Below are 72,089 nucleotides of genomic sequence, written 5' to 3'. Positions count from 1 at the left end.
GGAGAAGAGACTTCTTTAAAGTTGTGCATTTATGTTCACGATTGTGCTGCATTCACTCACAAACATAAATGTTTTATATTTACGGTAGGAAACTTACTAAATATCTTCATGGAACAAGAATTTTGGCATAAAAAAAATTAAAAACGATAATTTTGACCCATACAATGCATTGTTCGCTATTGCCACAAATATACCCGTGCGACTTGCGACTGGTTTTGTGGTCCAGGGTCACATATAAGCATTATTAACGTACGCAATATTGAACCAAAAATTTAACAAAAAAGTTACAGTTACATACATACAAGTTAAAAAGTTACATTTGATGTGCACAAATAAGCGACAGGTATTATACGATTTTCTTCTTCCTGTTCCTTTTTTTTTTGTTCGTTCATGCACGTAATGAATGAATGATTAAACATTTATGTATGTATGACTTGTGCAATAAAGAAATAAATAGTGTACCTTTAACATGAACTAACAATGAAAAATACTTCTAAATCATTTACTTATCTTAGACTTAGTTAATGTTAATTTCAACATTTACTAATTAATTTGTTTTCCTGCTTATCACTGTAAAGCTGTTTTGAAACAATCTGTCTTGTATAAAGCGTTGTAATTTTAGTTAATGCATTAATGTTGACTAATGGAACCTTATTGTAAAGTGTTACTGGTTATTGAGCCTAGTAACCAAATACACAGAGACCTTTATAGTTAGGAAGCAACAGGGAAAAACACAACGGCGCCCAACATGTGGCTCAAAACAAGGGTCAATGACCTACAGACCATTACAACAGAGTTTTGATAAGAATGCATTTCAAATTAGCATGCATCACGGAGCGCGTAATGACAGCGAATGAGATCGCCCGGAGACTGTGATTAGACGAACCTTGATGAGATGATAAAAGAGAAATTCAATCTTAATTAACAGAGGCCCCTTCACTAGTTCCATTAGTTCTGATTTGAGTTTCCATCTCACTTTGTGTTTGATGCTCAAACTGTACAGATATTCTGCTCCATAATTACATCTAATAACTCATATCTTCCGAAGCTCTTCTGCATGTCGCATTGCTATATTTTTAGCTTCAAACTATATCTACATGCAGCTGTTTTGCTAGTCAGGTTTAATGAATATGTGTTTTGCAAATGTGATTATTGCTGTTAATGAAATGCATTATCAAGTATATGTTACCGTTAGCGGCTTGGTTTATGTGACGTCCTTGTTTAATGTGAGCTTTCATGTCAGCAACACATTGTCATGCTAATTGTGTCATGCTATTACAAGTGCCATCTCCAAACAAACAGGCTATTTACATTTTCATTGTAAAGCAAAGCAATATGAAAACAGATGTATTGCTTTCCTTCAGTTTGAACAGATTTCAATGAATCCCACGTCTATAGTCTAAATATTGATATGCAGTTGTTTATGCGAAAGTGAATGGAGATGACCATAGCTGCTTCACACAATAACAATGATCAGTAATTAAACTGCATATATTTCCATGCATGACTCGGCGTATGATATTATGTACCCTGCACAGTAGGAATGTGCAGATTTTGCCATGCCATTTAATATTTATTGGTTATTTTTTGTTGCATTCCCAGCTAAAACAAACATGTTATCACACTCTAAAAAATGCTGGGTTGTTTCAACCCAAATTTGGGTAAAATATGGACGAACCCAGCCATCGGGTTAACATTTTTAATTAAAAAATGTAACCCAACGGCTGGGTTTGTCCATATTTTACCCAAATTTGGGTTGAAACAACCCAGCATTTTTTAGAGTGCATGATATAACATTACATATACTGCAATATAAGATTTAGCATGCAATGAACTTTAATAAATATGTTGGGTTACACTTTCTCAATATTCCAATTTAGACATTCTACTCTAAAAAATGCTGAGTTGTTTCAACCCAATTTTGGGTCAAATATGGACAAACCCAAATGTTGGGTTAAAAATCTAATACAAAAATTTAACCCAATGGCTGGGTTTGTCCATTTTTTACCCAAAATTGGGTTAAAACAACCCAGCATTTTTTAGAGTAACTTTGCAACTCTGTCAAACTAACTGAGTATTAGTAGACTGTTTGGGTTAGAATAAGTGGAGATGTACTTGCAAAGTTACTTACAATCAATAGAAGGTCTCTTGGTGGAGCATCAAAATAAAGTATTAACAGATATTAAGCAGACAGTCTACTAATACTCTAATGACTGCTAGTTGACATGTATTTGCAAAGTTACTTATAGTAGAATGTCTAAAGTGGACTATCAAAATTGAAAGTGGACTATCAAAAGTGTTACCATATGTTGCATCTGCATCGAAATGATGCAGGAAGAGATATTTGTTCAAATCATGAGTGTTGTTTATTGGATCAACATCAGGCTTGCTCTCCTACAAGCCCACGAGAATCTCATCAACAAATATTTGCGGCGTTGCAGGATTTTGGCATGTATTTCCTCAGACACCTCGTGCTAGCGCTAATGCTAAATGGCCTGACACAGCGAGACTGTCAGGTGGAGTTTATACAGACACTTTACGCCACTTGCAGTCGATCTGAGCACATAAATCCAACAGCGCAGATCTAGAATCAGTAACAAACCTCAAAATACAATGGCACCAATTATCTGTGGAAACGCAATTAGGCTGGAAAATCTTTTACCATCTTTTTTTTTAACCTTCTATTCTTCAGTAGTGCATTCACGTCATGGTCGAATTATTGTAATTATGAGTTTCCAACATCTAAGAACCATTAAAGGACCCATATTGTACACCTTTCTGAAGTTTTATTTTAGGTTTTGATGTCCTTGAGAATATATATGTGCGGTATAAGTACCAAAAAACATCTCAATATATATTTCTCAGGAGCTCTGCCAAGAACAGGTCGATTTTGGCCTGTCTACGTAATATTCACGAGCCTCTCTTCTAATTGGCCTGTTGTTTTCTGAGTGACCCACCATTGGTGGAGGTGGTGATGAAGGCGGAGTTCTGACTGACTGAGGAGTTCTGACATCACATTTATACGGAAGTCACAACGGCTTGTGAAAAGGCACAGCTACTTCATGCAGGCTGTGTGCATTTGTCTGTGGATCGACTGTTTTGAAACTTAGGCTACGTTTACACATGGACGGCTATTTTCATAAACGGACATTTCACGCCTCTCCGTTTTCAAAAATAACACCGTGCACACCTGTCAGTTTTCAGAAAAAGTGATCGAACACGAACCCGTGTATATGCCGTCAAGAGCATGCCAAACCTGTAGGTGGCAGTGTCACGAGAAGCTCAAGCCCACGTTAGCCAATCAGAATCCAGAAAATAGTCTCATACTGTGACATCGGCTGCCTAAAAATGCAAACGTGCAAACAAAGTTTTCCAAAATCTCCAATCTTCAATCTTTCCAAAATCTCCAATCTTCAATCTTTCCAAAATCTCCAATCTTCAATCTTTCCAAAAACTCAAATCAAACTGGCCGGAGTTTTTAGAAAGGATTGTTTTCAGAGGCGAATTCTCCGTTTGCGTGTAAATGAAGGGCACAAATGAAGGGAAATGTCTCTTGGCCTTAGTTTCACAGCCCCAAGACCCCTGTTATCATGAAAAAAGCCCGGAAATTTCAGTTTTGACAATATGGGACCTTTAATGTCTTTCTCAAACTTAGAAACTTTATGAAACACTTTCCCACTTGGCCATAATTTTGTGCAGCACAGTTAATTTTAGTCAGTTTTACCTTGTGCACGTTCTTTGTTCTGCAAAAATGAGTGAGAGCATATTTATTTTAAGTTAATTAATGTAGATATAATTACAACAGCAAAGACACAGATAGATCAATTTTGGCGATCTGAAAGTTGCCATAGAAACAAATATTTGAGTGTGTGAGGATACGAACAGCTCAGAGTCAAATCTTTGAGTTGTCATCTTATAATTATGGTAAATCCAACATGACATAAATACAGCTTTAGATCTGGAAGTTGAGATGATTTCAGTGTAAGCTGTATTAAGGCCTGTTCAAACCATGAGCAACATGACAGCTGTTTTTATACACGCACGCACGCACGCACGCACGCACGCACGCACGCACGCACGCACGCACGCACACACACACACACACACACACACACACACACACACACACACACACCATATCCAAGGATTCATTAGGGATGCATTTTGTTGTATCATCTTGTTGTGCTCTTTGTGAATCGGTCTTTAGTTAGGGTGAACTCAGGAAGAAAACTTAGGGGTCAGGGGGTCAACATCGCAGCAGACACAGAGAGATGGATAAATGATGAAACACAGTGACAGTGTAGGTTACAATTAACACAGAGCTGCTGAAAGGGCTGAAGGAGATCCTGTGAACCGCAGCTACGGTTTAATTAGACTCTCCGCCATTATATTCCATCGGGAGGACAAGGGACGAGAGATAATGGCTTTGTTCTGAAACCTAGTGAGCCGTCGAACGCATTTCCAAGAGGCTCTTGCAAACGGCAGGGAGCATTGCCGTTCTGGATCCTGTTTGCAACCTCAATTCAAATCCAAGAACTGAATTGGGATTGTCAGTTCAATTGTGAACAGTCCCTGTTTGGTTCCCTCTCGGGCCAGTGTTGCACATTAGCAGCAGAAGCGCTCTTTAAATAGCACAATGTGGCGTAGCCGTTGATCAAGTGTTTCTCTGCTGTGTGTCCACTGTGGGTCTTTGTTACGAGTGACCCCGTCTGCCCTTCAGTGACAGAAACACATGAACTACACAAGAGCAAAACCTAGAGAGCTGTCGGTCTACTGACTGAAACACAGCCTAATAAGTGGATGATTTGAAATGTTACATGCTCAATAAGTGAAGCACACTGGCCTCACAATTTATTTTAATATAGCATATATATACATAATACTGATAAAAAAATAAATGTATAGAAATAGCAGACAATAAAAATAAAACAAACAAACTAATTTCAAAAAATAAAAAGCAGACAAATATAGAGTAAAATAGTAATTCAATATGAAATGTAAATAATTGTATCAATGTTTTTGTATTTCAGAGCATATTAATTAAGTGACTATCAGGTAATTAAGTAGGGTCAGTGCTGTTTTAGTATTAATAATATATATTATTACCCTGGAAATCCAGAGTTCTCGCGAGAGTTGAATTTGCTCAGTGAGTTACTCTGGTGTTGAGTAATGATGCTCATTAAATATGCCCTTGTATCTGAGCTGCACCAATCACATCGGGTTATAGGCGGGCGAGATGACGACGTCGAAGTCATCAGTAAACATTGTAAGATGGCTGTGGATGAACACCAGTTGTTTGAAACGGCTTTGGGCGCTACAATGAAAGATGTAGACTTGTCTTTTTCTCTAAAAGAGGAACAGAAGACGGCGCTCGAATCGTTCCTTTCCGTCGCTCTGGATACGCCACCCCATGTATTGCTGTGATTGGTCGTAGTGTTATCCAATTGCGTGCAGTGAGATTTTCAAATGCATGCTTGGTGCCGCCCCTCGAGCCGATGTTCATTAGTAAATGGACTGCATTTATATAGCGCTTTCACAGACCCAATGGCCACCAAAGCGCTTTACTTATTGCCTCACATTCACCCATTCATTCACTGACGGCGGTGTCAGCCGTGCAAGGCGCCATCCAGCTGGTCGGGAGCAGCTGGGGTTAGGTGTCTTGCTCATGGACACCTCGACACTTGGTCAGGATAAAACCACCAACCTTCTGGTTTGTAGACAACCTACATGAACCACTGAGCCACTGCCGCCCCAGTAGACGCCAGACCATTAATCTTTCAGATACAGGTCTGGATTTCCAGACTAATACATTGTGCAATACATTTACATTTATCAATATTTTGCCTTTATATTTGTTTCCATTTTAACTAGCTTTTTTTTTTTTTTTTTTTTCAGTTTATATGTTTGTTTGTCAATTTTATTCGATTTTTATTTAATTTAAATTTTTTCAGTTTTAGTTTGTCCTTTTTGTGCTTTAACAAAACACAGCTGTTGTAGTTTTACAGTAGTTCATAAAAACAACACGGCACATCAAAGTGAAAAAGGTTTTAAAAAAGGTGTAATTTTTCCTGATTAAAAACACAATTTGTGTAGTAAGTTCACTTCACTTAAACTGCCACTGGTATAAAAGAACGTTTATGCACATTTTTAAGAAATTTTAGGATCTTATACCCTCTTCCAGATGGGAGCATTACAAACTCAGAGTTAAGTGTGTGTGTGTGTGGAGTCAGATTCAACCCTTGCTGCTCTTCTGTGTATTGTAAAATGCAAGTAGTTTATCAAGCTGTGTTTGTTGATGTCCTATTATTTTTTTCTGCCATGTCATTTGCAACTTATTCTTTATGTAAAACTGTGTTTCTTTACATAAAAAAAAAATATGTGGATATGCAAGAAGAACTCTGCTTTGGTAAACGAATGATGTCCTGCAACAATGTTAGCACAAATTTCTCAAATCAAAAGTCCTTCAACATCTCTATTGACTCTTCCGCCATCTTGGATGATCTTTGCTTCTCTGTAAAAGATATGCCTAATGTGATTCATGTATAATGTAAACGGTCCTATACTTGTTTGAGTTATCTCAACTTTTTTTGTATGTTAAAGTTGAATAAACTTTAAAAAGAGAGTTTGTCACAAAAAAGTTGGATGTTTTACAGTGTACTCGACCCGTTGCGAGCGGGATTCGAACCGGCGTCTCCGTAAAAACCGTAGTCTCTAGCGTCAGTCACTAGCGAGTCTCTTGAGATCAGGGGAGTGAGGTTTACACGCACTTACTAGCTAGCCATTATACTTAGAGAAAAGATAAAAAAAAGACACAGATCTTTGTTTTAAATGGTTTTACACATTTCTTGTCACGACCCATGCAATTTTATATCCATCATTGCACTTTAATAGTCCCTATTCTGCTAGATAATTACGTGTGATTGAAGAGCCCATCATTTATTGTAGACCTGCATGGTGCCATTTCAAGCTTCGCCACAAATCGAATCATGTAAAGTTGTTTGTTTTTTTAACTAAGCCATCCATAAAAATGAGGGAAATATGGACTCTTAATACGCACATCGTCTTCCTTTCTAAATGCTCATTTTAATGCAAGTGCTCAGAGATTCCCCAGGTGGCCTCAGTTGGATGAAAGAAACCGGAATTGAATTTTCCCCCCTTTTTGAGCAGTAGCACAATGCCACGGCTGTGCCGCTGGGGAAGAAAAGTTCAAACTGGAGAATGCCATTGAACTTAAAAGCGTATGGCACTGCTCTGCCCATAAATTGTACATCCATTGGTGGCTCCAGAACTTTGCTGGTGAATGAACAGAAGCCATTGTGCAGCTTTGTCCTCGGGCTTGTTGCCTGGACTGAGACTCCATTAAGGAGAGTTACAGAACGCCTAAGCTGGAAAAGCAATATACAAAAGGCATGCCTGCAGGAAAGCAAGCCATCATTTTTCATTACCAATGTGGGGTTTTGATTTTTAATAATATTTTGTAAGAGACTGTTCTAATAGGGTCAAATGGGATGCTGCTGTTTCCCCCCCCTCAGATAGATGTATTTTAAACATGTTTAATTAAAATTGCATACAGAAATGCATATTCATACAGACTTTAATGCTAATCTTAAACTGTGAATATTTTTTTTTTTTTGAAACATTTATTTTGATGTTTTGTGAGTCCTACAGTAGAAAATGTTAGAAGATGAAAATGAATGAATGACTGAATGACTGAATGAATGAATGAATGAACGAACGAACGAACGAACGAACGAACGAACGAACGAATGAACGAACGAGCGAGCCACTTTTCTGGCAAATCTGGGGTGCGTTTCCCGTACAACTATATCGCTCACTGCTTAACTACCATAGTACGATGCATCGTTGGAGAAATCAACTAGCTCGTCACGAGTGTTTCCCGAAACCGTATGTCGCAAAGTATCGTTCAACCACGTTGGTTTATGACGTCTCGCACGTGGTGGACTAATACATTATTTTAATTAATCTGTTTGAGATTGAATTAACGCTAGATTTTGTCATATAAGTTACAGACATGGCATCTGAAGACCATTTCTAATTTTTATCAGTTATTTTGCTTTATTACCAAATAAAAGACGTAAATTACATTTGTATGTATTCTAAATAAATAACACAGGTTGTACTGAATGTCAGCTTGCTTATTTTGCTAAAGATAAGGATTTATTCAGTCTACATCTCATGAAAACTAGAAACTCTGCTTCTAACCACAGCTCGAGAGCAGTCGTTCAAACCACACAAGTTTGCAATGCTGTTTGCGAACGTTCGTTGGAACGATGGTTTCGGGAAACACCAAATCGTTAAACTGCTGATAACGACGGAACTTGCGACCATAGTTGGCTAACGATGCTTTCGGGAAACGCACCCCAGAGTGGTTGTAACCACTTTAGTTGATTATTATTATTTTAGTATTATTGAGATATAGATTTCATTAATATTTAAATGAGATTTTATCTTAATATTTTCTGTTTTCTCTTGTAAATTTTTAGTCATTTTGTTGAGTTTTTGTCATTTTTATTATATGTATAGTTTTATAAAGTTTTAGTTTTTAGTTCCAGTTGACAATTGACACATATATATCAACGCTATCTCACGACCAATTCGTACGAGTGATTAAAAGGTGGCTAAGTCATACGACGTCACTAGTAAGAATTTGTACGATTTGTCTGAACCCACGTGATGGGTAGGTTAAGGGGCGGGGTCAGGGGTCAGGGGTCAGGTCATTTGTATGAATGCATACGAATTGGGCAACTCGTAAAAAATATGTACGATTTAACAAAAATACTAATTTGTATGAATTAGCCATCTTATAAACTGTGTACGAATTGTCATCAAGTTTCAAAATTCAACATATATACATTATATATATAGATGTATATTATATATATATTTATATTTCAGTTAAGTTTTAAGTAATTAAAATATTTTTTTGTATGTATGCTTTTAGTTTTAGTTAACAATAACAACCACTGTCGAGGTTTTTAAGTTCCTTAAAAGTATCAGATAATTTGACCCATGTGCTGAGCAATGTATTTAGTTAAACTGTTGACGTGTTTTTAACAGTTCTGTTTGAAATCGTATATCTGGTCTATGATGAGCGAGCATGCATGTGTGTGTGAGTGTGTGTGTGTACACAGCTTTCAGATGAACCTTATAATCCTAATCATCAGCGCTAACAGTAGGCTGTTCCACACAACTCGCTCACAGCTTGATAAATGTAATTCCATTCCCTCACCAGCTGCTCCACATACCGTCGGTAAGGACTGATTTAAAACCAACTGCGAGATTATTTATTTATTTTCACATAAATATCCACCACACGCTCTCGCACACATTTCTAAACACGTCCAAAACTGGTCCATCTTTATTAGTGTTACTCACATTAATGGCTTCCCTCGGACTCCCAGCATGCATTGCGCACATAACCAAATCTGTGCGCAAACCGCGGCTGCTATCAAGAGTGATGAAGTTCTGGCAAACAGTGCACCGGAGAGACTCTCATTCATTACCGGCCGTTTCTCTTTCCGGATCCTGCACAATATTAAATAATGGCTGTTTTTCAGTGTTTTTAAGAAAAAAAATAGTTAAAGTGCTGAAAAATGAATTACTGAAAACTACAGTATATTACTGTGATGGGAATTATTGTTACTGAGAGTCATCTGTGATGAATTGGTAAATGAAATGTAGTTTCTTCCCCCAAAGAAAAAAAATTGTAAATGAAAAAAATGTAAATGGGGGGAGGGTAAAAAAAAAAAAAAAAAAAAACACATCTCAATGACAAAGACAAGTCAGCAAATCCTATATGCGTTTCCCCACGGAGTTAGTTTTTCTTCATTTATTTACAGCTGTCGGGTGCAACCGCCAGCATGTACGGCTACACCACCGGCTGTAAAATAAAGAGACCGCAAGCTGCTTCTCTCTTAATGATAATGAAACGGGACATCAAAAGATCCCACACAGCAATACAGGTGATCTGTCACTCAACTCTGCAATAAAACACTTATGTTCACTTTACGCGCTGCACTGCGGGTGAGCTCTCCTTTGCTGTCTGTTAGTGTGCGAGTAAAGAGGTGTTGTTATGCAATCCCGGGATGCTTTTGATCCCAAACGGCATGATTGGTCTTAATGCTACAGTGTACAGAAAAGGAAATGGACTGTAAGTGTGACCTTGAGCGACCCTTGCCACTATCAGTCTTGTGAAACCTTTTTGAATGCGCAAAAAAAAGAAACATTTTCCATTACTGAAAAGATTGTTTATGTCGTTCAAAGTTGAAATGCAATAAGCTTTACGTACTATGTACTTACATAGAAAAATAAGTACAATGTACTTATTGTGTTCATGTTGTATTGTAAAACACTTTTTCTGCTATTGAGATGTGATACGGGTAAGGTTAGGGACAGGTGTGCTGGTATGGGTCAGTATAAGGGTGGGTTAAGTTATAAGGGACGGGTCAACAGTGTAATTACAAATTTAATTACATAAATGAATTACCGCTGTAAATACAAGCAGGTATTTTTTAAATATTAGTACAATGTAAAAACATATATGTACACAATACGTCCATTGTATCAAATTATTAATTTCAATGTTAGTACATAGTAGTTAAAGCCACTTAATATAAAGTGGGACCAACAATTACTATTTTAACCTTCCTAATACACATTCCAGGTCCAGAGTTATTAACTAAAACCATTTTAAAAAAAATGTGTTACTTGACATAAAATAACGATGCCCTGCACATTACATGAGGAAAAAATATATATGTATATCATAGCCAAGAATTAACAATTTGTTCCCTCTTATGCGTCAGTACGTTTTACTAATTCGTTCCCTCGTTTTAAGTAAATCGTGGCCATGTTGTAATTCGTTCCCTTGTTTTAGTTAGAGCAATGATGACGAGGGAGCAAATTAGTACAACAGGGCCACGATTTACTAAAACAAGAAGATTAATTCCTAATTTGTGGTCTCCATATAGCCTATAACTATATTTTTGTCTGAATGTCATGTGCAGGGGTCTGTAAATAAAATATATAAAAACCGTAAACCTTTTTATTTACAAAGGCAACTTTTCTCATTTTAATTTAGTTTAACGCAGGCTTATCATAGTTAACTAAAACTGATACTGAAACTGGAACTAAAACCACTTGAATTAAAATAAACAGCTGTCAAGTCAACATTTCTCATTTAGTTTAATTTGAGGTACTAAAATAACTAAAACAAAAATTAATACAAATAGACTTGCTATCAAAAAACAACAACACAAATGTCAGAAAAACAACATCAAAACTACTAAAATTGCAACAAAATTTTAATAAAAAAATTACTGAATTAATGAAATAAAATGCATTACAATTGCACTTACAGTATATAAATATACCGTATATATACAGCACACACACACACACACACACACACTACTAAAAACAGAAAAATTACTGAAACTTTACCTAAAATTAAAATGAAAACAAAAATGTAAAAAAAAAAGTAATTCAAAAGGTTAATAAAACCGTATATATCTATAGTATCTCAATAATACTAAAAAACAATGTCCAGATCATTGCACATAAATCTAGGGATAAATAACAATGGATATATGTGTAATCTTTCATGAAAACGCTGTGCTGAAGTATAATTGTTCTTTAGCAGTGTTGTTCTACTGCTTTATTGCTGTAGCAATGTATTTTTTGTTCACATTTTAAGACACACATGTTGAGTTTCATTATATTAGGACTTTAGAAATCACTTGCTTTACAAGTATAAACTAGCTTTGTATGTAAAAATAGCTCAAAATGAAATTTTTCCGTGGGCCAAAAAAAAATCCTCTCATTAGTGTCTTCCGTGGAAGTCAAGGCCACTGTGTTTCATCACATCCCTTCTGAAGTGCAAATAAAAGCCTTAATGTATTTTTAGTAACCCTGAACACGGTGCCGCAAATTATGTCCTTTTTGCCACAGAGGAGTTTGCCATCGGGGAAGGTGACCGAGAGACGGCTGGCGCTTTGTTCTGTCAGACAGAAGGACGGATGGGCAGCCAATGACACGGAAGAAACAAGAGCTGTTGGAATGATTCTGGGAAACAAGACGGCAGACAGCACAGAATGACTGAGAGAGAGAGCATTTACATCTATCAGTCTCTTAATTTGCATCGCACATTTTGATGTCGCTCACCTTTTCCCGGCGGAGCATGAAGTCCAGTCCGCGGGGCATTCGGGGTGGACGGCGCGAGCTGAAGCGTAAAAACAGGGGCATATCGATCAGGCCCGGACTGCAGGACCAGTGAGCTGTAAACAGCCCGTGCATGAGTGTCTCCACTGAACGACAGGTCGCCGGCAATCTTTACTCTATTCCACACATACCGCGGGGCCTTCCGAGACCCCCGTCTTGGTTTCTTGCTTGTTTGAGCTTATTGAGTGAGTGGATGCTTTTAAAGATCAGCATTTGTCTTCCAAAGCATACATGAGGTATTTGTTGTTTTTTCCTCCCGCTGTAAGCCCTCTTGAGCATTTTCAGCAGGGTAAGGGAAACTGCATGAAGGTCAGTGAGTTGAGAAACAGAAACTGACGAAACAGAAAAACAGGAAGGAGAAGAGAAACATTTGATGAGGTGCACCGTCATGTCGACTGTATGGGGTAAATCTTAGGTCACGAATAAAAAAATTCAGGCACACATAAAAATGACATTGCAGAAACGGTACAGATTTTAAAGAGTTTAAAATGATCTAAAAACAGTAGACAAAACGTATTTGTGTTAGTGGAACATGTTGCTAGCAGGGGTATCTTTAACTAAAACTAAAACCAAAACCATAAAGAAACATTTCCGCTACTTCAAATAAAATAAACATTAACTGCAATTATATTCAAAAACCTTACACACATTTTATTTTAGCAAGGCAACATTTTGTATTTTGTTTAGTTAGTAAAGTACTAAAATATATGGAAGCTTGTTTTCGCCACAGAACAACAAAAAAAAACCTAAAAGGTAATTGCAACTTTTTATCAAAAAATTCTGACTTTTTGCCTCGGAATTGTGAGATATAAACTGTGATATAATTGTGATAAAGAAAGTCACAATAACTGGCAATTGCTAGCTATAAGATCTTAATTGCGTAATATAAACTCTGTAATTATATAAATATATTTTTCTCGCAATTGCGTGTTTACATTTCACAATTTTGACTTAAGCCTATAGCTCACAATTGCCAGTTTATATCTTGCAATTCTGAGAAAAAAATGAAATAAACTCGCAATTGCAATAAACGTACAACGTCAGAATTGTGAGATATAAACTCGCAATTGCGAGAAAAACAGTAAAAAGTCATTGTGAAGTATAAACTCGCAATTGTAAGAAAACCCCCCGAAAAAGTCAGAATTGTGAGATATAAACTCGCAATTGTAAGGAAAAAAACGAAAAAGTAGCATTGTGAGATATTTCGTACAATTACGAGAAAAAAGTAAAAAGTCAGAAATGTGAGATATAAACTCGCAATTCCGAGAAAAACAGTAAAGAGTCAGAATTGAGAAATATAAACTTGCAATTGATAGAAAAATAGGAAAAAGTCAGAATTGTGAGATATAAACTCGCAATTGTGAGGAAAAAAACTTGAGAATTGTGAGAAACTCTAAATTACGAGAAAAAAGTGAGAATTGTGAGACAAACTCAGAAAAAAAAACTGAAAAAAGTAAAAATTATGAATTGTGAGAAGTCACAATTACCCTTTTTATTTTTTATTCTGTGGTGGAAACAAGCTTTTATATAAAACAACTAAAACTAAAAGTGATTTTTTTTTTCAAAGTGCAAGTACTAAAATAACTAAAAAATAATTGTAAAGTATTTTTTTTTAAATAAAAAAACTGTAAAAATGACAAAAACACACATAAATAACACTTTAAATAACTTATAAATAACTTAAAATCAAGTTTAATTTAAAATATGAATAAAAATGATAACAGTACAATGATAAAAAAAAGATCATTGGTGCTGCTAATGTGTTTATTGACACCTGCGGTTCCTCATATCCACTAAACCCCCTGATTCAAACACATTGACACTTCAATGATGAAGAAAAGTGAACTAGTAAAACATTCCTGAATTATCCAGTGCAACGACATTCAGACATGCTTAACTGACAAGCGTTCAGATGCTTTTTTCCTATCAGTCCTTTGAAAAATAGAGTGCATTCTGGGAAACACGGCTCTTGAGTTTCTTGTCTGCGTATGTGCCTCTGTCTGAAGCAATATTGCTTCTGCCCTCACCGTCCAAACATCATCTCAGACTGGACACTTTGATCATAACCCACTAACCTGTTGGCATTTTGTTTTCTCTAACATTTAACGCACCGCAGATGACTCTCTCTTCTCTCCTGAGCACTGATGTGGCGGCGTCAGAAAATCCTCCACAACAATATTACATCCGTCAGCAGCGGCTGAACACCAGACAAACAACCAGAAGCGCCTTATTACAGATTTAGATGAGTGAAGCCCACAGGAAAATATTATTGCTCTGAGGTTGCTTTTCTCAGAGGTGCACTGGATCATTTTCCCTTCATTAAAAAAGTTTTACCCATAAAAAAAGTTATTAGAAGACACTTTGTTTCTTCTAATATTCCCTTGGAGAAATACAATGATATAACAGCTCAGATTTATATATGGCCCTACAAGTTCAATTAAACACGAAAATAGTTTTTAAATATTTTAAATATTAGGGAAGAACAACACACTTAACTTGTTTAAGGTATTTATTTGACAATTATTAGGCAAAAAATGCAAATTACAGCTAAAATATTAATTTACATCACACAAAAAGCATATAAAAACAAAAATCTGACAAGAAAAAGCACAAAGACTACAAAAACAGTTATTAATATTTCATTGGTTCTCTCGTTTCATTGTGTTATTATCACACACAAAAAAACATTGACTACAAGAACAATATGCTTACAAAATGTTTAACATTTTTAATAATATTTGAATAAGAATAAGAGTGAAGATGTCAATTTTCCTAAGTCACTTTTGGCCACTATACTATCCATTATATATTTTTGTTTTCTCAGTGCTTTTTGCATTAAAACAAGCTGATTAAATAAAGACAGTTCAACTAATGCGAATCAAAACTTTGAGTTTTATGCTCATTTGCTGTCAACACAATAATCTTTGACTAAAGATCATCTCTCATGTTCCTCTCTGAAGATATTTGCCTATAGACGCTGTAGATACAGTTGTCAACACAATGCACGTCTGCTAACATCTTCAGTTGCTCGTTGTGTAGCTCCAGTGCTTTGGATAATAAGCTGCCACATTGCAAGAATTATATCTTGTATTTGCAGAGAACGATTGTCGCAGCAGATTGGTACTCCAGAATAAATCTGCGATTGTGTGTTCAGAAAGCTCGAGCAAGCTGGGTTTGACAGATGACACCAACACTGATACCCTGTGTGATTTTCACACGAGCGAGCGGCGAATCAGATGGATTGTCAATCTATTAGCCTACATTGTGTACATGTGCAACTAGTTATCACAAATCTCTCGTTTGTTTGTTTGACAAGGTCCAGTCCAATAACTATAGCTCATCTGAACATGTTTTTTGTCTTGTATCTCGTCGGCATTCGGTTCTAGCGTCGAAATCCACAATGTGCAATTGTCTATAACGTGTTTCAAAGCTGTGTGAAGTGACTTTCAAAAACATATTCTTACTCCAGATTGTGTCACCAGATCTCAATCTAACAGAGCAGCTTTGAGATGTGCTGGAACGGGAGATTCCAACGCTATCTCACGACCAATTCGTACGAATTTGTACGAGTGATTAAAAGGTGGCTAATTCGTACGAATTTGTACGACCTCACTCGTACGAATTTGTACGATTTGTCTAAACCCACGTGACGGTTGGGTTTAGGGGTGGGGTCAGGGGTAGGTCATTCGTATGAATTCATACGATTTTGGCAAATCGTAAAATATGTACGTTTTAGCAAAAAACGTACAAATTCGTACGAGTGAGGTCGTATGAATTGGTACGAATTAGCCACCTCGTAAAATTCGTACGAATTGCCGTGAGATCGGGTTGGAGATTCACATCATGGATGTGCAGCTGATTAATCTGCAGAAACTGCGTCATGCGATCAGGACGATATGGACCAGAATCTCGGAGGAGTGTTTCCAGCACCGTGTTGAATCTCTGCCACGGAGAACTTAAGCCTAGTTCACACTACAGGATTTTAAAGCGGTGTTGAACTGAGAAATGAAATTTCCCTTGAGCATTTGACATAAGAGATCATCATGCTATAAGAATATCCTGTAAGTTTCAGAACTGAAAACTTCCTTGTTAGTCCAATAAAAGCTTTTATTGACACCAGGCTCAGCGAACGGCAGGTTTTTCAAAGTGGGGATCAATGACGTCACAGGGTATCAAACCCCGCCTCCGCAGAAGAAGATCGACGCCCACTTCAACACCGCCTGTTTAGCCCCGCCCACCGATTAACGCATTACATGAAACTCATTATAATATGCAAAACTGTTATCCAATCATAGCAGTGGGCGTTTACTTCCAAGTCTTCAATGCGGCACGCCCAGAAAAACCCAGCGTTTCAGGAGCGAGGCTCAAAACCAGCGTAGAAAATAGCCGATTACTGATTCATTATGATGTTTTTGAATGTAAAAATCAAGCGAATGTCATAAGTTGACCTCAGACAACAATATATTTTTTTTTTTTAAAGCCAGTTCATGACCCCTTCAAGCCCGATTAAGTTAACGAGCTCGCCGACAGGTCACGCTGTAATCGCGCGCAAATCTGCGGGTGATCCACAATCACCAATCTTTATGTGTGAAATACTAAACGACGCATCAAAAACGCTCGCTGACACCTCGCCAACGCCTCGCCAATGCTAAATATCTGGAGCTGTCGGAGGACTCGATAGCCTGGTGTCACGTGACACGTGTCGCGACGAGCAACAGCCAATGAGAGAGCAAGGCACAGGTTGAGGTCACAGAAAGAAAAACAGCAGCAGCACCAGCAATGGCTTCAAGAAAAGTTTGGACCCAAGAAATTGAGCTTTTTCATTATAAACATGCCTGAGCACAGACAATCCCTGCTGCCCACGTGTGCTTATCCATCCTTTCACACATATTTTTTTTTTTTCGGGGTTCTGAACACATCATTGCACAAACAACTCGCACCACCATTTTCTAATAGACAACTTTTGTTTCGTGTCATGTCCCATTCTACTTCTCGTGAGTTTTTGTGACAAAACGTGATTTGGGGACCGGATAGAGTCGTTGGGTGACAGAGTTGTTGTCAGCTCGTGTAGTGTGTGTATCACGTGTAGTGTGAACACCACAACGACTTCAAGACTTCAGAGCAAATCATGTAGTCTAAACAGCACACGATCTGCCGACGTTTAAAGTTGTGTAGTGTAAACTTGGCATAAGGCAAAATGGGGTCCAACCCGGTACTAGCAAGATCGATCTAATAAAGTGACTGGTGAGTATATAATGAATATGTAATTTTAAAATAAAATAAGAAATAACATTCCTGATTGTAATTTGTTTTGAGCTTTGATGCCAGGTCTGCAAAAGTGCCTTCAACACCGCCTGCTCGAGGTCTCCATGTGGCATTTCACCGCGTTAAGTCTTTTAAGCCACTGTTGAAGCAAACAGTTACTTTCCTTAATCAGATTATACATGCTTTAATCCTTTTATTTATTTTCTGAGGCAGATGCAATTTTTCGCCTATGTGGATCGATCCTCAAGGCGACGTGATTTAGTCATGGCATCTGCCTTTCCCTGACTTACTGACTGTTCTTATTGATTTAATTTATTTTTATTCCATAATAACCTATAAACTTTTTGTGGCCGGCAGTGAAGAATTTTCTATCTTTGCCCCTTCTTTCTCTTCTTGTCTGATTCAGAAATCTGCCACTTTCCATAAATATGGTATAAAATAGGCCCTGAGACAAAAACTGCTTTCTGCTGCTTTTTCAGAAGTGAAGATGACGTGCTAAACCTTCAGGAAATGTTGATCATGAAACTTGTCAAACTAAATATTATATGAGCTGCTTAATTTTAAATTTAGGTTTAACATGAGGTTTGCAATATTTACAACCTTGTTACCAAAACCTGTCTAAATACAGTTTACAGGGATTGTTCTAGCCATAAGCATTACATAAACATCAAAATAAAAATTAATCTAAATAAATGTAATTTAATGAATGAACGACAGGTCTGTATGATACAATCAGTAACAAGATTTTTATTGTTGATTAAAATTCATGAATTTTATGAGTTATTCAGGTAACAATGGTGATTTTAATTGTTGAATACAGTAAACAATAGGGATCTGTGAAGTGGAAGATTTCAAGGAATAAGATTTAAACTGCCTACTTCTCATGCTAAGTTATTTTTGTGTTATTTAATAGCTTTTCTAACATATCTAATAGTTTTCACTTCAAAAACTACTGTGATTTTAAGTAGACAAAAAGTGCACCCTATTCATGGAAAGTGTCATTGCATATAGTATGTGTGAATGCATAATATATCAACCAAATTATATTCACAATTGATTCTTTCTTCACTTAATGGTTTCAGTTATTTGAAACATGCCACATGTACTGTAAATTATGCTTTGCGATCATAACATTAAAAAATGAATCCCATTCGAGCCCAAAAATGAGCTTCCTCAGACTTTCTATTCTTAGTTGACTATCGCAAGCATCTAAACGACTCTGATAAGATCCAGTTAATTGGTTCTTGAGTGTCCACGTCCTTTTTTCACTTGAATCCCAGGGGAACAATGACTATGTGCAAATTCCTCTTCAACGGAGACCATGGAGACAACACATCCACGGATTTGACCTTTCATATCTCGCTGACTCAGCGGCGGGATAGTTTTACGCTTAATAAATATATATGATCGCCGGATTATGCTAATGATGTTAAGATATATCAGATAATTAATCACTTTAGCCAATTAGATCCAGTGTAATTTTCAAAAGAGTTCTTAATAGGTAATTTAACCGCTGACGGTGCCGTTTAGACATTTCCAAGCTCACGTCTGTCAAATAATCTGAGCTCATATCCTAATATAAAGATATGAAAAAGAAGAAAGAAAAAACGACTTGCTAAGATCCGCACACTTGAACAGACTTGAGGTCAACATGAATATGTACAATCCATTTCACTTCTGTAATGTGACGTATTCTTGATTGAAAGAGAAATCAACAGAGCAATTGTTTTGATTGTATGTTGACTTTAAGCTACATATGAGGCCACCGTGAATATTATATCTAGGCTATATCTGTAATGCTTCTTAAAACATCATGCAAATCCTCAAAAAAATGCATGTACTGTTCAAAAGGGGTCAGTAAGATTTTATTGTTTTTAACATTGAGCATTAAATCATCATAATATACTGATTTCTGAAGGATCATGTGACAGAAGACTGGAGTAATGATGCTGAAAATTCAGCTTTGATCACAGGAATAAATTACATTTCACAATATATTCAAATTGAAAACAGTTATTTTAAATTATAATATTTCACATTATTGCGTTTTTTAACAAATAAATGTAGCCTTGGTGAGCAGAAGAGACCTCTTTCAAAAACATAAAAAACTACAAACCCAAAACATTTGAACAGTACACCTCTGACAAATAATGTTACAATCCAAAAACATAAGATTGTTCTGTAAAATCACAATACTTTCCAAAACATGCACATGTCATATTGTATCTGTAATGCACAAATGAATACTAATCTGCTTATAATGGCAAGAAATCCTTAAATTCACCTGTTCTACAGGAGACTTAATACAACATCGTCACTATTAAACATGAGAACATGTATGGAGCATCAGTACGTCTCGTCAGTAAGGTGCTGCCGCGCTTCACTATATGCATTATTTACCTTTTAACATGTGAACAGTTCTTTCTATTCTCAATGGAGAAAAAGACCTTTATGCTACAACATGGTGAGGCTGTACATTTCAGCATTGAACCAAACGTACAAAAAAGCATGTTTGTAAATGTCACATACTAATAATATGTATAAACTATGAGACCAGGTTGGCCGTTAACACAACTTTACCATATTGACTAACTAAACCCTGACCTCTTGGTCCAGACATTTCATTGTAGGGTTTGATTTGTTGATGTGGCATTGCTGTCATTCTTGCCTCTCATAATAGCCTATCATTTGAGTTACCTTCATATTTACACACACAGTGACCCTCGTCATTCATTTTTTTCTTTCTATTATGTCTCTTGAATTAATTTAACTGTCAAGGTCTCATACAGAAAATCCCTAAGCAATAAGCAAGAAAATGTAATTGTCATTTCAGATGCCATTACTTTCTATTTCTCACAATCACACAGCAAACAAATAATATTTTGTTCCAGTACAAATACATTAACATCCTTGAATTTACTGGAGAAGTTGCATCTGTTATCAACATTACGTCACATCTGTACACATGGAGAAGAGTCTCGGCTCGGTGTGAGGATGTTGGAGGTGGAGATGTATAGCTTTTTCTCACAGCACTTGATATAATTAAACGTATTAATTTGATGGCGGATCCAGAAAGGTTCAAACAACAATCACCAGTGGCGAGATTCACCCGTTGTAAAATGCGAAAGACTTCGGAGTGGCTACAGAAAAAGAGACTGCAACCGGCCCATGCGAAAACAAGGATAAATATCGGAAGGGTATTAAATGTAGTCACGCAATGCTGATGTTGTTAACATTACAATTTGAGAACAAAGTATAATTTGCATGGTTTTACGTGATATGATAAGCGATCGTTAGATTTAATCAGAGCGATTTACTGCAATGCGTTTTTCCTCTTAGTTGGTCAGAACAGTGGATGTTACTTGTTCAGATTAAATTTTCCGGTGAAAACTCGTATGTTGGTCATACTTCCAAAAACTATAATCTGTGATTCTGAACGACAGTATCCACACCGGCGCGGCGACCGACAGCCGCACATTCTCCTCAAAACGTTGTGTTCATCCGCGCTGTGCCGTGTCGAGGCACAAGTAAAGTTGATAATTCCGCGAGTAACTGCAATTGCAGATTTCAAACAGAGATGTCGACAAAGAGGAAAAGCTACGGACTGCAGCTTTAATTTAGATATTTGTACTGGAAAACAAGACAAAAATGCATTTTTTTTTTTTTTTGCAGTGCAAACATTCACATCACCAAATTCATCTGTCCCATTTACCAACTGATTTATAAAAAATTAACAAATCAACTCCCAGAAATTCCATAAATTATCTGAGAAAAAGTCTGCAGCAATAATACGCAGCTATTGAACATATATTGACTCAGAATAAGTGTTTAAGATCCCCGACTGGGAGGGAAATTGAAATTCTCCGACCATAACTTTTGTACCACAGCCATAAGGAGCGACCATCTGTACTGGCTTGATACATGAAAAAACTCTACATCCATCAACAATATCCTTAACCACATTGCTGAGCATTTAGGTGTCTAAAAGAACACTGAAAGCATTTCTAACGTTTCATATTATCAGTCAAGCATCTGTCTCTCAGTTAAAAATATTATATGTGAAACTAAAATCTCTGAGAGGAGCTCCGACTCATAATGGTTTATATTGTTTCTGGCTCGTCGTTCGAGTGAAATTGCTTTTCGGTCAGCCGGTCTTGCGAGTCTAAAGGTGTCACCTTTCGGTTTAAACCAATAAAAGCAAGGCCGTGATCTTTTTATTAAGTGCCAATGAATTGCAATCTAAAAGCAGGCGTCTTGATTTCACCAAAGAAAACATGTACACATTCCCCTTCACCTGTACCTGCATCACATTGATCGCACTACCGGCTCTCCAGATGAGATTTAAGACAATCGCAATACCACAAATCACATTTGCTGAAGCTGCACCGGTCCAACTGTTAAAAGTCTCATATGAGTTTCTCATCTGTGCTCTCATTCAAACTGCACTGTGAAGATTTTACATCTGTAGCTGAAAAACTGATTTATACTCAAGTGGAATATATTCTTTACTGTTAGTCTTTGTTATGCCAGCATTAGTTACCAATTTGCATTACATTATGTGGGAGTTGTTGGTTCCTGTAAAATCCCTTTCTGTGACACGACCATAATATGGACGAGCACGAGTGGGACAATATTTTTTTTAATTCTCCATTTGTGGTCATAAAAAGAGAGACGGACAAATGGGCATTAGAACAACACCAGGGTGAGTAAATTATGACTTTATGTTTCTTGAGCAGCAAATCATCATATTAGAGTGATTTCTGAAGGATCATGTGACACTGAAGACTGGGGTAATGATGCTGAAAATTCAGTTTTGGTCACAGGAATAAATTACATTTTAAAATTTGATTTTATACGGTGGCTGAGAGAGCTCAACGCACTGCAACTGAAGAAAACACATGCAAATAGAAAAAAAAAAACCCAGCATATTCAGAAAACATCTTCATCAGTTTGACAACACATGTGCTGAAAATAATCTCAACGCAGCCAAATACAGAAACGCAATCCTTTATATCTCAAGAGTTCTCAAGTGTTATCACAACACACAAACCTCAGAATTACATCATCATCTACAAGCTTCAGGCTAATACAAATGCCTTAAAGGAGAACTCCGGCGCAAAATGAACCTTTGGTCTAATTACACATTGTTACCTAGTCAACCGTTATCTGAGATTTGTTTTCATGATTATCGAATGTAAAAACAGTTATATACTATTACTAGTTACTATAACGCTAGTATAATGCTAGTATAGGGCATTGAGCAGGCCCGGTTCTAGAACCAAATCACTGAGGGTGCTTCTGAAAATAGTGAGGGTGCTTACATAAACGTAGGGTCATCCAAATTTTTTTAGTCTAGGGGGAGGGTCACCCAAATTTCATATTGTACCGTTTTTTTGTATTCATGAAAATAGAAAATTTTCAAAGTGGCTTGTTTGGTGCATATTTTTCCATGTGGCGCCATGTAGCTCTCTCAGTCTCGGCCCCCCAGCGCCAGCAGATGGGTCTGACCCAACAAAAATCGTTTGATAGTGCGCGCGCGCGTACACGCTCAGAAAAAGAGCATCATGTCAGAACAGAACGCCAATGAAATGTTAACCCGGCAAAGCTTTAAAACACGAGCAAATAATGAACTTTTGTGATTGCGAATAAGTGCAGTGTCCTGTGAGTAACTCTACCGCTGTGAAGTATAGTCACTGACATGAAGCTGACTAGCGCTCAAAGGTTTCACGTTGCCTGCCTAGCAACTAAATATTCTTTTAAAGCTTCAAACCAACAGCAGAAACGCTAGGCATTTTATTTAAAAAATGGTAACACTTTATAATAAGGTTTCATTTTGTTAGCGTAAACTAATTTCCTGAGCGGGACGCACACACGCAAACAAAGTGGTCAATTAAAGAGACCTCTTCACCTATGCGTATCACGATCGCGAAAGGACACAACCAATCAAATGCATTAAACATGAAAGCATAATTAAATCATTTCTGATTTGAAAAATCGTGTTAATGGATTTATTTTGTGTATTAGCCTATATGAGTGTGAATCCGTCTGTGTTTCTATTGTCGGCAAAATCTCGTTTACATGTGTGCTATTAATAATTTCATCTGAGGGTGCTTTCACTTTTGTTTGAGGGTGCTTAGCACCCTCAAGCACCCCCGTAGAACCGGGCCTGGCATTGAGTAATGACAAATAAAAATCACTTGTTAATACCACTAACAAGACTCAAAATAGCCCCACACTAACACGGTATGATCTATAAACGCCGATCCAAGTGCGCTGGACCATATGAGATTCTACACAGTTCAGCGCACTTGGATCGGCGTTCATAGATCGACTGATAGAGACTGTTTTTCAAAGATGGCTTCTGCCTGTATACGCGAAGTTGACTGTATGTGTAAAATATCTTCTTATTAAACTGTCTGGACACTGTCAAAGTTCTCAATGCTTCGGTTTGAAGGTAGGGACCCTCATTATGCTACCGTGTTAGTGTGGGGCTATTTTGAGCCTTGTTAGTGGTATTAACAAGCGATTTTTATTTGTCATTACTCTACGCCCCATATACTAGCGTTATACTAGCGTTATACTAGCGTTATAGGCTAAACTGTTTTTAGAGATAAAACTATTTACATTCGATAATCATGAAAACAAATCTCAGATAACGGTTGACTAGGTAACAATGTGTAATTAGAAGGTTAATTTTGCGCCGGAGTTCTCCTTTAAGTTGTTAGAGTTGTGAATATCTAGAGAACACATCATGAAATACTTGTTTGAGGCCATGTTGGAGAATACGTGCAATTTAACAAGTCATCAAGATGAACTGGAAGCAAGGCAGAGATTTCACACCGCATGATGTTCTCGCTGGCCATTTCTGTATTACTGCCACTTGTGTGCAACGTACCCGAGTGACCCAACTAAACTCAAACACACAGATAACTGTGATTATGTATCACGAAGAACAATCTGACTGTCACAGAGATGTTTGAGAGCAGGCTGTCAGACGATGCAAAACCTAATAAAGCAGAAGTTAAGTGGAATAAGTCGCTCTATTAGAGTATGAAAACGTCTTGAGATTGCAAATAACAGGTGTAAAGGAGCTTGTTGTTTTGCACGATGACACGATGCTGATAATAACAAGTTGCAAATGGCACAATAACCGAGGACAGAACAAATCAATATAAATCAAGGAAACAATAGGATTACGATGAACGTGGCGAAGGGAAAGTTTTGTATTTATTAATCAGGCGGGACCTCAATGTTATCGTCACATTTCCATAAAGCGGCGGCAGCCAGGCTTTTGTGCCGTGACACAAAGGTTGATTGATTGCCTAGAGATTTTTTTAGTCATTACACAATGAGTGTTTCACGCAAAACACTACACACACACAATACACACTCGAAGGAGAGGAATAATGAAACGCCCTTGGACGGGACAGCCTTCGTTAACCGAGACTGGAGTTAAGGGCAAACACTGACATTATGGATGGATCAGCATATGATAAACCGTTTACAGTGCATATAGTCTAGAAGGGCATAGTTACTGTATTCCTAAGTGCCTTGTCTGCTAAATTAGGCTGGATGATGTGTTAGTCTTCATTAAAGTATAAAAGCATAGCTATAAAAAGGTGAATCTGCAATTGCTGTAAATGTCAGGCATTAAAAGACAACAGAAAGAACTAATGCACTCGATAAAGTACATTAATAAACATCAGATACTAGTCATAGGTGTCATTTCATTATTAGTGCCTTTTAAAAATGTAAATACTTGTAGGTGGACTATATGCAGGCAAAGGGTAAAAAATATGAATTATGCATGGCAAATTATGTCTCTCTGAATGTAAATTAACATTTCATCTATTCACATTCAACATTTTTTCAATGTATTTGAATATCATTTGATAATGATATTAATAGCTATGAGTAAATACAAGTTTTAATCAAACCTCTGTTTGTTTTGTCTGTGTACTATAAGGCTTACAGGAATAGTTTGAGCAAAAAATAATTTAGTGTTATAAATTGTTATAAATCTATGCTGTTATTTTTTTCTGTCGAACACAAACTAAGACAATTTAAGGAATCATTTCATAGCTCTTCACTATACAACTATATATCAAACTAAAATAAATAAATAAATACAGTAATCTACAAAACGTAGACTATCTGTTGTTTGGAATGAGAGTTTTTAGGTGAACTGTCTCTTTATGATGATTTATGATCAGTTGAAACCAGCTATTATTTTCACAGGCCATGAAAACATGGTTTATTGTCTTTTAAGAGGGTTCAAACTTATTGTCTTGAATATCTTGCATCTTCGCTGATTAGCTTTCTCTGTAGCCCTTGTTACGGTAAAGACATAATTCTATGCAATTACGCTTTAAGTGTCCTGTTATGTGCAACAGTGTATTAGAAAGTTTGTTCTATCTTTTAGTCCCTGTACTTTTCTTCAGTGTGGTCATCAAATTCTCTAAGATGCATTATTGCAATGAATTATATTTTGTCTGCATTGTTTTAAAGGGGTGGTAAAATTGCCTCTTTTTTTTTTTACAAGACGTAAAATAAATCTGATGTCCTCAGAGTGTGTGTGTGAAGTTTTAGCACAAAATACCCCACATATATTTTTTATATAGAATGTTAAAGTTTTCACTTTTTGAGGGTTTGCAAAAAACGTTTTGTGCCTGGCCCTTTAAATGCAAATGAGCTGCTGCAGAGGACGGGGTTTCAAGAGCTGGCGTGTGTTAGCGGCTGCGATTACCTCACACACACACACACTAAAATGACAGAAACTGTTCTGCCTGTTAAACTGTTAAAACGGAGTCAGACAAAGATGGAGAGACTCAAGAAGAAGTGACAACATGTAGAAGCAACAGGACGTCTCTGAATGGTTAGTTGATGAATTTATGTTGCTGATGTGGAGTTAAAGGGGGGGTAAAATACTTAGTTTCAGTCAATCTCATGTTAATCTTGAGTACCTATAGAGTAATAGTGTGTCCTTCATATCTCCAAAAAGTCTTTAGTTTCATCTTATTTATAAAATAAAAATACAGCTTTCCGATTCTATCCGGAAAAAGCCGAGGTCCTTGATTCTGGGCGTGGGCGGAGCTATAGAGTCAAGCGGGAGCGCGTGATACCGTTGTACTTACATGAATGGGGTGTTTTATCACTGGGACCGCGCCAGGTTTTAATTGCAACCGGTTTGCAAATCCAGCGACGGCCTGGGCCTTGTTAATAAAACATTCGTCACTGAAATGACCAGAACACAAAACCGCACTTGCCGAACTCCTTTGCTGTCCCGGAAATACAAACTGCATCCACTGTTCCAGTAACACTGGGTTCTTTGGGAAGCTGAACAAGGTAAACTTCCCTCCCTCACATCCCAAAACACACTTTTTTGGAGACATTCTTGACATCAACCATTCCTATTTAGCGCTGCTGATGATGATTTCCGGTAGTAGCGCGTCGATGAGCGCGGTCTTTCTCTCCTCTGGTCGACGTGTGCGTGAACGCGCTTTTCCGAGAGCAATGCTCATATAAGGAGTTCCACTCTGGTCTACGTCATTAGATCTACGATAGAAAAAAACCAGCCGAAACGTGTTGCAACCCGGAAGTATGATTTTCAGCACAGAAATTCTCTGTTATTCGTTCAAAATAACTTTTCAAACTTTGGCCATTATTAGCATGAGAATCCATCTCTTTAACACTGTAAACAACTCTGAATACATGAAACACCATTGTACCCCCCCTTTAACTATCTTCAATTAGCATATTCTGTCATGCTAATCTGTAACTCGCTCGTATAGGAACTGTTGTGAGATGCACACAGAGTGACTTTCTATTGCATGTGAAAAGACGGATGGTAAAGTTTGAGCTGACTCACAAATGTGCTCGACTACAACAACTCTTCCTCTTCTCAACATGGACTGTGTGTTCTGGGGGCGGGGCTTATGTAAATTCTAGGGTTGGTGATGTCACTAACCCGGGAGGAATGTCGTGTAATTCCTACCAGCCGTTTGTTGTAGTCCTTTTCTTTAAAAGCAAATATCTTCTTTTGCTTTGAACTTTGAGCATTGTAACTTTGCAGATGTTGTTTATGATCAAACAGCAACATTACACACTAACTACAGTTAGAAAAGTCAAATCATAATCAAACACCCCTTTAACACACAATTCAAAATAATAAATGCATTAGTTGTTTGTTTACTGAATCTGTAGCATTGAATAACATAATTCTACTACTTAAATCCATTGTCTAAGACCTCACAAACCCAAGGACTGTCCCTGTCAGCATTGAAATATACTCCACTAAGAACAAAAAATGGTGTATAACCAATTTTAACTCAGAAATTGCTAGTAAATGTCACAAAAATGACAAAGAATCAGCAAACAACACATTGATTTCAACATTACATTTTTAAGTATAGAATTTTCTGGTAAAAGTACAACAATCATTTTTATTTACAACATTTTTACAGTGTGCATGCAAATCATTTAGCATAATATTCCTCCCCCCCCCCCCCCCATTTTTAAATAGCGATTGGGAGTGAAATCTTCCAATTAGCCGCTTCCCAGTCCAATAACAGTGAGTGATCGTGAAGCGAGAAGTGAAGCACGAGTGTGATGTACTGAGGTGTCTCTGAAACGGCCAGAGACCCCAGCTAAAGACGTCCGCACCTCATTAAATGCAAATGGAAGAGCATGTCTAATTGTTCCACTCCATTTCTGTCTCTAATTCTGAGCCGAAAATGATAAAAATCTTTGAACCGGAAACAATTATAGCGCTTTTCTGTTATGAAACGATAAGAGCAGAGTGACAATTGCTAAGCCAGGCCATTTGTCTCCTTACATACCAAAAAATAAAATGCACTTCTGAGGGAATTCTTAATGATGCTGTTGTTGGAATAGTCCACTGTAATTCTGGAGACACACGGCAGTGTGTTGTGGAGATTTCTATCATTTTTCATAGGGGTTGTACAGGTGAAAGCGGCCCTCTCCGGAGCCCGGGGCCATGTTGACAATGCCTTAAAGGCACTCTCTACAGTGCAAATCAAATCCACTCAAATCCCTCAAGGTTGGAGTTTGTGGCACGTGGATATAAGGACAGGTGGTGACAGACATATCCCTCTCTCTCTAGCTTTATCTCTCTATCTGCCTTTTTTCTTTTTTCAAACACACTTCAGCTCAAAATTCACTGTCTGTCATGTCCATTTCGAGGACAAAAACAATGATAGCTTTATGAGAGCAAGTGCGAAATTTAAATTGTTACTGATAATCTTCTGCAGTCAAAGTTAGTTTCATTTACTACATCTGGTGCCAAACACTAATGGCCAGTTTCACATGCAAGGTTTAAGTCTAGTCCCAGACTAAAATGCATGAGCTGTTTTAACTGAAAGCAGCTTGCACTGATATATCTGAAAATATGTCAGCGTCATTGTTTTGTCTCCAGATGCACACCATAGTTTTTTTTCTAAGGCACATTTCTAAAAGTGACTTAAATGTCATAATTGATCTAAGGCCTAATCCTGGCTTAATCTAAGCCCTGTCTGTGAAGCCAGGCCTGAAGGTTCTGGTGTGTCTTCTTACTTTTTGACGTAATGCTAAAGCTGCAATATTTAATTTGAGAGCGGCACTGAAGGGGAAGATTTGAATAACTTTGGAATTTGGTACACAAGTCATATGGACTATTTGTATGGATGGTATACTGTATATATTACTGTTCAAACATGTTTAGTAATTATATATATATATATATATATATATATATATATATATATATATATATATATATATATATTATTTTTTTTTTTTTTATTAATACATTTGATTAAATTAATCAAAAGTGACAGTAAAGACATTTATAATGTTACAATAGGTTTCTATTTCAAATAAATCCTGTTCTGTTGAACTTTCTATTCATTAAAGAATTACATCACAGGTTCCACTAAAACATCAAACAGTTTTTAACTGATGATAAGAAAGGTTTCTTGAGCATCAAATCAGCTTACTAAATTGATTTCTGAAGGATCATGTGACACTGAATATATTTTAAGATGTAGTTAATTCCTGTGATCAAAGCTGAATTTTCAGCATCATAACTCCAGTCTTCAAATAGAAAACATTTATGTTAAATTGTAATGATATTTCACATGTTTTCACTGTTTTTTTATCAAATAAATTGTTCTTTTTAAAAACATAAAAAAATATTGTTGAACAGAACAAAAACACTTTTGAACAGTAGTGTACTGTATGTATTTTTTATTTTATTTTTACCGTGAAATGCTGTTGCACTGTATAAATGGAAAAGATCTGTGTGAAGAAATTTGTCAAAATTCTGATATTGTTTTCGATGGAAGAAAAAATAACAGCAAACAGGTTTGGAACGACATACGGGTGAGTAAATAATACCAGAATTTACATTTTTGGGTGACCTATTCAGTTAAAAGTTCACCAGAGGTCTGATTATTTGTCTACGGTATTGATTTCGTATAGATGCTAGAGCTGGAATCGTACCAAAAGCAAAATATTTTTGCTATGAAGCCAATCCTACATCCATCACCGTAGGATTTCAGCAAGAAAATAAGTTATGTGGGAAGTCCTTGACATAACGGGCCGGTAATCCATCGGTTTGTATTCTCTCGAATGGCTTTCAGTTGAAAACAAAGAGTTAACCCTGATTGCCACTCTCAGATGAGTTCGCAGCCATAAAGCGGCACTCTGCAAGCATCCTCTCCCTTCTGTCTCGATTTCTCACACCGGGCCAGGGGTTTCATGGCCGAGCAGAGATGGTTTTGGCAGCCGTCCCAGAGTGAAGCCAATTGAGGATTGATTTAGATTCAGGGTGCGAAAGAGAGAGAGGTTATCTATGAAGATATTCTATTCCCTTTGTGGAGGCTTTATCCAGCTCAAGAGATGCATTGTACCCACAGACGTGTCTATGAAAGTCTGCATCCCGGCCCCATGGCAGCCTACCAGCATTCTTAAAGGTCACTCCGAGCCAAAGGTCATTTAGGAGATTTATGCAGCATATCAATGCTGTGATTGCATTGCAGAAGTTGTCTGAGTGGCTGAAACATTTCAGTGCTGCATGGCTCAAATATATCTAAAGTTCAGCGTGGGACTTCTGCTAGAACTTTCCTGCAGCGTCCAACATTAGGGGTGTAATGGTTCAGATTTTTATTTCACTTCGTATGTCACAAATGGATGCATTTGAGAACTATGCAATATTTTCCACTATATAATGGAGGCTTTTAAAATGGGGTAAGTTGTCACATTGGGAACCTGTTGTTTGAGAAACTTATAGAAATGTTTTATACAAATATTGCACATTATATTATTATTTTCCTCATTATTTATTATTATTATTATTATTATTATTATTATTATTATATATATATATATATATATATATATATATATATATATATATATATATATATATATATATATATATATATATAACCTTTACGGAACTGTATGGTAAACAATTTCATGTTAACACTTTAGTTTAAGGTCCATTTCTCACTATTAACTAGTTGCTTAGCATGCATATTACTAGAATATTGTCTGTTTATATTGGCTTATAAAGCACATATTAATTCCTTATTCTGCATGACCATATTCTACATCCTTTTAATTAGGAGTTAATTGAGGCAAAAGTCATAGTTAATAGTGAGAATTGGACCGTAATATGACTTTCATCTCTATAATGCACATCCAGAGCTTTTATCAATGGCTCTTTGACAATCCATGCTTGGCTATGAGCTGACACATTCTCTTGATTTCATGCCTAGCATTCACACACACTGTACAGTGTACATTTGTGGATGTAAAGTATGCATCACCTGTAAAACATAAATGCTGCTTTATTGTTTGCCAACATCCAATAAACATTGTGGAAGCCTGTAGTAAATAAGATCTCAAGTTGCCTTGGCTTTTGGCTTGCAGTTGGAGACATTTAATATTCAACAATATAATTGATCTGCCTTACTTAAGGTGGACAATCAATCAATCAATCAATCAATCAATCAATCAATCAATCAATCAATCAATCAATCAATCAATCAATCAATCAATCAATCAATCAATCAATCAATCCATGTTATCGCTGTGAAGCTGCTTTGATGCAATTTCGATTGTAAAAAGCGCTTTATAAATAAAGGTGACTCGACTCAAGCTTCTTCCTCGGCTGTTTCTCCTTTAAAGAATCCTCTGGAGTTTCATAAGAGATCTCAATATGAGCTCAAGTATTTCTCATCAAACGACCCGAGCTGCTCAAAGTACTCAAATGAAAGATATTAATCTACCGAAACCAAAGAAGAGCACTTTATTTGAAGTCTTCTGAAGTCTTGCAGTCTTTGTGTGATGAACAGGTTGGATGTCAATAACATCAAATGTCACTGGTTCTCCAGCGTCTCATAACCAAATGTCATGACGTCAAACATGCCATATAGACAGTCATATTTGTTTTGAGAGCTGCTGCAGAAATCCTCAAATATAGTGACACGTCAAAGAGACTATAGTTTTTGAGATTTTGGAGCAAGACAGACATATGGTCATCATGACCTGTTGCATAGAATCAAGCTGTGAAAAATGATTTTTATTTCTGGGTGAACCATTTCTTTAAAGAAGACTTTATTAATGTTTGCTTTGTCAGTACACAATATTATCAACGTTTTAATTAACTGAATTCAACACAGAGAACATCTCAAAAGAACAACCAAGCTGAAAACCAAACAGCAGCGGTAATGACATAAACATAATGACTCTGTTTGAGATGAGCATCCCATGAGATGTTGATAGCAGAACATGGCCCAGAAGTTGTCGTCCGTCTGAAGCCTTGCATCTGAACTGTGCCAATATTTAACCTCTCTCAAAGAAAGAAAATTTAATCAAAACAGAGAATCCTGCAGCAGATTTGGATCATATTGATCGAGCTTCAGCTGTTGTCATCCCTGTGTGGATGTGTTCATTCTTGTGTGGACTGTGATGTTGCCATGACTACAGACATGATGTCAACAGTGTCTGTTAGCGGGATGTGATCTGAGAGACACAGATTGACCTGAAGTGTTTTTATATCACAGGGGAGCCCGGGGCTAGTTGTCACACTTTTACGAATATTCACAATACTTTACACAAATCTAGTTGGCTAAAAGCATTTTTTTTTTTGTTGTTGTTGCACTTACCATATTATTATTTTTTACTAAAGGGGCATGTTGTCACAATAGGAACCTGCTGTTTGAAACTGTTAAATAACTATTAAATAAATATTGAATATTGAAATAAATAAATATAAAGTAATCTTTTACTCTCTAAATATCATTTTCCAAATTATTGACCAGATTATTCCAGAAAACAAACAAGAATAAAATTAAAAATGATATTGGATTCGGAGAATAGAAAGATTGATCCAATATTTCATATGAAAAAAAAAAGTTTATAAATATATATATATATATATATACTTGTATAATATTATTTTATCATATAATATTTCTTTAATATTTGTATTATTCTTTATACTATAGGCCTATTGGATGTTTTAAAATTGTATTTCAAATATATATATATATATATATATATATATATATATATATATATATATATATATATATATATATATATATATTATACATTAAATAATATAAATATATATTATATATATTAAAATACAATTTTGTAAATACAAAACATCCATTTCTTTATTGTATTTCAAATATACGTATATATATACAATAAAAAAAATCCAATAGACCTATAGTATAAAGAATAATACAAATATTAAAGAAATATTATATGATATTATATATAAAAAATTGGAATACTGGAAATTGAAATCAAATACAAAAATAATACAAAATAAAAAAATCCAATTGTGCACTAGATGTCTGAAACCAACATAAAAATCACTGCTAGATAAAACAATAAAATCTCATATTCACTGAGATATTGTGACAAGCCCTGTGTCCCGTATTGAATGAACTGCGAATGATGCTTGACTTTTCCCAGCTACTGTAGGCTGTTTCCTCAAAGTTAAAAAAATAAACAGTTGAAAGCGTTATACAAGAGAAGTGAATCTTCCAGAGAGAGGAACCGGTTGTCTTTTGAGGAGCAGCTCCAGCAGAAACACTCTCTGTGTGTGCCACAGGTCTGCGAGAGAGATCAGTCAAGCAGACTCAAACACGGCTGCTCTTCACACCTACATTTTACACCAAAACAGAGAGGCAGTGTCACTCTTTGAGTGTTCGCAGATTCCCAAATAGAAGAGACAAACAGAGAGAGCATTCTGAGCTGAATTCTGTCAGGGGGTTTTGTCAGGAATGGCAGCTCTAATTAATGGACATGAACAGCTTGGCGGAGAAAGAAAGAACAGCACTTCAAGGGCCACCGGTTCAACCTCGTGTCTCCCGGCATGACATGTTACCAACTGTCGAGATTTTGGCTGGGCTGCATCTGCTGGGAGTCTATTTGGCTATGACTGAAGGTGCTTTAGTGTGTGAGTCTGTTTATTTCACAGGTAATTTAATCTAATTAAGCAGACAAGAGAGCTGGCATGTTGCATCTAGTATCAATGCATGAGAGGAAACAGTCTATAATGAACTGTGAGCCCTGGAAAGTTCACATGTGGCCGTCGGAACGACATTTCCCGTATTGGACGTTTATCGAGCGACTCCGTTCGGCATCAATCTAAAAGGTGCATTGGATGCTAAAGACTTTTGATTTGCAAGCATTTACACTTGTTTATTTCGACAGTCAGTCTTGCAGAAAGTTGGAGTTTGTTGGAGCTCTACTTCGAGACTCTGCAGATCCATCAGGGTGAGAGTTAAGCACCACCTGCCGTACGCTGATTGATGAGCCATACGCTTAGTTGCACGCGCCGGTCTATTTCCGTTCTGCTTCGGTGAAGAGCTAAGGAGGACGACATTCAACGGCACCAAAGACGTGAAATTACAGCTTGACGGCTTTCTGTATCCATGCAAATAAACCATTTGGACGCAAAACCGTGGTTAGATGCAACATCGACTGGCTTGTGCTCAGCTAAACATTTTGCTTCTGTCAAAACACACAAATGCAATTCAGTTTGACACGTCTTTGAGAATCTTTTTAAATAATATTCAGGAATATAAAATCATCTTCCACATTGCATTATTATTCTCATTATATATACACAAATATACTAATTTAAGACAATTTTGCACTTGTTTGAAGGACAGAATTCCTCCATTGTATAAAAAAGTAATTACATTCTAGTTTAAAGTTTTTAAACAACACAAAATCACTCATATAAAACTCTGAAACCGCAGTTACTGAGATATAGTCCCCGTGACAACTAGCCCCAGCGTCCCCTACTGTATGAATTGAGAATGATGCTCAACTTTTACCAACTACTTCTGTATTACATTCAACATTCAACTCCTTTAAATTTACGGTAAAATACCGGCAGCTGTAGTTGTCAGTAATTTACCGTATAAAATATGGTAGCAGCATTTTAGGCTTTACAGACTTCATTTTAAATTTACGGTAATAACCCGTATTTCATTATCTGATATAATGTTAATTTACCGACCTATTGAAGTATTAATATCTGTTTTGTACCATACACTAACAACCACCAATCACAGCAGTGATGAGAGTCACATGATCAATCAAAGCTCATCACAAGCAGATAATACTAATATACAGAAGCTGCACAGTGTCATTCACACAAACATGTTAAACATCATGATAACACACATGCAACTTTTAAAATGCAATAAACATTAATTTAACAACATTAAATGTAACATAAAACCCTAATGTACATACTTGTAAAAAATTTTGTGGGAGTGGGAATTGTGGGAATGTCAATTTACGTTTTTTCACTGAAATTATACAATGAGTTGTTCTTTTTCACTTTCAAGAACTGTAAATTTAACAGTATTTTACAGTAAAATTATATTAAATTTACCATTAGATCGATCACAGTTATTTACCGTATATAGTAAGGAAACTTTCTGTTAACCAATTAACAGTTTTTCACTGTAGCATTTTTAGTCTTTTACCGTTAAAATCACGATAATTTTTTACAGTGCACCGAAGAAGTGAAGTTATAGTTTGACGGCTTTCTTTATCCAAGCTTGAATACTGTTTTGAAGCACAACTGCGGCTAGATGCAACTTCAGCTGGCTTGTGTTCAGCTAAACATTTGCTGCTGTCAAAACACACAAATGCACAAACCCCAGTGCGCTTCCAGAACTTCTCAGACGGAGGATGTAATAACTTGCATGCATTTTTCGACACCCTGTGTGTAACAACTTCTCGCCGTGGGTTAGTTTGGCACGTGTCAGGCGCTGGCACACAGAGTTCAGCAGCTGGTAAAGGTCCACATGAGTCAAGGGCCACAGCCTATGGGACCTGCACCCATGGGGCCCGTGTTCAGTCTACAGGATTTAATTTTCCCTGCCTATGGTTCTCCGCAGGCTCGCCGCAAACTGATATCTTTTAGCGAGGGCCTCAGGCAAGGCCAGTCTCTACATATTCAACTTGACAGGCAAACCGGGGGAAACAAAGAGCAGTGACCCAGATTGAGAGTCTTTGAAGGCAGGGAGCGCAAAGGAGCAAAACCCGTCTCCTCCATTTCCAGTGGCCCCTTCTGCCCTCACTTCTACTCAAAGTTTGTCTGTTGTTCATGTTATTTTGGTATCATTAAGTGTATGCCCCATGAAAAGACATGTTGGTTTATACTAAGCAGTGTTGGGGAAGCTACTTGAGATTCTGATAGCTTATCAAGCTACAGTTTGTATGTTTTAAATGTTAGCTTGACAAAGGCTCGTTTAAGGGAAATACAACTTACAATTTAAAGGTTTATAAGCCTTACATATATATATATATATATATATATATATATATATATATATATATATATATATATATATATATATATATATATATATATATATATATATATATATATATATATATATAGTTTCTATATAATATATTATTATATATGGTCTGTCTGAATACTTGATTCTGATTGGCTGGAAGGATTAAAACTGTTTAAAGTGCATTAGAAAAAAAAGCATTATTATTATAATTATTAAATAAACTTTAATTGAAATACAATTTCAAATGTAATAAATTAATTTCAAAATTCTCAAATATAATAAATTAATTTCAAAATTCTCAAATATAATATTTTTATTATTATTATTTCAGCTAGCTGCCAAGGCAACATTGATTGTTTTCATTGTTTAACTTGATTTATTAAAACTGAAATGAAAATGTATATGTATGTATATATATATATATACACATATACATATATATAAATTACCAAAAATAACAAAATTGTTTAATCTTCCACAAATTAAAATAAAAACAGAAAATATAATAATGAAAAACTATTTCAAAATATTACTAAAAACTGAATGATACTAAGATAACACATCTTACTTAATAAATTAACTTTTGTAGATTAGAGTGGAGGAGCACTTCATTTCTGCACAACGCATTATCGAGTCAATTTCTCTTCTTTTCATCTCACATATGGACATAATATATATATATATATGGAAAATGGACTAAATAACAAACAGAACTGCAATATGAACTAAAAACAAACATAGATGGAGAAGACTTTCTCATTTCAGAAGACCACCACATGCTGCTGGACATTGATTGATTTGGAGCAACTGAAGCAGCTGCTAACCACTAAACTCAAGAGTCAACAGAGCACTGAACCATGCAGCACATGAAGGTGACTGAAGATCCAACCGATACCATTCTGCCCTCAAAGTTCAAACAGACATTTCACTACACAGGAGACAAGCAAGAAATGTCAATGCAATAAATTCATTCTTTTTCATTCTTTGCTATTGCTCTGCTTGAGAATATATCACTTAATTCAAGTGCACTGGCACTTTTCACTGTTTATAGTTTTTCAGTAACTCTTCCTGGATGTTAGAGGAGACACTGCATTATTTATTCAACCAATTCGTTCAAACACACTGATTCCTTTAGGAACAAAACAAGTGAAAGTCATCATGCGTGAGTAATTGAATCATTTACAAAACCGATTTGTTTAAAACAATTGATTCGTTCAGGACCTTGCAGCCTTGTGACTATACTTTTTCTAAGGAATATTTTGTGCACAAACACAGAAGAAATACAGTAGATTGATGCTAAGTATATACTGTAGCCTATATCTTATAAGGCTGCTTAATCGCAATGAATCTGCACGCGATTTGGCAAAGGCTGTGATGATTTTTTGTGCAGCTTGTCAGTGCAGCGGCTGATCGGTAGTAAATGCTGCTTCGTCTGAACACCAGAGGGCGCTCTCGTGCAGACACGCCACATATGCCCCACCGCAGAAGTAGATAACACCCGTCATTCCAGGAAAACACTATGGGCATCATACTATCGCTGTATAGCTGAATAAACAGAAGACTAATAAACACACAACACGATATTTCCTTTAACTCAAACAGTAGAGCGTTGGCGCTTGCAACGCCAAGGTCATGGGTTCGATTCCCAGGGAAAGCAAGAACTGATAAGAATGTAAAAGTAATGTGTACCTTGAAATACAATGTAAGTCGCTTTGGATAAAAGTATCTGCCAAATGCATAAATATATATATATATATATATATATATATATATATATATATATATATATATATATATATATATATATATATATATAATGACTGCCTTATTCTGTGTAATAAGCACATCATCTCACAGAAGGACGAGCTCAACTGTCGTTATGAAGTGAGTTTGGAGTAAAAGTATGTTATTAAATGTTGTCTTTTGTTGGAAAAGAGGTTCATAAATGCTTCTCATGTTTGGAAAGATGTTTGATGCGTGTTGCTTTTTCAAATGCACGTTATAAGCGACTCAAACTCGCAGTGCTTTCAGAGTGATCAGCGTTTACAGCGCCGTACATCACTGATAAACTGCGCATAACTAATAATCACAGCCTTTGCAATTTCATAATCACAATAAGCCAACTCGATTTAAGTGCGATTTCATGTAAACTGCGACTAGTCGTGCAGCCCTAATATCTTATAATAAAAGAAATGTTAAAAAGAAACATGCAATAAAGGTAAGAAAAGCGTTACCAATGAAAACTGTTTTTAACATTATAATGCAATCTTAAAAAATATCATACATTTATTAATCCACTTTATGGTTCATTATATTCAGCATATTTATTAATGTAATGTAAAGTCTGTGTTATTCATATTCAAACTGATATTGAAACCTGCAATTAAACACAAATGACGGTGATAAACGCAACAGTCTATAAGATGCACTACAGGCAAAGCTGTCATGACAGAAGTCTCAATCGCATCAAGTGTACCAACTTCTGTACCATTTACCCATAATTACATTTTTTATAAACGTAGCTTTGAGAGAGGTTGGGAATGACCCCAATTTCATTGCAGTAATTACGGCAATCTGCCTGTGTGACACCGCAGGCCAGACCTCCAATCTCTGCGGGCTTCTCTACTTGCTGCATTGACTCTCCTTTGCACCCATCATTTAATTACCTCAATTAAAGCAGTAATTAATCATCTGCCTAAGAATCCATTACTAGCCAATGACTGAAATTGTCCTTTAATCAAAAGCTTTGGCGTGACACGCGGGTCAATGGCCGCTGCCGAAGCACATGGAAAAGTGCGCGCTCATCATTTTCCGTGATGTTTACCAGACGCTGGTCTGGCCTGACTGTGTGACTGGCAGCTTCACTTCTTCTAATGAGCAGCAGCGCTTTGGACCCCGAGCGATAACTGCGAGCGGCCTCATTAAAATGCGATAAGTTAAAAACACAGCTGAGCAATTAATCGCTGCCTGTCAACATTAAATGATCTCACCTGCCACTGTTTATCTCATCGCTACTTCCGATTGTTTGGCAGGGAGAGTTGAATTACAACTCAGTGCAACAAGTTCAGTGTTTGGATTTCTTTTGAAGTCGGGTTAGTCAAGGTTCCCTTTCGAAAGCTACAATCGATGCTGCGCTGCTTAGCGCATTGGGAACGTCTTTAATCGTGACCTGCTGTGAATATAGTGTGTAAACACGTCGATGAAATCGACCGGAAGTAATATAGCCTCGGTCGGTGACGTCAACGGCGCGCACCCGCGACGCGAGGCTATAATTAGATGAGCCGCAGGTGCATCGTCAGGTCTTTTGTCTTCAGAGATCTCTCTGTGTTTGGTGTGCAAGCATTTATCTCCTCTCTATCTACTACAGATCTTTGTTAGGAGTTATTTAGTTTATCACTGACAGTGTGCAGATTTTCTCTTTCTCATCTCTCTACGATCTAAAAAGGAGAAAGAGAAATGTGTCGACGGAGTAAGCGCTGTGTCCCTCCATGTTCTCGTCCTATGTCAGAACTGGATACACAAGCTTACTGCTTTGTTTGTTTGGAAAAGAGCATGCTGCCCTTGCGTTTGAGCATGGTGAATTCGAGCACAGTGGAATGTTCACAGTTAAAGTGCTTCGCGTTCGCTTTGCTTATTTCAAAGGGGTGGCACCCACAATGCGATTGTGGGGCTCGCGTGTCGATCTGGCTGAGAAGCGAGAGACGGGTGCGTCCTTTTCGCTTGCTCTCTCTCCAGATCGCGATGTCCTTTTGCCTGACTACCGAAGCGTGCCTCGGCGCTTCTTCGGCTCGGGCAGAGGACATTTAATCTCGTGAGTTTGCCGCCTACGAGCGTTCCTCCCGTGATAATAAAGGAGAACTGCTCGGGGCGATCGTTCGTGCAGTGGCCAGACTACACTGATCACAACAAAAAGACACTCAAAGATTATAAATAAAGATGTAAATATAATATATATATTTATACATGACGTGTCTTTGTGCCCTCGACGTCGACCAATTCGACTATCGCAGGTGCAAAGGCACGCGATTATATGATGCTGTCTCAGATTGGAGAGACGCGCGCGAGCTTTCTCTCCCCTGGGATCGTATTATCACATGCATTTTCAGCGGGTCAGGCTGGTACCGCGCTGTACACTACAGGCATATCAGGCTGATCTTATGAAAGATTTAAATACAGCCTGTCATCCAGACCGTGTCTGATTGATATTTGGCTGTATTTATTGCTGATGAATTGAATGATGATGAGAAATCAGATATTCAATGCAATATATCAAATGCTTGTAATAATTTATTGTCTGGCTGTTCTTTGGCCACATTTAATTCTGAGGGATTAAATATTGTAAAAGCCATCTAAAAAAATATATATATTATGATGGACTTTGAGAGTACCGACTCCGAGCACTTCTCTCGTTATGATAAAGCGTGTGAGAGGTTACTCGAGTTGGTGACTCGTGCAGTGGCCAGATTACAGCTAGACTGTCCTTGAGGATCTCCATGACGTTAACTCGTGCATGGGGAAAACCTTATTCTTTGTGCCCTTGACGTCAATTTATTAGACTATCATGGGGGCATGTGCATACGATGATGCGCCAGTCCGAAGAGACGCTCGCTGGCTATCTCTTCTCTGTGGCTCATCGTCATTTAAGGAGTCAGCACTCCCCACCAAGCCGTGTATAATGTCATCCACGCTGGTGGGGGTCAGACTGGTGCTGCTCTGCACACTATGGCAGTGTTGCAGACGTACCAGGCTGATCTGATTTAAAAAAAAGAGGGCTCAAAAGCAGAGTGTGGCGAGTTGCGTTCCCCCTCGTAATGACTGGGGACCGGTTTGTCGCGCTCAGCAGCCTCATAATATACCAGAGACAGAAATCCTGAGTTTTTTGTCCCAGGTCTGTGGGGGTGTGCCCCTCCGGGATAGGGCATGTAAAATACATCAATCAGCTCCTACCTGACACCCTCACGAAACCACTGTTACATCCCTGCCACCTTTGGTGATTCAGGGGGTAGCGGTGTCCAGCGAAATGTTGAAGGTTCTGTTGTTTCCTGTTATCGCCCAGGACACAGAACATTTAACATTCCCCCAATTCGAAGTATTAAATTTGGTACCCTTTAAGAGACTTTGGCAGTGTGAAAGCTACTGCCGAGTATCTCTTTTTGTGTCCTAAAGACAGTAAAAGGAATATGTTGCCCTCCTCGTTTTAACGGTGTGTTCCCACTACCATAAAACAGAAGTAGGCGCATCTGCTGTCACAAGAAAGAAATGGGGGACTGCGTCTGTTTTTAGATCTTTGAGGCTTGAACCGTTCCGTCAGAACGCTCAAGTTCAAGATGCTAACTATCAAGTAGATCGTGTTGCAAATTCAACATCATGATTGGATCTTCACGGTCGATCTTAAAGACGCATATTTTCACATAGAAATATTGCCACAACACAGGAAGTTCCCGAGGTTTGCTTTTGGGGGCGAAGCCTACCAATATCGGGTTCTTCCATTCGACCTAGCCATGTTACATAGACGATTGACTGATACTGGCACAGTCTCAGGAGCTTGCGCTTTCGACATCAATATCGATCCACGCTTCTCTCTATGGGGTTGAGTTGCAACGCTAAGAAGAGCGTTCACTCTCCAACGTGCTTGGGGTTTAAATGGGACTCTGTCACCATCGGGGGCACAACTGTCCCCCGCTTGTCAAGACCATTTTTTAACACCCTAAAGCAACATCTGGCTAGGTCAGGATAAGTCTCATGGCAGCTGCGTCCACAGGGATCCCTCTGGGCCTTTTGCACATGAGACCACTTCATTTGTGGCTCAAATTCCCCAAGGGCAAATAGAGGCAAGAGCACGCATTGGGTGCTTTGTGTCCTTTCTAAAAATCCATGTTTATGGTAAGTCACGCGCTGAACGCTTCGTGTACTTTCTAAAATCCATGTTTATGGTAAGGGTTACGCGCTGTAGCTTCGTTCCCTTTCTACGTGGTTCAGACCCCGGTTCCTCACCTTGGGTCCCACTCTTGGTGCGTCTTCTCGTCGCATAATGCTAACGACAGACGCCTGCCTGTCGGGCTGGGTAGCGGTCTTAAGTGATCGTCCAGCCCAAGGGTTTGGGGAGGCATCATCTTGACTAGCAAATCAATTGCCTCAAGTTGATGAAATATGTATTTCTGGCCCTGAAATACTTTCTCCCTCAGTTGAGAGGCTGTCATGTCCTAGGCTGTCATGTCCTAGTGCTAGAGCAGCAGCCTCTTACTTAAAATCACCAGGGAGGTCTACACTCACGCAATCTGTACAGAATAGTGAGGCAGATTTTCTCTGGGCCCAGGAAAAGTTCCTGTCACTCAGGGCAGTGTACATTTCCAGGGCATCTGAATGTGGGAGCAAATTTACTGTCCGGACAGAAATTACCAATGGGGGAGTGGAAATTCCACCCAGATGTAGTAAAACAGATCTGGATCAGATTTTATGAAGCGGAGGTGGACCTCTTCGCCGCCCAGCGGACAGCGCAATGTCTCCTCTTCTCTCTGAGTCACCCAGCCCCCTGGGTCTGGATGCGATTGCGCACACATGGCCCAAAATGCGCCTGTATGCGTTTCCTCCAGTGGCTCTGCTCCCAGGAGTTCTAGCCAGAGTTCGCCAGCAAGGGTCTTGCCTCTTACTGATAGCGCTGCGTTGGCCGAACAGAGTATGGTTCTTGGAGATATTTCTCTCCTCAACGGCTCGCCATGGGCGATTCTGGAGAGGAGGGATCTTCTCAGGCGGAGGGTACGATATTCCATCCCAGGCCCAACCTGTGGAATCTTCATGTTTGGCCCCTGATGGGTACCAACTGAGGGACACTGGGCTTTCGCCTGCCGTTATTGGGACCATTCTAAGTGTTAGGACTCCCTCCACTAGAAAGAGTTATGCCAACAAATGGGGTGTCTTTGAAAGGTGGTGTGTTGTACATAATGCAGATCCGGTCAACTGCCAGATTGCTTCAGTTCTGGATTTCCTGCAGGAAAAATTATCAACAGGTACATGCCCCGCCACTCTCAAGGTTTATGTGGTCGCTCTTTGGCTTGCCACGCCTTGGTTGACGGGGTGCCACTCGGGAGACATCCTCTGCTCGCTCGCTTCAATATTGGGGCCAGATGACTGAGGCCTCCCGTAAGAACCAAAGATCCCTTCGTGGGACTTAGCAATAGTCCTAGAGGGTCTGGTTGAGACCCCCTTTTTAACCTCTAGAGTCAGCGTCTGATAAACTTCTGACCATAAAGATGTTTTTTTCTTATGGCTATAACCTCTCTAAAAAGAATCGGGCACATGCAGGCTCTGTCAATATCGCCACCCTGCTTAGACTTTGCCCCAGGAATGGTGAAAGTGATTTTGCATCCTCATCCTGATTACCTGCCTAAGGTACCATTCTCGGCTGTACATCCGGTCACTCTAGAGGCCTTCTGCCTTCCACCGTTCACAACGCTGGAGCGGGAGAGATCTCACAGACTGTGTCCAGTCCGTGCCCTTCAGGCCTACGTCCACCGCACTAGCCAGTGGCGTAAGTCAGAGCAACTATTCGTTTGTTATGGGGGCAGCAACAGAGGTGCTGCCGCCACTAAACAGACCATGTCACATTGGGTCAGGGATGCTATTGCTCTTGCCTATGAGGCGCGCGGCCAAGCTTCGCCAACGGGTCTAAGGGCTCACTCCACCAGAGGGGTCGCCTCCTCTGCTGCCTTGGCAAGAGGTGCCCCCTTGCAGTTTGTTTGTGATGCGGCAGGCTGGTCCTCTCCGCACACATTCATAAGATTTTATAGTTTGGATGTTCATACCACTCCGGGCTCTCACGTCCTTGAGTCGACATCGCAAGCTAATGTCTAGGGCTTTCCTACGTTTCTTGTGAGCACACCTACACAGCCGTAGGGAGTCCAGACACCTTCAAGCACGGCGGCGTGGGTATTCTCGTTCCCAATGCGCTAAGCAGCGCAGCATCGATTGTAGCTTTCGAAAGGGAACTTCTCCGGTTACTTAACTGTAACCTTGTTCCCTGAGAAAGCGGAACGAGATGCTGCGCTACTTTGCCGTGCTGATGATGTCCCAGGACTGCTCTTCAGACAAAATATCCTGACGATGCACCTGCGGCTCATCTAATTATAGCCTCGCGTCGCGGGTGCGCGCCGTTGACGTCACCGACCGAGGCTATATTACTTCCGGTCGATTTCATCGACGTGTTTACACACTATATTCACAGCAGGTCACGATTAAAGACGTTCCCAATGCGCTAAGCAGCGCAGCATCTCGTTCCGCTTTCTCAGGGAACAAGGTTACAGTTAAGTAACCGGAGAAGTTTCTTGCATTAAAAAAAAGAAACACACCATTTTTTTGCTGTCTCTCTCTCTGAGCCTGACTGAATCTGACTAAGTCAAGTTCTGTGAGATCCAGAAGTATGGCATATATTCTTACTATTTCTGCCATATCTTGATATAATAAATGTTAAAAAATGTTTTTTTAATGATTTCTTGGAAAACTTTGATGGCTCCAGACTTAACCTTGTAAAGCCCCACATACTGTATGAAATACAAGTCCAAAATGGCATGTGTGTTTTAAGTATCATTTTGATAAACCAGGCTATTATGGCTCATATAGTAGGTAGGATATAGTAAGGATTTGGAGCTCATATTAAAACATTTTTTTTTCAAAGCTCATAAAGCTCAAATTTTATTCAGAAGACCAAAATGAGTAAACATATGCAATTTGGGGCATATATTGATATTTATATGTCCGAAAAGTGAGAGGAAATTCTAATGCTAGTAATGTAAATCAATACGGCCTTTATAACAGTATAGCAGATACATAAAAAGCATATACATATCAGTCGTTACTCTATATCTGCCAATAATGTCTTATGAAGATGACATTTATATGCTTAGATATATGATCAAAGCTCTGTAGTTTTAAAACATCTAATGCAATGCAATGATGATTGAGAGATGAACAAATAAACCTTCCTCAAAAGCCTGATCATATTATTCATATATATATATATATACTTCTTTTAAAATATTGAATAGATAATCAAGTAAACCCAAGTTGCTTCAGTCCAGTAAGTGTTCATCTTGAAATATTACTAACAAAATAAAAGTTATCCTCACGTTTACTTTATAAAAATCAGTAAAGATTTCACAGCAAAAAGACCCGGACGTGAAGATGGATGTTTGTACGATTATAATAAAATAACTTTTACTTGCTAAAAAAAGTACAAGCTACACACAGACGACGATAGGCATCGAGTCAATTGTGTGCAGCAGGTTTTCCAGCAAAGCTGACCATTTAGAGGCCTTAAAAATATGTGTATCAAATATGATACAGTATAGGATTCATATGTAATGGACATGTACTGCTAATTGCAGCGGGCAATATTCTGCATTACATTTAAGTGTTCAGAAGACACACGGGTAAAGATGAGAAATTTCAGTCCATTCCAACATTTCAAATGTGTCCAATACAAGCCCTTGCTCACTAATGTCTCCCAGAATGGGGTGGATTAAGCTTACCTTTGCAAGCAAGCATTTATACACACCCGTAGAAGAGCCTCACTCCACCTCTACGGCCCACTGAACCAAGTGCAGTCAAGCAATTAGGTCAGGCACTCGCCTGGGCAACCCGCTTCAGTGGCTCTGATGGGTCCTGACTCTTATCTGCCATGGTCAGTCAGCAAGAAGAACAAATTAGCTGTAGGAAGATGATGACAAAGAGTGGACACGAGCCCGAGTTTGAGAGAAGGGCGAGTTGAAGTGACTTGGCGTTAGTCACAGAGATCTCAGCCGTTGGTTCTGTCCCGATCAGTCTGGCCGTCGGCTCCTCGTGAATCTGCGTACGCCAGCACTTTACATGGCAGGGGCCAGAAATCTGCACAACGACAACAGCGGCTCTCAACATGACCTGCATATAGGTCACAGGTCTGTTCTGAGGGTCACAGACAGCTGCGGGCAAAGAAAAGAAAAGCAGAAAGCAAATAATAAATTGCATTTGTAATAATAATCCATGAGCAATCAGATGGATGGACGGATGGATAGATTGATATACGGATGGATTGAAATACAGATGGTATGGATGTACAGATGGATGAATATACGGATGGATAGATTAATTATGATATGGATGGATGGATAGATGGATATATAGATGGATAGATGGATATATAGATGGATAGATGGATATATAGATGGATAGATGGATATATAGATGGATAGATGGATATATAGATGGATAGAGGGATATACGATGGATGGATTGGAATATGGATGGATAGATGGATATATAGATGGATAGATGAATATATAGATGGATAGATGGATATATAGATGGATAGATGGATATACAGATGGATAGATGGATATATAGATGGATAGATGGATATACAGATGGATAGATGGATATATAGATGGATAGATGGATATATAGATGGATAGATGGATATACAGATGGATAGATGGATATATAGATGGATGGATGTTAAGGACTTTGTGTACAATAACCCAACAGTGGAGGATGAGTCATGTCTACGACTGAAACACAATCTTTTGTTGACTGAGGTCAAGCTGCACTCAGAGGCAAATATATAACTCAAGGCCAAATTCAGCTAAAAAAGGCCCAATGCTCCTGAGCGAATACATTATCTGCAGAATAATCTCACACACTGTGTCAGGGTTATATATGCACATCTCAAAGATTCGAGAGCCATGAATATATAGATATTTTACACTGTATAAAATAGTCACATTAAAAGCACCAAAGAAGGCCAATTACAGTTGGTGTGTCTGGTGCCACTTTTCTCTGTGATTAAGTAGTTTGTAATGTATTCCCTCAGGTGCAGAGATCTCGGGTGGAAAGATCCATTAAGCCTCTCGGTCTGTTTTAAAAAGCTCATCAAGGTCACTGGCTTTGGATGGCTAGGCATCATAAATGTTTCTGAATGCTTGTGTCGAGGGTAGAGGCGCGATCCAGGCCGTCGCTGTTATTACTAATGAGCTGTTTTGACAATCAGGTTGTCCTGGCAACATAAGCTTATCGGCTGAGGAATCTAAATAATATTCATGCGGAGAATGCACGAGGTATTTGGGTTGCAGAAGGACAAAGCTTGCTTAGATGCTCAAACTAACCCACGGCTAATGACCGCATCTGCAGCAGTCAGTGTTAGACTAGTTTGTGGCAGGTAACTTTTTTCCAGAGAATATATCTTAAAGTTATGCAAATAGTTTTTTACTCTTCTTGTTTCTAAGCATAAATCTAAATCAAATTTAGAGATATTTTTGCACAAGGCAAGACGATCACCATATTTATTAGTACTTTGACTGTACTTTAAGACAATTGTTTTGTATAACACATTTTCTGAAATGTTATGTTTAAATATCCAAATGAGGCTAATATAATTAAATCCAACACATAAATCTGAACATTGGATTCAAAAGTTTAAAAACACAATTGTTTTTACAGAGAATATTTTGGTTACACTTTATTTCGATAGTTCACTTTACATTCTACTGACTATAAGTAACTTTGCAAATACAACTCAACTTATTATAATTACCCGAACTACACATAACCTAACAGTCTACTAATACTAATGTGAAAATGGTAATTTTGACCCCTTGACAAACCTGTGAATTACTCTGTAAAGATTTAGTACATCCATGACATGTTGTCTTTCTTCAGGAAAAATATTGCCAAAATCTAAAATTTGATGCAGGGAAGTCCCCGAAATTTGGTTGATTTGACACTGAATGACCCTAAAGTGGACCATTGAAATAAAGTGAACTAAGAATTTTGTATCACTCCATAAATCAGAAAATACTGGGGGGAAAAAAGAAGAAAAAACATTTTCACAATGTTTTTTAGGAATAATGTGTTAAATATATATAAGGCGAGTGGTATATTAACAAACCTCTCTGTTTGTAGTGCAGCTGAAATGCTAAAAAGTTATAGAAGCAAAATAGCTCAAAATCTCAAACTTGCCCTATATGCATCAAAAAACAAACTAACATAGTTTTGCCTTAAAACAAGACAAAATACATGCTAAGAAAATAATAATTCTGATTGTCTTAGACAAAATACATTTATCTTGTTTTCCAGTAAAATCATCATAATTATCCTGCTGATCAAATAATGCATATATGGCACTAGAAACATGAGCTTGATACTCAGAGAATGCATGAACAGATTCAAATAGTATAAGATTGACTTGTTAAATGCATCAACCAAACGCATTAATGTCAATAAAGTATAAGTAGGCCTAAATACATGCTAGTGACAGTCCAAGTGAAGTCCGCCAAGACGGTTTCCATAGAGATAATAGACAGACAGCTTCAGTCTGAGTGACAAAAGCGGAGAGCAAAAAAGCAACAGGTTGAGAGCCGCCATATCAGAGCGACATTATCACTCGCGTTACGAGGTGTGTTGAAGAAAGCGAGAGGAGCCGGAGATGGACAGGAGAGGATGTAGGATGAGATATGTGGGGGCTCAATTGCCTGGTGACTTTGGCTGATTGAAATTGACCCGCCGTCTGCAGTTAAAATCTTATATACTGGAAAAACTGAGGGCTATCGTCTAGTTTTAATTTGAGTGGCTCTCATGTGGTTAGCCAGGGTGAAATTTTACACTGAACGCTTCTAATTTGACGGGGGAAAAAAAAAAAGGAGCCACAAAATGTGCCTGTCAATCAGTAAAGCGACAGAGGATGAGAACCGTGCCGTAATCTGGCAGAATGGAATTAAAGCATTTGCATTTTCACATTTGGCGTCGTGAAAAATGCTGAAAAACTGTAAAGGCCACAGAGTGTTTCGATTATTGATGACACAGCAGCTGTGAGATTAAACTAATGGTGGAAAACTGATTTTTTTCTCCTCCTGCAGGTCAATCATCTTTACCGTTCACAAACTCAACAGTGATTGAGAGAAATTAGGATGACAGCACCAACTTTATTCAGAAAAGTATGGCATAAAGTGCATATGATATAACAGGAACAATGACAGGGATATAATGCCATGACAGGGACAATGCAATTATGCGTATTATATTGTCCAGCCTGCTTTTGAGATGCACTGTAACAATTCTGTTAATTGGATAACGTTTCCTTAATGTATATGGTGAAAAACTGTTATAAATCTAGTGGGACATTTCATTTAATTTTACAGATAAATCCTGTTTTTGGAAGTAAAAAAGAACATATTATAATATATATGTTATATGTTACCTATATATATAAATATTTTTTTTGTGGAAAAAAAACACAAATTTAAATTGTTAAATTAATGTTAATTGCATTATTATAGTGTCATACCATTTGGTATGTGTATAGTGTCATACCAAAGTTTTTTTTTTACTGTAATGTAAGTTAAATTTATAAAACCTAAATGTTGCTAGTATTTCTATGGTTAAGTTACAGGAACCACAGCTGCCTTTTTTTTTTTTTACTGTAAATGTAACTTTTTTTATCAACCACAAATTATTTTACAAAGCAGCTTATCCATTTTATTGTATGAAGTCCTCTTTAAAACTATTTTATTTCTCTATATTTTTGTCTTGTTTTCAATTACACATGTCTAAACATTCTTAAATCAAGAAATGTTTACTTGAAATGCAAAATTAGATAAGTTTTGTTTGCTATGGAGCCCCTAAAGGGACATGGCGATGGGAACAATAAAATAATGATGGGAGGAAAACAAAATATTTCAATTCCTTTTCTCTCGCAAATGTTTTGCGTTCCTCAAGAAACTACATTCGCAAGCATTTTGCGAGATTGTAAAAGCATCGCCCATTTCCAATATGATACCCATTTCATATTTTTTCCATCACCATATAGGAGCTCCGTAGTTTCATGAAAAATTCATAAAAATTAAGTGAGTTTATGCTTAAAACAGGAAAAAATAATCTGCCAGTGGAACAATTTTATGTTGCTTATGCAAAAATATGTTTTTGAATACACATATAATTCCCCTCTTAGGCATCTAGCGATTGATTAACCTCAGTGACCTCGATGCACCACTCATTCACACTTGTCTGAATATATAATATATCACACATTAACACAGAGACTCTTCTCCATCTACCGCTTCCTCTTTCGTATGAACCATAGAAACAATCACTTAGCAACTAGATCATCTTGAGTTTCTCTTGAGTCTGTAAAGGGAAAGGTACTAAGCATTATGAGCAGAATGATTGTCCTAATCTTTTCTCCCACCCTGAATACAGTTAAATCCCAAATACAATCTTGAATTAAAAACATCTTGTGTCACTCTCTTCTTACTTATTTTCATACATCGTGTTCTTGTTTCTGATCCTTGCCTCTTTTTTTTCCGCTGTTTATTGTACATGTTTGCATTTATTTTGCATTTACACCTTAATTTTGTATTTGCATCTTCACAGATGGTTCACCGATTGTCTTTGATTATGGTATGGGCCAAAAGGGAAGGGTCTAGGTTTGTGGGAGCACTGTCAGAGTGTGCATGTGAATGAATGTGAATGTCAATGTATCGAAATGTTTGTTATAGTCCTGTGTTGTATTTACTTTAATTATGATTCTCTATGATGATGTTGGTTTCTTTGTACTGTAAGGACCCCTCGAAAATTAGATGGTTCATCTCAAGGGGCTATCCTTGAAATACATAAAAAAAAAAGAACTTTTCACACAAATCATGTTGTTTAATCAATATTCAATAACAAAAATTTTTTTTATTTTTGATCTTAATACATCTTAGTCAGAAAAAGTCCTGCTGTGCTCAACCAACTCAACAACATTGACTTCATAGTAGTTGAAGATCCACCGAAGAGACTTGAACAATGGCAGGGGAGGAACGTCTACGATAACAAGTACGCTAATGAAGGGGAAGGTAAAGTTTCCAATCTGGACACCGATAACCTTGGCTATAATTACTGACCAAAGTCATTCAAATGAGGTCTAAGGCAAAATAAATGAGAATGAATAGAGATATGATCCTGCACTGCAAAAGCTTCATCACCACCAGAAGAGTAATACATCTCTTTTAAACGTCCTTTATGTGCAAGGGAAAGGTAGCCTTTTCAATGGCAAAGTTATTATCTGTCAGCAACCAAGGTTAAAGACGAGAGAGATCCATGGAAATCAGAATTGGAAAAGAGCGGGCATATTCGCTAAGGAAAGGCATTTTTATCATATCGGAGTTCATAATAGATGATCAGTGTCATAAAGAATGATGAGGCTGCTGCGTCGTTATTTAAAAAAGCCAGCGAGAGACTCATTTTCATCCAGCTCAGAGTCGCCCACATGTAGATGAGCTGGAGAGAGATGTGTTGCTACATGTGCCAAACTCAAAGGGATTTGATATATATATATACGTGCATATATATATATACATACTGTATATATATATATACATACGGTATATATATATATAGATAGATAGACAGAGACACACACACACACACACACACACACACACACACACACACACACACACACACACACACACACAGTAAAAAAAAATACATCCCCAAGTCAAAATTTTCTAGTGACTGGTCACATCTAAATTTTTCAATTAGTCTGACATATTATTTCTCATTGAGCCAATGTTAACAGACTTTTGCAACAATTAATTCAATTTATTTTACAGAATTTCACTTGGGCCAATTACATTTTTTTGATGTGACCAGTCACTAGAATATTTTGACTTGGAGAGGTTAATTTTTTTTTACAGTGCACAAAGTAACTTCACAAACAGTCTTTTCAACCACACAGTACGTTTATTGGATATTAACACTGATGTCTACGGTAGTGATTAAAAATTGAGTGAATTACCTTTTGAAAGTGACTTGACACTTCAAAAAAAGATTTCCTCAATTACATAGTTACACCAGTGGCAACAATGAACTGTTAAAAATTTAGTCGTCATTAAATCATTCATAGATTTGTTCAAAAACACTGATTCATTCAGTAATGAAAGAAGGGAACTCTTTATGAGTGAGTCACTGAATCATCATTCAGACCCATCTTAAAAATAAAAATGAATTAAATATTTTTTTTTAACAGCAATTAATATAATACCTCTACTAAATTACACACTGTAAAAAAATCTCATCTCCCCAACTAAAATTTTTTCTAGTGACTGGTCACATCTACATTTTTCAATTGGCCCAAGTGAAATTCTGTTTATTGCTAAAATTCAATTTGCAGAATTTCACTTGGGCCAACTGAAAAATGTAGATGTGACCAGTCACTAGAAATTTTTGAGTTGGGGAGGTTAGATTTTTTTTTTTACAGTGCGTGCAGTTTAATTGTCTATTCACAATCGTGGGAGAATTGCAATTTCTATAATAAACAATAAAAAAACGTGATTCTCAATTTATCCAGAATCGTGCAGCTCTAATATATTTACAATATTGGTTTGGTGTCTGAATGAAAACATTAATACCTTTATTCTGCAATGCATTAAATTACCGCATTATGTTCACTTAACGGCAACATTAGTGTTAATGTTTGATCAAACCAATAGGGGAAAAAAAGCCTATATTGGGCAATAACACGTATTTATTCCCCAATCATCCAGGGGTTGTCCAATTTATGAGATTATGATTTTGTGTGAGGAGAGAACTGGACAAATCAATATCAGTACTGATAATTCAGATCTATTAAGACACACAAATACAAACGGTCTCATTTCATATTCAGAGACACATATATTTAAACTCCGCAGTGTTTTCTGCTTGTCAGACATCAGGGTGTTGAAATGCACTTGTATGAGACAAAACAATATTCAAGGTGACCTGACAACACGTCTCATCATGCGCAGCATCACTGCATCCCAGCACCAGCACGCCTGGAGTGATCTGTCACTGCGAGAGAAACACACACACAGACCACACAACTATACAGCATTGACATGCAGAATGCACTTAAATAACCTTGTACCAGATAACCTCGACAACTCGGCAAGCTGTGTAAAAATGGCTAATCGCCTGTGTGTGTGTGTGTGTGTGTGCATCGGTATCTGGCGCAGTGAATGCGATCATAGCTAAAGGAGACAGGAGGAAGTCTGCTGTAAGGAATCATTCAGTGATTAATGGTACAGTCACATTGGCAGATCACTGCGGTGACCTTCAAATGCTGGGAAATGTGTTTAGCCTCTTTTATTTTAACGTGCTTCGCCTTTTCAGTTTGTCAAAATTTCCGAGGTAAAAGAGCAAAAGTGGGAAGAGAAAGTGACTTAAAATGCCCTTGACCCTTACTTGACCATGTGCACACAGCATTTTATGCTCTGTACACTGAAATATTCTTGCATACCCACAACCCTTTATTTAGTCTCTTATCCTGCCCTGTTGCTCACATGAGGCAAATACACACACAGCAACGGTTTTAAGTCAGATACACATTATATCTTTATTTGGCCAAATAAGTCCTTTCAGATTCACACTTACATCACATGGATGGATGGATGTACTGATGGATGTATGGATGGATGGATGGATGTACGGATGGATGGATGTACGGATGGATATGTGAATGGATGGATGGATGGATGTACGGATGGATGAATGGATGGATGTATGTATGGATGGATTAATGGATGGATGTACGGATGGATGAATGGATGGATGGATGTAAGGATGGATGAATGCATGGATGTACGGATGGATGGATGGATGGATGGATGGATGGATGTACGGATGGATTAATGAATGGATGGATGGATGGATGTACGGATGGATTTACGGATGGATGTATGTATGGATGGATTAATGGATGGATGTACAGATGGATGAATGGATGGATGTAAGGATGGATGAATGCATGGATGTACGGATGGATGGATGGATGGATGTACGGATGGATGGATGAATGGATGGATGGATGGATGTACGGATGGATTTACGGATGGATGAATGGATGGATGTCCGTCCGGATGGATGAATGCATGGATGTACGGATGGATTGATGAATGGATGGATGGATGGATGGATGGATGGATGTACGGATGGATTGATGAATGGATGGATGGATGGATGGATGTACGGATAGATTTACGGATGGATGAATGGATGGATGTCCGTCCGGATGGATGTAAGGATGGATGAATGCATGGATGTACGGATGGATGGATGGATGGATGGATGGATGGATGGATGGATGGATGGATGGATGGATGGATGGATGGATGGATGGATGGATGGATGGATGGATGGATGGATGGATGGATGGATGGATGGATGGATGGATGTACGGATGGATGGATGTACGGATGGATTGATGAATGGATGGTTGGATGGATTTACGGATGGATGAATGGATGGATGTCCGTCTGGATGGATGTAAGGATGGATGAATGCATGGATGTACAGATGGATGTACGGATGGACGGATGGACGGATGGACGGATGGATGTACGGATGGATGAATGGATGGATGTATAGATGGATGAATGGATATGGATGATATACGGATGGATATAAAACACAGAATATATATATATACATACATACATATGATATATTGATAGACACACACACACACATATATATATGGTTTTATATTTTTCTGTGGAATACACACATTCAAATCTATAAAGTCTCTACACAACTATTTTCATGCAATATTTATTAGTAATCTACCTAATAACCAATCAAACAAATAAATAAATACATATTCTAGTCATATGATAGTACACAGAGGGTTTTTATTTTTTGGTTCAACTATTCCTTTAAAAAAATAAACAAAATTAGATATACATTCCAACATTCACTGAACCAAAATACTTAGTGCTTCCTTTTACCCATAATTCAACAATTTAGCATCTGACCAGACAGAGACCGAGCGAGAAAGTGAGAGAGTGAGAGAGAGAGACTGCACTACTATTTAATTTGACTTTGTGAGCACAGGATATGAAAATTAAATCAAGACTAATGAGCAATGAACAATAAAAGAGGAAGATAAACGGTGCAGCGGCCGCCAGACAGACAAGGTTGCTGAAGTCGAATAACTTTATTCCTTCATAATTCCCCCATTCAAAAGCGTGCTAAGGCAATCAAATCCCAATTTTTAGGAAATGCCATCTCTGGTACATTCGGCCAAGCTTCCATCAGAATAATTTCCTCTAAAATGCTAATGAGAAGAAACAGAACAGAATCCAATGTAAAACGGCACAGAACAACAAAAGGGCTTTCTGAAAGAGACGTTATTAAAGGACTTTAGTCAACGCTGGTGGAGTCTGAGAAATGGCAATTTAATGCAGTCTGAAAGTATTTCCAGATGAAAACGTTGCGATTTCAAAGAAACATCGGCCTCTATCACTTCCCAACAAAAATAACTTGTGTTTATTCCACTTAAATTATAGAATTCCCAAGAAATAACATGTTTTAAGTTAAGTATATGTTCCTTTGACAAACGATGGTGCAGACACTGGGGAATATTGTCTTTGCCCGCAGAAAAGCCTCTGAAAGACGGGAATGCGAGCACGATAAGAGCTGGAGAAAAACAACCACAGCGCTCTTCTAACGTAGCCGGATGAAATGTTTTCCAAGGTAATGCTGTTTCTCCCAGAGGTACGAACAATGGCCCTGTTCATATTAAAAACAACAAAAATAACACTTATTAGAAAAGCAGAGATGGTGTAGAGACATTATGAATCTGTGTATTGTACATGGTACAATTAGTTTCGTCCTGATTTACTCTAAAACTGGATTTCTGGATGCATTTGTTTTAGCAGTTACTCCTAATAAGTAAACACCAGTGAGTATCCGTGCAAAAAAAAAATAAAAAAAAATCATAGACCAAATTTCAGAATAATAAAAGATGCTGCTAAAAATGTACTCGTAAAAAAATAAAATGTAGCATGTGATATTCCATAACAGACTCTTATATGAAATGACAATCTGTTTATAACAATAATTTGGAAAACAAATCCCATCCAAATAGTGATGTAGTGCTGTTTTATTTTATTTTATTATTATTCTTTGTAAATAAAGATAAGAAATTCTTCGCTTACGAGGATAAGTCAGATCATTGGCAGAGGTAATTTTACACCAATGAGGATATATTTATGAATAAAGACATTGATTTTAGCTATACAATACTTTAAAAAAACTACACAGTGTACCTTTAAAAGGTTAGATAACTGTGACAATCAGCGGCTGGAGTGCCCGCATGAGCCACTGGAGGGCACTCTCTTCCTGTGTTATTTTCCACAATGGACTCATTATTGTTTAATTATGTTCAGTTGTGTTTGATTACCTGTGATTGAGTTCCTTATTTAAACCTGAGTTTTCCCTGTGTCCTTTGCAAAGTCTTGTTACACTATAAGCGTACATCTCTGAGCATTATTCCTGGTTTTAGTATTCCGTGTTTCCCTGGACTCTTGACCGTTGCCTGTTATCTGGACCGTTTATGAACCTGTGCTGCCTGCCTCGACCTAAGCCTGTTTTGACCACGAGTTACCGGATTGCCCTTCGTTGAACTGTCTGCTTGAGTGTATGTCTGCTTCAACTGCTTGTGTGTCAAGTTTAAATAAAGTGCTGCACATGGATCCGACCGCCTCATTCCGTACGTTACAATAACATAGTTCATAATTTTAAAAGACCTAATAACTACGATGCATTCACAAAGCACATGTGGTCCACACACTGCGGCTCAGTCTCTGAGGAAGAGGATATCTGTGGTCGGGCTGCTGGTTATTGGATGAGTTCAATCAATGCACACCTTGCAGAGTGGTCTAAACGCTTATTGAATATTCAATTAGTCGAACAAGCTGCAATGACTACTCTGTGTAGCCTGGAGAGAATCTCGGGAAATATCTCCAGAGGCCAAACCAGACAGGAAGCGTCTCACATAATCATAAAAGCAAGCAGGGAATTCATATGCATGCACACACTGACAAAATATAAATATAAAAATAATTCTGGAACATCACTTATATCATCATTATTACTGTGAAGCATTAAGGTAATATAGATTTAACAATATGTCTTTCTGCAAAGCTGCTTTTGAAACCATGTGCATTGTGAAAAGTGCAAATAAATTGAATTGAATTGAATTGAATTGAATTGAATTGAATTGAAATGAAATGAAATGAAATAAATGAAATATTTTATTAGACCTTCTGTTTTATACACCCTAAAAAAAAAAAAAAAACTTGCTTTGGCCTCAAAATATGAAATGACAGAAATATTCAAGATGCCGAATATGTAAATGTGGAGTTACAAAGACGAAGAAGTGCGGAGAAAATGAGCAGTAATTGTTCTTTGTGACTGGTTTGAGCCGGTCTAGATGGCACAGATACTGCAGTATAATGACAGGTCGAGTCGAGTCGAATCAGGAAGTGCTTCCTCTGGAAATGAAGAGCCCATCAAGGTGAGATCGCTATCTGCAGACTCTCATCTCATAAAGCAGACAAACCACTGCCTCATTAATCAAATAATGAAGATGAGTCGGATTTCAAAGCGCAAAGGTCTGATCTTATTCATTTTCATCTACCTTCCTCATCTGCGTATGTTGGACCATCAAAAACATTTCTCAGAAAATTAAATACTAATTGGAAATGCCATATGATGGTATTATAATTCTGAAACATCCTAACTAATATTATAATCATTTAATGCTATTAATTTGGATTAATAAACACGAGTATATGCATTATTCATGTCCATCATACATGTAATAAAGTCAGGGGCTTTAACAAACTAATAGGCAAAGCAAAATCCGCCTGGCGAGCACCACTAATTACATTCCCTTACCAAATGTTGTAGGCTATATAAAATACAGGTTTCTCAATAAGAGAGCATATTATATATTCAGCGTTTTATTGCTTTTTTAAGCCTCCACAATAACGACAATACGTCTGCAGATCTACCAAAATGAAGATGGACGTCTAATAAATTAGCCAAACTCTCCAGCTAAACTGCTCTCAATCTTCGCTGACAATCCAAATGGCGGAAGAAAATGTTTATGGAGAACAAACTATAGACGTTGTCCTTCTTCCCCATTTCATGGCTGGCTAGTGTGACAGGTACTGACGCAGAAGTATGATTGATTGCCACTTTGTTGAACAAAGCAATTAAGTGCAATAGAGGAGAAGTTGTTTTGGAGGAGAGCGCTGGAGTTTCTTAATGACACACAAGCTTTAGAAAAGGTCTCAAAAAACTGCTAATGAAAATTGATGATACAAAAAGAGAGAGAGGGGGAAAATGTCAAGAGATGGCATGATAAGTTGGTGGTCTTTTTTTTTAAAAAGTGTTGCAATAATCAAACCGCTATGATGACATGCTGTTTGCAACCCATTTAATTTCCATAATGTACAGAGACCAAGACTATTACAAAAGACACAGTCAATTATATCAGCAGAATGCTTTCTCAATCAATACAGATTCACAAGTCTCAATCAAACTACAGATATTCCATATTCAAATATTATGTTTCTAATATCCAGCAATATCAACTCGATAACAGAACTGTCAGGCAGCAATTTTCCTACCTTGAGTCTAGAAGGGGCATTTGGGTTCATTCGATTGCAATTCATTGGTAACCCTAGAGGTCACAGAAAATACATCAACTGTCCTTGGAAAAAAAATGGTGTACAGCCAGCTGAGGTTTCGATTGCTTCAATCCCACCCTTCGAATTACAACGACAGCAAGTGATGGAGTCACATCATTAGTGTACACGGACACTCAGGGTTTCTCAATCAGGAGAAGCATCCAAACTAATGAGTCGGTCAGACCCTTGAACATCCAGTGAAAACACACCTAGGGCACTTGACCTGACAATGCATTTAGATAGAAAAACAATGACATGACATCAGGTGATATCTCACCTTTCTAAACTTAATTACATTCTTGAGTTGTGTGACAGTGCCTCAGCTCTGTTAAATAGTCAAATTTATTCAATAGTATTATACTTTCTTATATGGTCTATATATATATATTGGCAGATGCCTTTATCCAAAGTGAATTGCATTGAAGGTGTACAATTTATCATGCATTCCCTTGGAATCAAACCCATGACCTTGGCGTTGACTGGCATTACTTATTATACAACTTCGTTGTAGTTATACTACAAAATATGAGTAGCTTTTAGTTTTGCAAGCTACAGATGCAAATACACTAAAAGTTTGAAGAGGTCTGTGCTGCATTTTTCAGATTATAGAGAATCTTTCATTCTGACCGGCTCCATTTATGCGAGTTGTTCTCTAAAACGCTGTGGGTTCTTATCTTTTATCTTTCAAGAGCAGTCGAGAGTTACTCAAAATGACCTATTTTTTTGACAAACTTGTATTAAGTCACAGAGATATCTCCTGAGATGAAAGGCAAAAATATACACAAGAGTTGTGTTGGCTTTCATGAAGGTTTCATAAGCTATTGATTCAATTTCTCTTTGGGATTCAACTGTCAAAAAAAGAGAAAGGAAAAAGTTAGTGTTCTAATAGAGATTTAGCACTGGGGCTCTCCAGTTAAAAGAGCTTAATTAAACAGGCCTCGTCAGGTCGTCTGCTGAGACTCCAACACCGTGAACCAAGAACACAACACAAAAATGTCAAACACTGAAAATTGTTTTTTTTTTTTTTGTATGCCTGTGCCAAACTCTTAAAACTTGGACATAAAAATAATAACAAGCTCTGTGACAGCAAGCTGCTGGTGCCTGGGTTTTATGTATAAGTGTTTTACAGGGAGCTTTGCTTTATGAGCATTATGCAATGATTTTAGTACTTGTCTTAGAGGGAGGAAACAAAATCACCATACAATTTATTCAGCCGTTCTACATGACTGCCAAGAACACAACAAACCAACTTCAGATATATGAATGCGGATTTTCTAAAGAAAACAGCAATGCATTGTGTATTTGTCATGTACAGTATAGCAGAATTGGTACATTCTTACCAATATAAGTGCAGCTTATTTAGTAGAGGTGCAATCCGATTTATGATTCTCTCCAGGGACGCAAAAAAAAATCCCACAGACTCAGAAAACATCTTTCCATTCCACTGCACTACTTTTACATTGTTTTTCAATATAAACCTGTGGTAGACGGACGTGATTGACCATTGCACTGGCGCCTTGCGCATGACACGACATTGTATTAACCTGGCACTCAACTTTGCACATTTTGTTGTTCCATTGCGTTGTACTTTTAGCTCTTTCGTGATAAAATGCATTGAGGGATTTTCCAGATTTCCGTGTTTTTACTTTTATACGGTAGGGGGCGCTATTACACATCTTCTGAAAGAGTTCTGAATCTCCTGATCAAAACACAGATGAAGAAGCAGAAACAAACAATATCATATGCAAGCAGTAAATATATGTAAAATAACACAATCTTTTATATATGTAAAATAACACGATCATCAACATTAAACAGCATATACATCAAAACTGCCTATAATGTTACTGAATGAAAAGTCGACCCAGGACGAGGTAAATGACTGTGGGGTGTTGATGGACTCGATCTACTCCATCTGTGTTTTGATCATCACTCTGAATCCGATCCAGTTTCATTTTTGACAAAAACGTGATTTTCTCAGCATTTTGCTCAAAATGTTACTTTTTTATGCAAATTGTCCACATTCATTCTTTAAAAAAAAAAGGAATGCATTCATCTAGAATAAAACCGGGTTTTTTGTTTAAAAGAATAGGGTCTGTTCTTTCTTTTGATTTATTGCATGCTTAGATATTCATACAGCAAAATATTATTGGGGCCATTAAACCTTTGTAAAATGTAAAAAAAAAAAAAAAAAAAATGCTGGTGTTGGCTGGCAACTTCTTTTTAAGAACGCTGGCAGGGAAAGAGTTAACAGATAATAAACATTCGGATCTGCAAGCACCTAAAAAACTTCACAGAACAGCAAAGCATCTGCATAGCAACATTCTCTTCACTGTGAAACTCATGTTTCTTCAGGCCAGCGAAGCCTTTAGCAAAACCTCATTAAAACTTCACCACTCAGACCAGAGAACACTAACTCTGCCATCCCCTAAACACTTTTGACCTTGCATATGTGACATTGCATGTTTTAGGGTTGGTGTTTTGGTGTTGGCCATCCTACAAAAGCAGCAACTGGCCAGTGTTTTCAATGCATTGCGATCATGAACCAGAGAAATAGGCAATCTGTAGTTCTACAGATGTCAAATCAAAAATATATTGAGTATTGAGAAAAGACACTTTCACAATACAATACAATACTTTTGTCAAAAGTTGCTTAATTCCTTGTCATGATGCTTTAAAGTCCAAATAAAATTAGTCCAGAATTATGCTGCATATAAATATTTGTAAAAGTTGTAAATAAGATTAGTCTCTACTTCAAAATTTAATGTTACTTACCATTTCTTTGTAATTATTTAAAAATATTTAAAATAAATCTATGCCATTTTTTCAGTGTAGTAACAGGATTATCATCTTAAAAAATTCGTAATTCATGCTAGAAAACATAGATCCAAAGAAAGCCTCAAATGTATAATTTTCAATAAAAATATACACTTTAATTGATACTCCGATAGCAATTAAAATGATTAGTATGACAAAATTGTTAGTAAATGTGCTCATACATGCTCAACTCAACGTTAAGTGACAAGCACAGAAAATACCAACACAAGTCAGATGTCAGATAGACATTTTCTCAAAAAGCAGTTCAGATGTTTCTCGTCGCCTGCGTTTGACAGTTTACAGCATGAAACACTCAATATCCTCCCTAAAAGAATAATGATCTTTTTGCTTCCTTTTTCTGTTCAACTTACAAGAGTGTTTCTGTATTAGTGCTCTGTAAAAGTTGGAGTTTAAAGTTAATAAGCTGAACAGATTTCTCATTTACCCCTGTCTACCATCTCCTCGATACTGCCGGGAGAAGCAGCTCTCCGGCGCGCAATAAGGGAAGCAGTTAAATTTAGCAATTATCCTTCTCTGGTTATATTGCACTAAGGGAGAGAGCCGAGAAAATGAGAGTCTTTTTGTGGCCTCATTGGCTGGATAACCCCGCACGCCTCTTTTTGCCCTCCATGGTCACCCTTCCCCAGGGACATTGTTGTCACTTCGCTTTAGCAGTAACGGTCAGTAAGGCTGGCAGTGGTAATAGCTTTTGATCCAGACAAACCCGTGGCTAAATGAGCTCAGAGGAACTGCCTCCTTGCCGGGGCGATTGCTGGACAATAGTGACTTTCAGGACAAACATCTGCCTTCATGCAACATGAGGGACTTTATTTTGGAAACTCTCTTGCGATATCCTTTGCCACGACTAGAAGGTTACAAGTAGACTTTATTGGTTAAAGTGCCCCTATTATGCTCTGAAAGGTTCATAATTTTGTTTTGGCGTCTCCTGTAAATAGGTTTACATGCATCCAAGGTCAAAAAACACTTTCATTTTCTCATAATAAGCATTGCAGCATCATCTCATTTCTCAGTGTCTGAAAATATTTCATCTGAAGATTCAGTCTCTCTAATCCTCTCCTTTCCGAGAGCCTGCTCTGCTCTGATTGGTCAGATGGTTCAGTCTGTTGTGATTAGTCAACTGCTAACAGCATGAGTCAAAAACCAAACAGCCATTATCATATCTGAATTTCAGCTCTGGATCTTCACTGACACACAGTGTTATGAATAGTTACATGATCAATTCCAGCTTGCAGCGCAGAAAACAGCGTCTTCTCGACATGAACAACACGAACTAAACTCTTCCAGTCTCAAATTAAACTACAGTGTTTGAGGACGAGGCAAAGTAGATGTTGTTCACAGCAACCAATGAAGACTGTAGGCGGGCATTGCTGACAACTCGTTATTTATTTTAGAAGACAACACGTTTATTTGTCGTGCACTGATATTTAATACTTTGCAGAACTTTTACATTCACAAACAGCTAGTATTACACACTACGTGAATGGTAATAGAAAAAAAGCACAATATTGTGAGAAGTTACGAATGTTTTATGGGAGAACCGACGACATACACTACCATTCAAAAGTTAGTAAGAATTTCAACATTAATAATAATCATAAATGTTTATTTAGCAGCAAATCATCATATCAGAATGATTTCTGAAGGATCATGTGACACTGAAGACTGGAGTAATGATGCTGAAAATTCAGCTTTGATTAAATTACATTTTACTATTCACATAGAAAACAGTTATTTAAAATTGTAATAATAATCACAATATTACTGTTTTTAATGTATTTTTGATAAAATAAATGCAGCCTTGATTGGCCATGTACCTGTTACTAGAAATATGACAGAAAGAGTTCGCTACTACCACTATACAGTATACAGTATACAGTGTAGAGAATACTACACCGGAAGCATTCAGTGGGATTTAAGCTGAAATACTCAGGCAGTCGAAGTACATAGGGTCCGTTAACTTATACATGAAAAACAGACCCAAATGTGCCCCATCCACCTCAAGTCACTGGCATCTGTCTGTCATTCTCCGTCTCCCTGGAGGATCGGTGGTGGCAGCGCTGGTGTTTGCTCTCAAAGTGATCCCTGAAGCGCCGCTGTGCTAATTACTCGTGTCAGAGCCGCAAACACTCAACGCTGAGACCTAAACCCGCACCTCCAACAACGAAGAGACGCACGCTAACACCCACAACGGAGAAATCTCCAGCAGCTTCAGGGATTTTACAGTGAAAACAAAGATATTGTGTCTCTGCCTGAAATGCTCTCTTTATGCTTTGATAAATATAAACCATTTTTGCTTGTTAAAACCGTACTGTGATTTATGCTTAAACAATGAAAACTATGTGGAATAAGAAACGTAAAAACATCTTAAGCAATTTTGCATCCTCAGAAAATTCATTATGTTTAAAGGATGTTTCAAATTTTTACTTTTACAGACAGAACTACCAATTAAGAAAAATGCACCAAAACCAGATCGCTCCTAATCAATTAACCTGTCTGTACTGGAATCATCACAGTGTTTATCACGGTACATTTAAAGGGATAGTTCACCCAAAAAAAGAAAATTCTGTCATCATTTACTCACCCTTGATTATCTTTGTTAAAAATTCCAGCAACAATTGTATTTTTTAGGAAGACTTAGGCTGTTTGGTGTAAATCAGAGAATTATGCAATTATTTTATTATGTCGTGTTAGGTAGTCTGTTAAAGTATGGGATGCAAACTTGGTATGGCAATCTTTCGGTCCAATCACAGCTTGCACGTTTTGTGAAAACTTCAATGAAAGTTATGGGTGTCAGAGAGTACTCATCACTTCAATCAATTTACGAATCGTTGATTTTTTAAAAATCCACAGACAATAGTGAGTGATCCAAGCCATGTTTTATTTCCAATGTATCAACTTCTGCCATCAGGGAGACGGTATAGAGTCCCATTGTGTAAGAGTAACCGTTAAAAAATAATTTATTCCTGTATCAGTATGTTAAATAGCAAATTTTTTTTTTTTTACTTTCTTTTTGGTTTGTGTGTGTATATGTTGTGTATTAATGCAGCTTTGAGTCCAAGACAAATTTCCTGAAAAAGGATAATAAAGTATACTAACTAACTATACTTACTAACTAACCCTCAAGTTGTTCCAAACCTGTATGAGTTTCTTGCTTCTGCTGAACACAAAATAAGATATTTTAAAGAATGTTGGAAATCAAACAGTTTGACTTCCATGATATTTTTTCTCCTACTATGGAAGTCAATGGAAAACAATTTTCAATTTTGTTTGGGTGAACTATCCCTCTAATAGACATTTATATTTGTGTTGTCACTTTAATTTCACCAATGTGTCTGAAAAAACAAACAAAAAAAAAACAGCTTTGCCAGCACAGAAATACATTTCATTTTAAAATATTTTTTGAATTGTAATGATATTTTATAGCCAGGTGAGCATAAGAGACTCCTTTAAAAAATATTAAAAATCTTAAATATTCCAAACTTTTGACCAGCAGTGTATACATATATTTTTTAAATGTATATATTATACATATAATATATTATAAATATTAATGAATACTAATATTATTTGTTATATATATCGAAAAACACCTGAACATTGCATTTATAAACTAACATTATTTACTAGCATAAAAATTCAAAGTGGCGCATTTTTTTGTGAATATTCTGAGATGACGTGCAGCTTTAACGCTTGCATTTGCTTCCGTGTCACACCCAAACCTGGTCATCAGCCCTTCTTCTGCAGTTCCACAAGATTTTGCCTACCACTGCAGAAAACACACTTTATAACCAGAGAAAGTTCTCTCGAGACCTTTTTGAACGCGATTCAAAATCATGCCCCATTTGCACCCTTGGGCTTCCAAGAAGAAATTGATTGGCTTTGCTGTCATCACGCTACATCAGAGGAAGAGAATGTCATATTTGTGCTATGTATATATATATATATATATATATATATATACTGTATATATGCGCTGATGAAACCACACTTGGCACTGGAATGGTGTATGAGCTTGGCATGTTTGTTCTTGCAGAACTCAAGAAACGCAAATACAAGCCTTGTTGCTTTGCTTTTCCTGCGATTCAAGGCAAAGACGGGGAACATACTGTTGCATTTATCCTGCTAATGAGAGAATGTCTCATTTGCTCATGGCACCGCTGAGGGCACAAGATACAACACTGCACCCTGATCCATAATAAGCCAGCAAAAGTCAGAGAATGAGAACTTCAAGCTTTTCTCCAATTAGGATGTGTTTGCCTGGATAATATAACGCTTTATGACATTCGCCTGCCCTTGGCATTTACGGCACTGTACGCTGGTTCAGAGATACATGTAGAAAATTATGAGGATCTAGCCAAAGTTGAGGGAAAAGCCCATGGGGATTGGGGATTGGCTCATTGGTGCACGAGGCCTTGCAGAGGTTTGGCAACGTTCAGAGGCGATAGCTTTAGCTCCCATTGGACTTAAATGGTTATTTTGGAGATTGCACATGACATATGTTCGGACATTTGAGGAAAATGCAATGCAACAACAATTGAAGCAAATGTTCAAAATTGTGAAAAAAACCCCTCTTTGCCCAATTTTAAATCGCCTGCAGCCCAAATTAATATTTGATTCTGAGCAGAAAGTTATTCTCTCAGCTAAAGGCTCAGTAAGCTTGGCACTCATAAACTTAGTGGAGAGCGTTTGACGTATTCACATGCATTCAGACAGTGAACTGGAATCTCCTAATTACTTCCACCACTTCTCAAGTTCATATTTCACTTTGTCAACATCATTAAATCTGCTTGATGCAAACTGATGTGGCACTGGTAACCATGTCAAAGACTTGCGCACATATTCTGCCTGTGAAATGCACTGACGGATGAGCGTTAATTAAATCTCGCATTATGTAAATAATCAGAAAGCAATTAATAAAGCTACACATCAAGTCCGAATGAGCATGTAGGAAACAGAGTTTGCTGTTTGTTAAAATTCCACTCACCTCTTATCTCTCGTGTCATGTGTCAGATGAATTTAAAGATCCCATAGAATCCAATTGGGAGTTTTGTGGCTTATAGTCCATGTTTGTTAGCAGCACTAATGCTAACATCTGCCATACATACATTTTTTTTTTTTTTTTTGCCAAAATGGCCCATTAGCAGATAGATGCATTTGTCACCAACTTTGAAGTGGTTTTGCTGAACTGTGACACACCAAAGACCCTTTGATGTGTCCATGTTTCAATAGCCTGCCGACACTAGATGATTAAGATTTGTCAGACTGCCTCTGCTGGTAGATCCTGTAATTGCACCAGTGTTGCCAACTATTTTCAATGGAAAGTACTGTAGCTGAAGTCTGCTCAAAATGTCGCTGGATGACGTAATGCAGCCAACTGTTGATTTTTTTCCCCTGATTTTTTCTCCTAATCCGTGCTCACATACTGTATTTTAATATAATATGGTGCCGAATGTACAATCAAGCTGTTCTGATCATGAAGAAATACTAATTCAAAATAAGTACCTACTCAAAAGAGTATGAGATTTCGGACGCAGCCCATGACTGACATGTTACAATGGAAAAAGACATTAATCCTTCAAAGTTAAACAGATCAATGCAAACGGCGCATTGTGATGCTACACGCTAATGAACGCTTCAATACAACATCATCATGCACCCGTTCAGAAAGACAAATGTTCCAGTTCACATTGTTTATTTGTATGTGTCCAGTGACAGCCTTAAACAGTTGTGGTGACCGATGTTGATACATTGAATGGGTTTATTATACGTGAGGCGCTCGCGTTTGCTCTATAGAGAGAGTGTTTTTAGCTTACTCAATTGCTTACTCATGACGCATAGCAACTCAGCTAAAAGTATTCATAATAAGTTGGACCTTTTATTGAGCACCTGTGTTTGTGATGTTTGAGTTTAGGGAGGAACGACGCTTTTGCAAAAATATGCTTTATTATAGTAATCCCGAATATAAAAATCGCTGGTGTTTCTGACGTCACAAACTACCTTGTAACCAATCAGATCAACGTATGATCGTCAACCAGTGGATCTCTGAGCTGAGTGAGTGAGTGGAGGCGGGGCTCATTTGCATATTCATAGAACGTGTGTACTAAATGAGGCAAGGGTTTCAAGTTACATTAAAGATATTTAAGGCATGAATCTTTTTTTTTTTTCAAGGAAAAAACTTTTAAATATGTGATTTTGGTGATCAAAGATGAGTTTTAAGGAATACAATTATTGACTACAGGGGGACTTTAAAGATAACCCCCCCCCCCCCCCCCAACCCCCCCCCCCCCCAAAAAAAATACTGTGTCAATTACAGTAATTTTCCTTGCATGTCAGTAAGTCTTTGATTACGGTTGAACGATCACTCATTATAAGATGCAGACAGTGTTTATCTCAGTTAAGTCACTCAGTAAACACTGTAGGCTGCTGACACCCACATTTATAATTGCAATATGAATATGCAGTAATTAAATAGCCAGTGATGTTCAATGCTATCTTTCCAAGTGTTGTTTAGATGACGACAGTCTCAGATAATGGCAAACGACAAAAGACATATAACCTCTTCTAACTGACCAAACCGAAAAGAGTTCAGCGTCATGCAGGAATTTAAAAAGGTCATGTTTAAACATATCAGGTGTTCCTTTCGATTAACATGAAAATATGTGAATAAATAAACTGGGTAAACTGTGCAGAACATTAGCATAGAGATTAATTAAGCATAGAGAGGATGTGTCAGCAAGCATGTGTGACTGATTCTGAAAATCTCTCAATATTATCTGCTAATTAATCAGAAATGGAGTCTGAAGTGTGACATAGCGGCCAATCCTTTTGTATTGCTTTTCTTTTGAGGCTTTGCATTCTTGTTAAAGCTGGTGGACTAACTATGCTTTTCACACACACACACTCGCACAAAAAACAATCTGGCATAATACAATTTCAACATTCATTAAAATGATTAAAATGCAATCAATTAATCTATTATTATTATTACAGCACAATACTTACAATAAGATCCTGGTTAGTTTGCATTTGCATGTTTTTCTGCTTTGTTTCATTAATACAAGGTTTTCTAAACACAACTTTGATGCAAATATTACATTTTATGTCAGTGTTTTTTTTTTAAATATGGAAGCTCGGAATCATGCGAATAAACACTTTTTTCATGTGACATCTTGACCTATTTCAATACTTTTGCTTCCTGCTGTTGTTTCTGTATGGCATTTCCTCTGTCATCAACAGATGGCTTGAGCAATAACAGCACATACCTCGAGGTCAGGGAAAGCCAGCGTGTCTTTTTTTTAGACTTTCGATTTACAGTTTTAATAAAACCACCATATTTCTTTCAAGCTCTTGTATTTATAGAGTGCTGAATTATGCCAGCAAACATTACCCCAGTGAGACTGGAGTTATGGGAACATCACCCACATCACACATGATGGATCTGTCCTCTGAAATATGGCCCGAGGGCTCGTCCTGACGCGGCCTCACAATGTGGATTAACTATCTGTCGGCGCGCGAGAGAAGAAGATCGAGAGTTGAGAGGCAAGAGTCGAAGAGAAACATTTCATATTCCTCCATCAGTAAGCGGGTATTTCTGGCCTGCAACAAATCTTCAATCAAAACAAAAGCACGTCGCAGGTCTTCAGAAACATTCACCTCTGTGTCAAACGTGACTCCTGCTAGTCTGAACCTTTGACTCAAACCCAGCGGAAGAGAAAATCCTTCCCAGATTCAAATTCAGGTCAGGAAAAATTGGGCTTACAGGAAAATATGAAATATGACTGCAAAAGAAATGAAGAAAGCACAAACCCTGTTTTTCAAAAAGCAACATATGTTATAATAATATTATTTTTTTGGAAAACAATGTTTCTTCTTATTGCAAATTTTACTTGCCATGCATATTGCATGTTTCTGAAGCCAGTACGTGCATTTTGTGGAATGAATCTTCTTATTGCATCATTATGTATCACAGCACTGACAATCAAAATCCAATGTGATGCCACATATAATGCAGTACATGGTAAAATGTCAAACATTTGAGATGCTATTGGACATATATCATGTATCAACAGTAATATGACCTCAACATCTGAGTCAAATACAGCAGCACATTCGTTATGATGGCTATCTGTGCATTGATTAATTCCCTCATATATGCAGTTTTGTGTCAACAATTAATATTTGTGAAAAAGCTTATTTTTAATCCCGTGTCTCTGGATAAACAGCTTTTGTCATTCATGGCACTAGAGAGAAATATGATATGCAGAACAATAAGGCCTAAGTAATATAAAAATGAATAAGGCATTGTTCTTTGTGCTACAGATAAGAATGATTGCTCAAATTATTAACCAGATCTTGAGACAAACCCTCCAGACTACTATATAAACCACACTGCAAAGTGCGGGAAATTGCTCTATAAATTGTGATGTGCTGCGTCCGAAATCGTGTTCTGTCTGAGTAGGTACTTAGCAACTACATGTCTACTAACTCATCAATTTGCAACATTTCAGCTAACTCTCATCAGAGTATTAGCAAACTGTTAGGTTAGGGTTCGTGTTAGAATAAGTAGACATGTGCTGTAAAATTACTTATAGTTAGTAGAACGTCTGTTGGTGGAGCATCAAAATAAAGTGTTAACAGATATAAAGGTACAATATTTTTTTTTTTTAAATTGCAGCTAGGGGTCGCTAACCTCTTACAATAACAAAGGCGTAGGTTGATGACGCAGTGATAAGCGGAATTATGGGACTTGTCGTCAAGCTGATGGATCTAATATAATGTTTATGGATGAGTGAATACATTTATGTTTTTATTATGACTGTGGTGTGAAGCATGGCGCGATTGCTAATGAGAGATTGCTAATGCGAGTCCCGCGGATATAAAGGAATAAGGACATTTCATTCTACCGAACTATCGCAAGTGCTGTATTAATACTCACACGGGTCAGTTTATTAGACGAATGAAACTTGTGAGGTAACGCAGCGCTGTCTCACTCGCTCTACACTATCACACTAAAATGCATTTGAGTGTGTTAAAGTTATAATGTTATTCTGTGTGTTAGTTTGTCTGTATGAGATTAGCAGTAAGCTAGATCAACATTAGAATAACATACTGATCATATTCTCACATTTCATCATGTTGAGCTATATAACATTGATTAATTTTATGTACATTTGCTCACCTGTCTAATAAAGCACATGTAAGAGTGTCTCTGTCGAGTCGAAGTTAGTCACGGACGCTAGCTCTCGGCATCTCGAAAACGCCACGCTGATATTGATCCTCGCTTTATTTCTCCTTTTGTCCCAAAGTCTGCTTGCCATGGTCCATCATTTTTGAAAAAAACAACAACAGCGTGAGCGGCTGCTATACGTTACGTACTACGCAGTTTTTCACATCTGTCACCATGGTTACTATGGCAGTACGAGCAGAAAACCAGGGATAACGCGGATATTACATCATTGACAGGCGACAAGTGAACATGGACGAGCCATTATTTAAAATGTTAATTTCTCTGAAATTAAAAATCTTTGGGAACTTTTGGGATATTGTAAGTACACAACTGCAGGAAATATATCACACTGTGCAAGTCATTTTTGGATATTGTATTACAAAATTCTTACATACTGTAGCTTTAAGAAGACAGTCTACTAATACTCTAATGACTGCTAGTTGACATGTAGTTTCTCTTATAGTTGGTAGAATGTCTGGTAATGTTTCGATTACCATCGAAATAAATAATTTAAATATTTATTTATACGCATCTGTAACACTCATAGACACTTGTAAAATATATTACTTACTTTATATTTTAGTTTGCATTTTGGGTCATCACATGTTTTTGACAGGGTACAATTTGTATTCTGTCCTTTGTTTTGCCTCTTTATCCATATTCCTCGCATGCAACGAGCCATGTCAGTCACTACTTGAAATATGAGAGTTCATCCTCCACACAGATTAAATGTCATCAGCACATTCAAAACTCGCAAAGCCCTCCTTCCATCTAGAGCGAAAGAGTGGCAGAACGGACTCCTCCTCTCTGATTAAAGTGCATGCCGAAGTGTGTTTATGTTCCTACATTGGAGTCTCATTACAATGCATTCATTCGCTGGTCAAAATAACCTCTTCTAGCCCCTTAATCCTGCGCGTAGCTAATGAGGGCCATGCTGGCCTCTTATCACAGCGACAACAAGTCACTGAGATACCTATTTCCACTAATACACCACCTCTCCAAATGATTGAAAAATTATAATCGCCAGTGCCTGGTGTTTGCTTCCTCAAGGTTCATTTCAGATGCTTGGTCAAGTGTAAAATGAAAGATAAGGGGAGAGAGAGAGGGATGCATAAGTGGTGGCAGTTCGTAAACAAGAAAGTAAAT

This window comes from Phoxinus phoxinus (assembly GCF_949152265.1).
Source record: "Phoxinus phoxinus genome assembly, chromosome: 11".
In the NCBI taxonomy this organism is placed as follows: Eukaryota; Metazoa; Chordata; class Actinopteri; order Cypriniformes; family Leuciscidae; genus Phoxinus; species Phoxinus phoxinus.
Note: the sequence above shows the minus strand (reverse complement) of the source record.